The following is a 72,089-nucleotide window of genomic DNA, read 5'->3' on the forward strand; positions in this document are numbered from 1 at the left end:
CCAGAGGCACGCACACAGACCACGGTCATAGACCTAGTGCAGTACTTATATACATGTCTCATTGACCCAGATGAACATCAGCTGACCAGCAGGGGTGAGGCACATGAAAGAATTACAAACAGGTAGGAAGCACAAAAGCAAAGGGACTTTAAATGTGTATGCAGGTGAGGAGATTAAAGTCAAGTCAGGAAATTCAGATGCATAGAACAACTGGACGGTCATACCAAAAGCAAAGGGACTTTAAATGTGTATGCAGGTGAGGAGATTAAAGTCAAGTCAGGAAATTCAGATGCATAGAACAACTGGACGGTCATACCTGTGAATGAGACAGATGGATTGTCAGAATCAGAGATGAATGGGGACCATGGAGAGTTAGGCCATAGAATTACATTTCATTTCTGGTATATTTCTGACACTTATGAGGCACTTATCCAGAGGCACGCACACAGACCACGGTCATAGACCTAGTGCAGTACTTATATACATGTCTCATTGACCCAGATGAACATCAGCTGACCAGCAGGGGTGAGGCACATGAAAGAATTACAAACAGGTAGGAAGCACAAAAGCAAAGGGACTTTAAATGTGTATGCAGGTGAGGAGATTAAAGTCAAGTCAGGAAATTCAGATGCATAGAACAACTGGACGGTCATACCAAAAGCAAAGGGACTTTAAATGTGTATGCAGGTGAGGAGATTAAAGTCAAGTCAGGAAATTCAGATGCATAGAACAACTGGACGGTCATACCAAAAGCAAAGGGACTTTAAATGTGTATGCAGGTGAGGAGATTAAAGTCAAGTCAGGAAATTCAGATGCATAGAACAACTGGACGGTCATACCTGTGAATGAGACAGATGGATTGTCAGAATCAGAGATGAATGGGGACCATGGAGAGTTAGGCCATAGAATTACATTTCATTTCTGGTATATTTCTGACACTTATGAGGCACTTATCCAGAGGCACGCACACAGACCACGGTCATAGACCTAGTGCAGTACTTATATACATGTCTCATTGACCCAGATGAACATCAGCTGACCAGCAGGGGTGAGGCACATGAAAGAATTACAAACAGGTAGGAAGCACAAAAGCAAAGGGACTTTAAATGTGTATGCAGGTGAGGAGATTAAAGTCAAGTCAGGAAATTCAGATGCATAGAACAACTGGACGGTCATACCTGTGAATGAGACAGATGGATTGTCAGAATCAGAGATGAATGGGGACCATGGAGAGTTAGGCCATAGAATTACATTTCATTTCTGGTATATTTCTGACACTTATGAGGCACTTATCCAGAGGCACGCACACAGACCACGGTCATAGACCTAGTGCAGTACTTATATACATGTCTCATTCATTGACCCAGATGAACATCAGCTGACCAGCAGGGGTGAGGCACATGAAAGAATTACAAACAGGTAGGAAGCACAAAAGCAAAGGGACTTTAAATGTGTATGCAGGTGAGGAGATTAAAGTCAAGTCAGGAAATTCAGATGCATAGAACAACTGGACGGTCATACCAAAAGCAAAGGGACTTTAAATGTGAATGCAGGTGAGGAGATTAAAGTCAAGTCAGGAAATTCAGATGCATAGAACAACTGGACGGTCATACCAAAAGCAAAGGGACTTTAAATGTGTATGCAGGTGAGGAGATTAAAGTCAAGTCAGGAAATTCAGATGCATAGAACAACTGGACGGTCATACCAAAAGCAAAGGGACTTTAAATGTGTATGCAGGTGAGGAGATTAAAGTCAAGTCAGGAAATTCAGATGCATAGAACAACTGGACGGTCATACCAAAAGCAAAGGGACTTTAAATGTGTATGCAGGTGAGGAGATTAAAGTCAAGTCAGGAAATTCAGATGCATAGAACAACTGGACGGTCATACCAAAAGCAAAGGGACTTTAAATGTGTATGCAGGTGAGGAGATTAAAGTCAAGTCAGGAAATTCAGATGCATAGAACAACTGGACGGTCATACCTGTGAATGAGACAGATGGATTGTCAGAATCAGAGATGAATGGGGACCATGGAGAGTTAGGCCATAGAATTACATTTCATTTCTGGTATATTTCTGACACTTATGAGGCACTTATCCAGAGGCACGCACACAGACCACGGTCATAGACCTAGTGCAGTACTTATATACATGTCTCATTGACCCAGATGAACATCAGCTGACCAGCAGGGGTGAGGCACATGAAAGAATTACAAACAGGTAGGAAGCACAAAAGCAAAGGGACTTTAAATGTGTATGCAGGTGAGGAGATTAAAGTCAAGTCAGGAAATTCAGATGCATAGAACAACTGGACGGTCATACCAAAAGCAAAGGGACTTTAAATGTGTATGCAGGTGAGGAGATTAAAGTCAAGTCAGGAAATTCAGATGCATAGAACAACTGGACGGTCATACCAAAAGCAAAGGGACTTTAAATGTGTATGCAGGTGAGGAGATTAAAGTCAAGTCAGGAAATTCAGATGCATAGAACAACTGGACGGTCATACCAAAAGCAAAGGGACTTTAAATGTGTATGCAGGTGAGGAGATTAAAGTCAAGTCAGGAAATTCAGATGCATAGAACAACTGGACGGTCATACCAAAAGCAAAGGGACTTTAAATGTGTATGCAGGTGAGGAGATTAAAGTCAAGTCAGGAAATTCAGATGCATAGAACAACTGGACGGTCATACCTGTGAATGAGACAGATGGATTGTCAGAATCAGAGATGAATGGGGACCATGGAGAGTTAGGCCATAGAATTACATTTCATTTCTGGTATATTTCTGACACTTATGAGGCACTTATCCAGAGGCACGCACACAGACCACGGTCATAGACCTAGTGCAGTACTTATATACATGTCTCATTGACCCAGATGAACATCAGCTGACCAGCAGGGGTGAGGCACATGAAAGAATTACAAACAGGTAGGAAGCACAAAAGCAAAGGGACTTTAAATGTGTATGCAGGTGAGGAGATTAAAGTCAAGTCAGGAAATTCAGATGCATAGAACAACTGGACGGTCATACCAAAAGCAAAGGGACTTTAAATGTGTATGCAGGTGAGGAGATTAAAGTCAAGTCAGGAAATTCAGATGCATAGAACAACTGGACGGTCATACCAAAAGCAAAGGGACTTTAAATGTGTATGCAGGTGAGGAGATTAAAGTCAAGTCAGGAAATTCAGATGCATAGAACAACTGGACGGTCATACCAAAAGCAAAGGGACTTTAAATGTGTATGCAGGTGAGGAGATTAAAGTCAAGTCAGGAAATTCAGATGCATAGAACAACTGGACGGTCATACCAAAAGCAAAGGGACTTTAAATGTGTATGCAGGTGAGGAGATTAAAGTCAAGTCAGGAAATTCAGATGCATAGAACAACTGGACGGTCATACCTGTGAATGAGACAGATGGATTGTCAGAATCAGAGATGAATGGGGACCATGGAGAGTTAGGCCATAGAATTACATTTCATTTCTGGTATATTTCTGACACTTATGAGGCACTTATCCAGAGGCACGCACACAGACCACGGTCATAGACCTAGTGCAGTACTTATATACATGTCTCATTGACCCAGATGAACATCAGCTGACCAGCAGGGGTGAGGCACATGAAAGAATTACAAACAGGTAGGAAGCACAAAAGCAAAGGGACTTTAAATGTGTATGCAGGTGAGGAGATTAAAGTCAAGTCAGGAAATTCAGATGCATAGAACAACTGGACGGTCATACCTGTGAATGAGACAGATGGATTGTCAGAATCAGAGATGAATGGGGACCATGGAGAGTTAGGCCATAGAATTACATTTCATTTCTGGTATATTTCTGACACTTATGAGGCACTTATCCAGAGGCACGCACACAGACCACGGTCATAGACCTAGTGCAGTACTTATATACATGTCTCATTGACCCAGATGAACATCAGCTGACCAGCAGGGGTGAGGCACATGAAAGAATTACAAACAGGTAGGAAGCACAAAAGCAAAGGGACTTTAAATGTGTATGCAGGTGAGGAGATTAAAGTCAAGTCAGGAAATTCAGATGCATAGAACAACTGGACGGTCATACCAAAAGCAAAGGGACTTTAAATGTGTATGCAGGTGAGGAGATTAAAGTCAAGTCAGGAAATTCAGATGCATAGAACAACTGGACGGTCATACCTGTGAATGAGACAGATGGATTGTCAGAATCAGAGATGAATGGGGACCATGGAGAGTTAGGCCATAGAATTACATTTCATTTCTGGTATATTTCTGACACTTATGAGGCACTTATCCAGAGGCACGCACACAGACCACGGTCATAGACCTAGTGCAGTACTTATATACATGTCTCATTGACCCAGATGAACATCAGCTGACCAGCAGGGGTGAGGCACATGAAAGAATTACAAACAGGTAGGAAGCACAAAAGCAAAGGGACTTTAAATGTGTATGCAGGTGAGGAGATTAAAGTCAAGTCAGGAAATTCAGATGCATAGAACAACTGGACGGTCATACCAAAAGCAAAGGGACTTTAAATGTGTATGCAGGTGAGGAGATTAAAGTCAAGTCAGGAAATTCAGATGCATAGAACAACTGGACGGTCATACCAAAAGCAAAGGGACTTTAAATGTGTATGCAGGTGAGGAGATTAAAGTCAAGTCAGGAAATTCAGATGCATAGAACAACTGGACGGTCATACCAAAAGCAAAGGGACTTTAAATGTGTATGCAGGTGAGGAGATTAAAGTCAAGTCAGGAAATTCAGATGCATAGAACAACTGGACGGTCATACCAAAAGCAAAGGGACTTTAAATGTGTATGCAGGTGAGGAGATTAAAGTCAAGTCAGGAAATTCAGATGCATAGAACAACTGGACGGTCATACCTGTGAATGAGACAGATGGATTGTCAGAATCAGAGATGAATGGGGACCATGGAGAGTTAGGCCATAGAATTACATTTCATTTCTGGTATATTTCTGACACTTATGAGGCACTTATCCAGAGGCACGCACACAGACCACGGTCATAGACCTAGTGCAGTACTTATATACATGTCTCATTGACCCAGATGAACATCAGCTGACCAGCAGGGGTGAGGCACATGAAAGAATTACAAACAGGTAGGAAGCACAAAAGCAAAGGGACTTTAAATGTGTATGCAGGTGAGGAGATTAAAGTCAAGTCAGGAAATTCAGATGCATAGAACAACTGGACGGTCATACCAAAAGCAAAGGGACTTTAAATGTGTATGCAGGTGAGGAGATTAAAGTCAAGTCAGGAAATTCAGATGCATAGAACAACTGGACGGTCATACCAAAAGCAAAGGGACTTTAAATGTGTATGCAGGTGAGGAGATTAAAGTCAAGTCAGGAAATTCAGATGCATAGAACAACTGGACGGTCATACCAAAAGCAAAGGGACTTTAAATGTGTATGCAGGTGAGGAGATTAAAGTCAAGTCAGGAAATTCAGATGCATAGAACAACTGGACGGTCATACCAAAAGCAAAGGGACTTTAAATGTGTATGCAGGTGAGGAGATTAAAGTCAAGTCAGGAAATTCAGATGCATAGAACAACTGGACGGTCATACCAAAAGCAAAGGGACTTTAAATGTGTATGCAGGTGAGGAGATTAAAGTCAAGTCAGGAAATTCAGATGCATAGAACAACTGGACGGTCATACCTGTGAATGAGACAGATGGATTGTCAGAATCAGAGATGAATGGGGACCATGGAGAGTTAGGCCATAGAATTACATTTCATTTCTGGTATATTTCTGACACTTATGAGGCACTTATCCAGAGGCACGCACACAGACCACGGTCATAGACCTAGTGCAGTACTTATATACATGTCTCATTGACCCAGATGAACATCAGCTGACCAGCAGGGGTGAGGCACATGAAAGAATTACAAACAGGTAGGAAGCACAAAAGCAAAGGGACTTTAAATGTGTATGCAGGTGAGGAGATTAAAGTCAAGTCAGGAAATTCAGATGCATAGAACAACTGGACGGTCATACCTGTGAATGAGACAGATGGATTGTCAGAATCAGAGATGAATGGGGACCATGGAGAGTTAGGCCATAGAATTACATTTCATTTCTGGTATATTTCTGACACTTATGAGGCACTTATCCAGAGGCACGCACACAGACCACGGTCATAGACCTAGTGCAGTACTTATATACATGTCTCATTGACCCAGATGAACATCAGCTGACCAGCAGGGGTGAGGCACATGAAAGAATTACAAACAGGTAGGAAGCACAAAAGCAAAGGGACTTTAAATGTGTATGCAGGTGAGGAGATTAAAGTCAAGTCAGGAAATTCAGATGCATAGAACAACTGGACGGTCATACCTGTGAATGAGACAGATGGATTGTCAGAATCAGAGATGAATGGGGACCATGGAGAGTTAGGCCATAGAATTACATTTCATTTCTGGTATATTTCTGACACTTATGAGGCACTTATCCAGAGGCACGCACACAGACCACGGTCATAGACCTAGTGCAGTACTTATATACATGTCTCATTGACCCAGATGAACATCAGCTGACCAGCAGGGGTGAGGCACATGAAAGAATTACAAACAGGTAGGAAGCACAAAAGCAAAGGGACTTTAAATGTGTATGCAGGTGAGGAGATTAAAGTCAAGTCAGGAAATTCAGATGCATAGAACAACTGGACGGTCATACCTGTGAATGAGACAGATGGATTGTCAGAATCAGAGATGAATGGGGACCATGGAGAGTTAGGCCATAGAATTACATTTCATTTCTGGTATATTTCTGACACTTATGAGGCACTTATCCAGAGGCACGCACACAGACCACGGTCATAGACCTAGTGCAGTACTTATATACATGTCTCATTGACCCAGATGAACATCAGCTGACCAGCAGGGGTGAGGCACATGAAAGAATTACAAACAGGTAGGAAGCACAAAAGCAAAGGGACTTTAAATGTGTATGCAGGTGAGGAGATTAAAGTCAAGTCAGGAAATTCAGATGCATAGAACAACTGGACGGTCATACCTGTGAATGAGACAGATGGATTGTCAGAATCAGAGATGAATGGGGACCATGGAGAGTTAGGCCATAGAATTACATTTCATTTCTGGTATATTTCTGACACTTATGAGGCACTTATCCAGAGGCACGCACACAGACCACGGTCATAGACCTAGTGCAGTACTTATATACATGTCTCATTGACCCAGATGAACATCAGCTGACCAGCAGGGGTGAGGCACATGAAAGAATTACAAACAGGTAGGAAGCACAAAAGCAAAGGGACTTTAAATGTGTATGCAGGTGAGGAGATTAAAGTCAAGTCAGGAAATTCAGATGCATAGAACAACTGGACGGTCATACCTGTGAATGAGACAGATGGATTGTCAGAATCAGAGATGAATGGGGACCATGGAGAGTTAGGCCATAGAATTACATTTCATTTCTGGTATATTTCTGACACTTATGAGGCACTTATCCAGAGGCACGCACACAGACCACGGTCATAGACCTAGTGCAGTACTTATATACATGTCTCATTGACCCAGATGAACATCAGCTGACCAGCAGGGGTGAGGCACATGAAAGAATTACAAACAGGTAGGAAGCACAAAAGCAAAGGGACTTTAAATGTGTATGCAGGTGAGGAGATTAAAGTCAAGTCAGGAAATTCAGATGCATAGAACAACTGGACGGTCATACCAAAAGCAAAGGGACTTTAAATGTGTATGCAGGTGAGGAGATTAAAGTCAAGTCAGGAAATTCAGATGCATAGAACAACTGGACGGTCATACCTGTGAATGAGACAGATGGATTGTCAGAATCAGAGATGAATGGGGACCATGGAGAGTTAGGCCATAGAATTACATTTCATTTCTGGTATATTTCTGACACTTATGAGGCACTTATCCAGAGGCACGCACACAGACCACGGTCATAGACCTAGTGCAGTACTTATATACATGTCTCATTGACCCAGATGAACATCAGCTGACCAGCAGGGGTGAGGCACATGAAAGAATTACAAACAGGTAGGAAGCACAAAAGCAAAGGGACTTTAAATGTGTATGCAGGTGAGGAGATTAAAGTCAAGTCAGGAAATTCAGATGCATAGAACAACTGGACGGTCATACCAAAAGCAAAGGGACTTTAAATGTGTATGCAGGTGAGGAGATTAAAGTCAAGTCAGGAAATTCAGATGCATAGAACAACTGGACGGTCATACCAAAAGCAAAGGGACTTTAAATGTGTATGCAGGTGAGGAGATTAAAGTCAAGTCAGGAAATTCAGATGCATAGAACAACTGGACGGTCATACCAAAAGCAAAGGGACTTTAAATGTGTATGCAGGTGAGGAGATTAAAGTCAAGTCAGGAAATTCAGATGCATAGAACAACTGGACGGTCATACCAAAAGCAAAGGGACTTTAAATGTGTATGCAGGTGAGGAGATTAAAGTCAAGTCAGGAAATTCAGATGCATAGAACAACTGGACGGTCATACCTGTGAATGAGACAGATGGATTGTCAGAATCAGAGATGAATGGGGACCATGGAGAGTTAGGCCATAGAATTACATTTCATTTCTGGTATATTTCTGACACTTATGAGGCACTTATCCAGAGGCACGCACACAGACCACGGTCATAGACCTAGTGCAGTACTTATATACATGTCTCATTGACCCAGATGAACATCAGCTGACCAGCAGGGGTGAGGCACATGAAAGTATTACAAACAGGTAGGAAGCACAAAAGCAAAGGGACTTTAAATGTGTATGCAGGTGAGGAGATTAAAGTCAAGTCAGGAAATTCAGATGCATAGAACAACTGGACGGTCATACCTGTGAATGAGACAGATGGATTGTCAGAATCAGAGATGAATGGGGACCATGGAGAGTTAGGCCATAGAATTACATTTCATTTCTGGTATATTTCTGACACTTATGAGGCACTTATCCAGAGGCACGCACACAGACCACGGTCATAGACCTAGTGCAGTACTTATATACATGTCTCATTGACCCAGATGAACATCAGCTGACCAGCAGGGGTGAGGCACATGAAAGAATTACAAACAGGTAGGAAGCACAAAAGCAAAGGGACTTTAAATGTGTATGCAGGTGAGGAGATTAAAGTCAAGTCAGGAAATTCAGATGCATAGAACAACTGGACGGTCATACCAAAAGCAAAGGGACTTTAAATGTGTATGCAGGTGAGGAGATTAAAGTCAAGTCAGGAAATTCAGATGCATAGAACAACTGGACGGTCATACCTGTGAATGAGACAGATGGATTGTCAGAATCAGAGATGAATGGGGACCATGGAGAGTTAGGCCATAGAATTACATTTCATTTCTGGTATATTTCTGACACTTATGAGGCACTTATCCAGAGGCACGCACACAGACCACGGTCATAGACCTAGTGCAGTACTTATATACATGTCTCATTGACCCAGATGAACATCAGCTGACCAGCAGGGGTGAGGCACATGAAAGAATTACAAACAGGTAGGAAGCACAAAAGCAAAGGGACTTTAAATGTGTATGCAGGTGAGGAGATTAAAGTCAAGTCAGGAAATTCAGATGCATAGAACAACTGGACGGTCATACCAAAAGCAAAGGGACTTTAAATGTGTATGCAGGTGAGGAGATTAAAGTCAAGTCAGGAAATTCAGATGCATAGAACAACTGGACGGTCATACCAAAAGCAAAGGGACTTTAAATGTGTATGCAGGTGAGGAGATTAAAGTCAAGTCAGGAAATTCAGATGCATAGAACAACTGGACGGTCATACCAAAAGCAAAGGGACTTTAAATGTGTATGCAGGTGAGGAGATTAAAGTCAAGTCAGGAAATTCAGATGCATAGAACAACTGGACGGTCATACCAAAAGCAAAGGGACTTTAAATGTGTATGCAGGTGAGGAGATTAAAGTCAAGTCAGGAAATTCAGATGCATAGAACAACTGGACGGTCATACCTGTGAATGAGACAGATGGATTGTCAGAATCAGAGATGAATGGGGACCATGGAGAGTTAGGCCATAGAATTACATTTCATTTCTGGTATATTTCTGACACTTATGAGGCACTTATCCAGAGGCACGCACACAGACCACGGTCATAGACCTAGTGCAGTACTTATATACATGTCTCATTGACCCAGATGAACATCAGCTGACCAGCAGGGGTGAGGCACATGAAAGAATTACAAACAGGTAGGAAGCACAAAAGCAAAGGGACTTTAAATGTGTATGCAGGTGAGGAGATTAAAGTCAAGTCAGGAAATTCAGATGCATAGAACAACTGGACGGTCATACCAAAAGCAAAGGGACTTTAAATGTGTATGCAGGTGAGGAGATTAAAGTCAAGTCAGGAAATTCAGATGCATAGAACAACTGGACGGTCATACCAAAAGCAAAGGGACTTTAAATGTGTATGCAGGTGAGGAGATTAAAGTCAAGTCAGGAAATTCAGATGCATAGAACAACTGGACGGTCATACCAAAAGCAAAGGGACTTTAAATGTGTATGCAGGTGAGGAGATTAAAGTCAAGTCAGGAAATTCAGATGCATAGAACAACTGGACGGTCATACCAAAAGCAAAGGGACTTTAAATGTGTATGCAGGTGAGGAGATTAAAGTCAAGTCAGGAAATTCAGATGCATAGAACAACTGGACGGTCATACCAAAAGCAAAGGGACTTTAAATGTGTATGCAGGTGAGGAGATTAAAGTCAAGTCAGGAAATTCAGATGCATAGAACAACTGGACGGTCATACCTGTGAATGAGACAGATGGATTGTCAGAATCAGAGATGAATGGGGACCATGGAGGGTTAGGCCATAGAATTACATTTCATTTCTGGTATATTTCTGACACTTATGAGGCACTTATCCAGAGGCACGCACACAGACCACGGTCATAGACCTAGTGCAGTACTTATATACATGTCTCATTGACCCAGATGAACATCAGCTGACCAGCAGGGGTGAGGCACATGAAAGAATTACAAACAGGTAGGAAGCACAAAAGCAAAGGGACTTTAAATGTGTATGCAGGTGAGGAGATTAAAGTCAAGTCAGGAAATTCAGATGCATAGAACAACTGGACGGTCATACCAAAAGCAAAGGGACTTTAAATGTGTATGCAGGTGAGGAGATTAAAGTCAAGTCAGGAAATTCAGATGCATAGAACAACTGGACGGTCATACCAAAAGCAAAGGGACTTTAAATGTGTATGCAGGTGAGGAGATTAAAGTCAAGTCAGGAAATTCAGATGCATAGAACAACTGGACGGTCATACCAAAAGCAAAGGGACTTTAAATGTGTATGCAGGTGAGGAGATTAAAGTCAAGTCAGGAAATTCAGATGCATAGAACAACTGGACGGTCATACCTGTGAATGAGACAGATGGATTGTCAGAATCAGAGATGAATGGGGACCATGGAGAGTTAGGCCATAGAATTACATTTCATTTCTGGTATATTTCTGACACTTATGAGGCACTTATCCAGAGGCACGCACACAGACCACGGTCATAGACCTAGTGCAGTACTTTTATACATGTCTCATTGACCCAGATGAACATCAGCTGACCAGCAGGGGTGAGGCACATGAAAGAATTACAAACAGGTAGGAAGCACAAAAGCAAAGGGACTTTAAATGTGTATGCAGGTGAGGAGATTAAAGTCAAGTCAGGAAATTCAGATGCATAGAACAACTGGACGGTCATACCAAAAGCAAAGGGACTTTAAATGTGTATTCAGGTGAGGAGATTAAAGTCAAGTCAGGAAATTCAGATGCATAGAACAACTGGACGGTCATACCTGTGAATGAGACAGATGGATTGTCAGAATCAGAGATGAATGGGGACCATGGAGAGTTAGGCCATAGAATTACATTTCATTTCTGGTATATTTCTGACACTTATGAGGCACTTATCCAGAGGCACGCACACAGACCACGGTCATAGACCTAGTGCAGTACTTATATACATGTCTCATTGACCCAGATGAACATCAGCTGACCAGCAGGGGTGAGGCACATGAAAGAATTACAAACAGGTAGGAAGCACAAAAGCAAAGGGACTTTAAATGTGTATGCAGGTGAGGAGATTAAAGTCAAGTCAGGAAATTCAGATGCATAGAACAACTGGACGGTCATACCAAAAGCAAAGGGACTTTAAATGTGTATGCAGGTGAGGAGATTAAAGTCAAGTCAGGAAATTCAGATGCATAGAACAACTGGACGGTCATACCTGTGAATGAGACAGATGGATTGTCAGAATCAGAGATGAATGGGGACCATGGAGAGTTAGGCCATAGAATTACATTTCATTTCTGGTATATTTCTGACACTTATGAGGCACTTATCCAGAGGCACGCACACAGACCACGGTCATAGACCTAGTGCAGTACTTATATACATGTCTCATTGACCCAGATGAACATCAGCTGACCAGCAGGGGTGAGGCACATGAAAGAATTACAAACAGGTAGGAAGCACAAAAGCAAAGGGACTTTAAATGTGTATGCAGGTGAGGAGATTAAAGTCAAGTCAGGAAATTCAGATGCATAGAACAACTGGACGGTCATACCAAAAGCAAAGGGACTTTAAATGTGTATGCAGGTGAGGAGATTAAAGTCAAGTCAGGAAATTCAGATGCATAGAACAACTGGACGGTCATACCAAAAGCAAAGGGACTTTAAATGTGTATGCAGGTGAGGAGATTAAAGTCAAGTCAGGAAATTCAGATGCATAGAACAACTGGACGGTCATACCTGTGAATGAGACAGATGGATTGTCAGAATCAGAGATGAATGGGGACCATGGAGAGTTAGGCCATAGAATTACATTTCATTTCTGGTATATTTCTGACACTTATGAGGCACTTATCCAGAGGCACGCACACAGACCACGGTCATAGACCTAGTGCAGTACTTATATACATGTCTCATTGACCCAGATGAACATCAGCTGACCAGCAGGGGTGAGGCACATGAAAGAATTACAAACAGGTAGGAAGCACAAAAGCAAAGGGACTTTAAATGTGTATGCAGGTGAGGAGATTAAAGTCAAGTCAGGAAATTCAGATGCATAGAACAACTGGACGGTCATACCTGTGAATGAGACAGATGGATTGTCAGAATCAGAGATGAATGGGGACCATGGAGAGTTAGGCCATAGAATTACATTTCATTTCTGGTATATTTCTGACACTTATGAGGCACTTATCCAGAGGCACGCACACAGACCACGGTCATAGACCTAGTGCAGTACTTATATACATGTCTCATTCATTGACCCAGATGAACATCAGCTGACCAGCAGGGGTGAGGCACATGAAAGAATTACAAACAGGTAGGAAGCACAAAAGCAAAGGGACTTTAAATGTGTATGCAGGTGAGGAGATTAAAGTCAAGTCAGGAAATTCAGATGCATAGAACAACTGGACGGTCATACCAAAAGCAAAGGGACTTTAAATGTGAATGCAGGTGAGGAGATTAAAGTCAAGTCAGGAAATTCAGATGCATAGAACAACTGGACGGTCATACCAAAAGCAAAGGGACTTTAAATGTGTATGCAGGTGAGGAGATTAAAGTCAAGTCAGGAAATTCAGATGCATAGAACAACTGGACGGTCATACCAAAAGCAAAGGGACTTTAAATGTGTATGCAGGTGAGGAGATTAAAGTCAAGTCAGGAAATTCAGATGCATAGAACAACTGGACGGTCATACCAAAAGCAAAGGGACTTTAAATGTGTATGCAGGTGAGGAGATTAAAGTCAAGTTAGGAAATTCAGATGCATAGAACAACTGGACGGTCATACCTGTGAATGAGACAGATGGATTGTCAGAATCAGAGATGAATGGGGACCATGGAGAGTTAGGCCATAGAATTACATTTCATTTCTGGTATATTTCTGACACTTATGAGGCACTTATCCAGAGGCACGCACAGAGACCACGGTCATAGACCTAGTGCAGTACTTATATACATGTCTCATTGACCCAGATGAACATCAGCTGACCAGCAGGGGTGAGGCACATGAAAGAATTACAAACAGGTAGGAAGCACAAAAGCAAAGGGACTTTAAATGTGTATGCAGGTGAGGAGATTAAAGTCAAGTCAGGAAATTCAGATGCATAGAACAACTGGACGGTCATACCTGTGAATGAGACAGATGGATTGTCAGAATCAGAGATGAATGGGGACCATGGAGAGTTAGGCCATAGAATTACATTTCATTTCTGGTATATTTCTGACACTTATGAGGCACTTATCCAGAGGCACGCACACAGACCACGGTCATAGACCTAGTGCAGTACTTATATACATGTCTCATTGACCCAGATGAACATCAGCTGACCAGCAGGGGTGAGGCACATGAAAGAATTACAAACAGGTAGGAAGCACAAAAGCAAAGGGACTTTAAATGTGTATGCAGGTGAGGAGATTAAAGTCAAGTCAGGAAATTCAGATGCATAGAACAACTGGACGGTCATACCAAAAGCAAAGGGACTTTAAATGTGTATGCAGGTGAGGAGATTAAAGTCAAGTCAGGAAATTCAGATGCATAGAACAACTGGACGGTCATACCTGTGAATGAGACAGATGGATTGTCAGAATCAGAGATGAATGGGGACCATGGAGAGTTAGGCCATAGAATTACATTTCATTTCTGGTATATTTCTGACACTTATGAGGCACTTATCCAGAGGCACGCACACAGACCACGGTCATAGACCTAGTGCAGTACTTATATACATGTCTCATTGACCCAGATGAACATCAGCTGACCAGCAGGGGTGAGGCACATGAAAGAATTACAAACAGGTAGGAAGCACAAAAGCAAAGGGACTTTAAATGTGTATGCAGGTGAGGAGATTAAAGTCAAGTCAGGAAATTCAGATGCATAGAACAACTGGACGGTCATACCAAAAGCAAAGGGACTTTAAATGTGTATGCAGGTGAGGAGATTAAAGTCAAGTCAGGAAATTCAGATGCATAGAACAACTGGACGGTCATACCAAAAGCAAAGGGACTTTAAATGTGTATGCAGGTGAGGAGATTAAAGTCAAGTCAGGAAATTCAGATGCATAGAACAACTGGACGGTCATACCTGTGAATGAGACAGATGGATTGTCAGAATCAGAGATGAATGGGGACCATGGAGAGTTAGGCCATAGAATTACATTTCATTTCTGGTATATTTCTGACACTTATGAGGCACTTATCCAGAGGCACGCACACAGACCACGGTCATAGACCTAGTGCAGTACTTATATACATGTCTCATTGACCCAGATGAACATCAGCTGACCAGCAGGGGTGAGGCACATGAAAGAATTACAAACAGGTAGGAAGCACAAAAGCAAAGGGACTTTAAATGTGTATGCAGGTGAGGAGATTAAAGTCAAGTCAGGAAATTCAGATGCATAGAACAACTGGACGGTCATACCAAAAGCAAAGGGACTTTAAATGTGTATGCAGGTGAGGAGATTAAAGTCAAGTCAGGAAATTCAGATGCATAGAACAACTGGACGGTCATACCTGTGAATGAGACAGATGGATTGTCAGAATCAGAGATGAATGGGGACCATGGAGAGTTAGGCCATAGAATTACATTTCATTTCTGGTATATTTCTGACACTTATGAGGCACTTATCCAGAGGCACGCACACAGACCACGGTCATAGACCTAGTGCAGTACTTATATACATGTCTCATTGACCCAGATGAACATCAGCTGACCAGCAGGGGTGAGGCACATGAAAGAATTACAAACAGGTAGGAAGCACAAAAGCAAAGGGACTTTAAATGTGTATGCAGGTGAGGAGATTAAAGTCAAGTCAGGAAATTCAGATGCATAGAACAACTGGACGGTCATACCAAAAGCAAAGGGACTTTAAATGTGTATGCAGGTGAGGAGATTAAAGTCAAGTCAGGAAATTCAGATGCATAGAACAACTGGACGGTCATACCAAAAGCAAAGGGACTTTAAATGTGTATGCAGGTGAGGAGATTAAAGTCAAGTCAGGAAATTCAGATGCATAGAACAACTGGACGGTCATACCTGTGAATGAGACAGATGGATTGTCAGAATCAGAGATGAATGGGGACCATGGAGAGTTAGGCCATAGAATTACATTTCATTTCTGGTATATTTCTGACACTTATGAGGCACTTATCCAGAGGCACGCACACAGACCACGGTCATAGACCTAGTGCAGTACTTATATACATGTCTCATTGACCCAGATGAACATCAGCTGACCAGCAGGGGTGAGGCACATGAAAGAATTACAAACAGGTAGGAAGCACAAAAGCAAAGGGACTTTAAATGTGTATGCAGGTGAGGAGATTAAAGTCAAGTCAGGAAATTCAGATGCATAGAACAACTGGACGGTCATACCTGTGAATGAGACAGATGGATTGTCAGAATCAGAGATGAATGGGGACCATGGAGAGTTAGGCCATAGAATTACATTTCATTTCTGGTATATTTCTGACACTTATGAGGCACTTATCCAGAGGCACGCACACAGACCACGGTCATAGACCTAGTGCAGTACTTATATACATGTCTCATTGACCCAGATGAACATCAGCTGACCAGCAGGGGTGAGGCACATGAAAGAATTACAAACAGGTAGGAAGCACAAAAGCAAAGGGACTTTAAATGTGTATGCAGGTGAGGAGATTAAAGTCAAGTCAGGAAATTCAGATGCATAGAACAACTGGACGGTCATACCAAAAGCAAAGGGACTTTAAATGTGAATGCAGGTGAGGAGATTAAAGTCAAGTCAGGAAATTCAGATGCATAGAACAACTGGACGGTCATACCAAAAGCAAAGGGACTTTAAATGTGTATGCAGGTGAGGAGATTAAAGTCAAGTCAGGAAATTCAGATGCATAGAACAACTGGACGGTCATACCAAAAGCAAAGGGACTTTAAATGTGTATGCAGGTGAGGAGATTAAAGTCAAGTCAGGAAATTCAGATGCATAGAACAACTGGACGGTCATACCAAAAGCAAAGGGACTTTAAATGTGTATGCAGGTGAGGAGATTAAAGTCAAGTTAGGAAATTCAGATGCATAGAACAACTGGACGGTCATACCTGTGAATGAGACAGATGGATTGTCAGAATCAGAGATGAATGGGGACCATGGAGAGTTAGGCCATAGAATTACATTTCATTTCTGGTATATTTCTGACACTTATGAGGCACTTATCCAGAGGCACGCACACAGACCACGGTCATAGACCTAGTGCAGTACTTATATACATGTCTCATTGACCCAGATGAACATCAGCTGACCAGCAGGGGTGAGGCACATGAAAGAATTACAAACAGGTAGGAAGCACAAAAGCAAAGGGACTTTAAATGTGTATGCAGGTGAGGAGATTAAAGTCAAGTCAGGAAATTCAGATGCATAGAACAACTGGACGGTCATACCAAAAGCAAAGGGACTTTAAATGTGTATGCAGGTGAGGAGATTAAAGTCAAGTCAGGAAATTCAGATGCATAGAACAACTGGACGGTCATACCTGTGAATGAGACAGATGGATTGTCAGAATCAGAGATGAATGGGGACCATGGAGAGTTAGGCCATAGAATTACATTTCATTTCTGGTATATTTCTGACACTTATGAGGCACTTATCCAGAGGCACGCACACAGACCACGGTCATAGACCTAGTGCAGTACTTATATACATGTCTCATTGACCCAGATGAACATCAGCTGACCAGCAGGGGTGAGGCACATGAAAGAATTACAAACAGGTAGGAAGCACAAAAGCAAAGGGACTTTAAATGTGTATGCAGGTGAGGAGATTAAAGTCAAGTCAGGAAATTCAGATGCATAGAACAACTGGACGGTCATACCAAAAGCAAAGGGACTTTAAATGTGTATGCAGGTGAGGAGATTAAAGTCAAGTCAGGAAATTCAGATGCATAGAACAACTGGACGGTCATACCAAAAGCAAAGGGACTTTAAATGTGTATGCAGGTGAGGAGATTAAAGTCAAGTCAGGAAATTCAGATGCATAGAACAACTGGACGGTCATACCAAAAGCAAAGGGACTTTAAATGTGTATGCAGGTGAGGAGATTAAAGTCAAGTCAGGAAATTCAGATGCATAGAACAACTGGACGGTCATACCAAAAGCAAAGGGACTTTAAATGTGTATGCAGGTGAGGAGATTAAAGTCAAGTCAGGAAATTCAGATGCATAGAACAACTGGACGGTCATACCTGTGAATGAGACAGATGGATTGTCAGAATCAGAGATGAATGGGGACCATGGAGAGTTAGGCCATAGAATTACATTTCATTTCTGGTATATTTCTGACACTTATGAGGCACTTATCCAGAGGCACGCACACAGACCACGGTCATAGACCTAGTGCAGTACTTATATACATGTCTCATTGACCCAGATGAACATCAGCTGACCAGCAGGGGTGAGGCACATGAAAGAATTACAAACAGGTAGGAAGCACAAAAGCAAAGGGACTTTAAATGTGTATGCAGGTGAGGAGATTAAAGTCAAGTCAGGAAATTCAGATGCATAGAACAACTGGACGGTCATACCAAAAGCAAAGGGACTTTAAATGTGTATGCAGGTGAGGAGATTAAAGTCAAGTCAGGAAATTCAGATGCATAGAACAACTGGACGGTCATACCAAAAGCAAAGGGACTTTAAATGTGTATGCAGGTGAGGAGATTAAAGTCAAGTCAGGAAATTCAGATGCATAGAACAACTGGACGGTCATACCTGTGAATGAGACAGATGGATTGTCAGAATCAGAGATGAATGGGGACCATGGAGAGTTAGGCCATAGAATTACATTTCATTTCTGGTATATTTCTGACACTTATGAGGCACTTATCCAGAGGCACGCACACAGACCACGGTCATAGACCTAGTGCAGTACTTATATACATGTCTCATTGACCCAGATGAACATCAGCTGACCAGCAGGGGTGAGGCACATGAAAGAATTACAAACAGGTAGGAAGCACAAAAGCAAAGGGACTTTAAATGTGTATGCAGGTGAGGAGATTAAAGTCAAGTCAGGAAATTCAGATGCATAGAACAACTGGACGGTCATACCAAAAGCAAAGGGACTTTAAATGTGTATGCAGGTGAGGAGATTAAAGTCAAGTCAGGAAATTCAGATGCATAGAACAACTGGACGGTCATACCAAAAGCAAAGGGACTTTAAATGTGTATGCAGGTGAGGAGATTAAAGTCAAGTCAGGAAATTCAGATGCATAGAACAACTGGACGGTCATACCTGTGAATGAGACAGATGGATTGTCAGAATCAGAGATGAATGGGGACCATGGAGAGTTAGGCCATAGAATTACATTTCATTTCTGGTATATTTCTGACACTTATGAGGCACTTATCCAGAGGCACGCACACAGACCACGGTCATAGACCTAGTGCAGTACTTATATACATGTCTCATTGACCCAGATGAACATCAGCTGACCAGCAGGGGTGAGGCACATGAAAGAATTACAAACAGGTAGGAAGCACAAAAGCAAAGGGACTTTAAATGTGTATGCAGGTGAGGAGATTAAAGTCAAGTCAGGAAATTCAGATGCATAGAACAACTGGACGGTCATACCAAAAGCAAAGGGACTTTAAATGTGTATGCAGGTGAGGAGATTAAAGTCAAGTCAGGAAATTCAGATGCATAGAACAACTGGACGGTCATACCTGTGAATGAGACAGATGGATTGTCAGAATCAGAGATGAATGGGGACCATGGAGAGTTAGGCCATAGAATTACATTTCATTTCTGGTATATTTCTGACACTTATGAGGCACTTATCCAGAGGCACGCACACAGACCACGGTCATAGACCTAGTGCAGTACTTATATACATGTCTCATTGACCCAGATGAACATCAGCTGACCAGCAGGGGTGAGGCACATGAAAGAATTACAAACAGGTAGGAAGCACAAAAGCAAAGGGACTTTAAATGTGTATGCAGGTGAGGAGATTAAAGTCAAGTCAGGAAATTCAGATGCATAGAACAACTGGACGGTCATACCAAAAGCAAAGGGACTTTAAATGTGTATGCAGGTGAGGAGATTAAAGTCAAGTCAGGAAATTCAGATGCATAGAACAACTGGACGGTCATACCAAAAGCAAAGGGACTTTAAATGTGTATGCAGGTGAGGAGATTAAAGTCAAGTCAGGAAATTCAGATGCATAGAACAACTGGACGGTCATACCAAAAGCAAAGGGACTTTAAATGTGTATGCAGGTGAGGAGATTAAAGTCAAGTCAGGAAATTCAGATGCATAGAACAACTGGACGGTCATACCAAAAGCAAAGGGACTTTAAATGTGTATGCAGGTGAGGAGATTAAAGTCAAGTCAGGAAATTCAGATGCATAGAACAACTGGACGGTCATACCTGTGAATGAGACAGATGGATTGTCAGAATCAGAGATGAATGGGGACCATGGAGAGTTAGGCCATAGAATTACATTTCATTTCTGGTATATTTCTGACACTTATGAGGCACTTATCCAGAGGCACGCACACAGACCACGGTCATAGACCTAGTGCAGTACTTATATACATGTCTCATTGACCCAGATGAACATCAGCTGACCAGCAGGGGTGAGGCACATGAAAGAATTACAAACAGGTAGGAAGCACAAAAGCAAAGGGACTTTAAATGTGTATGCAGGTGAGGAGATTAAAGTCAAGTCAGGAAATTCAGATGCATAGAACAACTGGACGGTCATACCAAAAGCAAAGGGACTTTAAATGTGTATGCAGGTGAGGAGATTAAAGTCAAGTCAGGAAATTCAGATGCATAGAACAACTGGACGGTCATACCAAAAGCAAAGGGACTTTAAATGTGTATGCAGGTGAGGAGATTAAAGTCAAGTCAGGAAATTCAGATGCATAGAACAACTGGACGGTCATACCAAAAGCAAAGGGACTTTAAATGTGTATGCAGGTGAGGAGATTAAAGTCAAGTCAGGAAATTCAGATGCATAGAACAACTGGACGGTCATACCTGTGAATGAGACAGATGGATTGTCAGAATCAGAGATGAATGGGGACCATGGAGAGTTAGGCCATAGAATTACATTTCATTTCTGGTATATTTCTGACACTTATGAGGCACTTATCCAGAGGCACGCACACAGACCACGGTCATAGACCTAGTGCAGTACTTATATACATGTCTCATTGACCCAGATGAACATCAGCTAACCAGCAGGGGTGAGGCACATGAAAGAATTACAAACAGGTAGGAAGCACAAAAGCAAAGGGACTTTAAATGTGTATGCAGGTGAGGAGATTAAAGTCAAGTCAGGAAATTCAGATGCATAGAACAACTGGACGGTCATACCAAAAGCAAAGGGACTTTAAATGTGTATGCAGGTGAGGAGATTAAAGTCAAGTCAGGAAATTCAGATGCATAGAACAACTGGACGGTCATACCAAAAGCAAAGGGACTTTAAATGTGTATGCAGGTGAGGAGATTAAAGTCAAGTCAGGAAATTCAGATGCATAGAACAACTGGATGGTCATACCTGTGAATGAGACAGATGGATTGTCAGAATCAGAGATGAATGGGGACCATGGAGAGTTAGGCCATAGAATTACATTTCATTTCTGGTATATTTCTGACACTTATGAGGCACTTATCCAGAGGCACGCACACAGACCACGGTCATAGACCTAGTGCAGTACTTATATACATGTCTCATTGACCCAGATGAACATCAGCTGACCAGCAGGGGTGAGGCACATGAAAGAATTACAAACAGGTAGGAAGCACAAAAGCAAAGGGACTTTAAATGTGTATGCAGGTGAGGAGATTAAAGTCAAGTCAGGAAATTCAGATGCATAGAACAACTGGACGGTCATACCTGTGAATGAGACAGATGGATTGTCAGAATCAGAGATGAATGGGGACCATGGAGAGTTAGGCCATAGAATTACATTTCATTTCTGGTATATTTCTGACACTTATGAGGCACTTATCCAGAGGCACGCACACAGACCACGGTCATAGACCTAGTGCAGTACTTATATACATGTCTCATTGACCCAGATGAACATCAGCTGACCAGCAGGGGTGAGGCACATGAAAGAATTACAAACAGGTAGGAAGCACAAAAGCAAAGGGACTTTAAATGTGTATGCAGGTGAGGAGATTAAAGTCAAGTCAGGAAATTCAGATGCATAGAACAACTGGACGGTCATACCAAAAGCAAAGGGACTTTAAATGTGTATGCAGGTGAGGAGATTAAAGTCAAGTCAGGAAATTCAGATGCATAGAACAACTGGACGGTCATACCAAAAGCAAAGGGACTTTAAATGTGTATGCAGGTGAGGAGATTAAAGTCAAGTCAGGAAATTCAGATGCATAGAACAACTGGACGGTCATACCTGTGAATGAGACAGATGGATTGTCAGAATCAGAGATGAATGGGGACCATGGAGAGTTAGGCCATAGAATTACATTTCATTTCTGGTATATTTCTGACACTTATGAGGCACTTATCCAGAGGCACGCACACAGACCACGGTCATAGACCTAGTGCAGTACTTATATACATGTCTCATTGACCCAGATGAACATCAGCTGACCAGCAGGGGTGAGGCACATGAAAGAATTACAAACAGGTAGGAAGCACAAAAGCAAAGGGACTTTAAATGTGTATGCAGGTGAGGAGATTAAAGTCAAGTCAGGAAATTCAGATGCATAGAACAACTGGACGGTCATACTAAAAGCAAAGGGACTTTAAATGTGTATGCAGGTGAGGAGATTAAAGTCAAGTCAGGAAATTCAGATGCATAGAACAACTGGACGGTCATACCAAAAGCAAAGGGACTTTAAATGTGTATGCAGGTGAGGAGATTAAAGTCAAGTCAGGAAATTCAGATGCATAGAACAACTGGACGGTCATACCTGTGAATGAGACAGATGGATTGTCAGAATCAGAGATGAATGGGGACCATGGAGAGTTAGGCCATAGAATTACATTTCATTTCTGGTATATTTCTGACACTTATGAGGCACTTATCCAGAGGCACGCACACAGACCACGGTCATAGACCTAGTGCAGTACTTATATACATGTCTCATTGACCCAGATGAACATCAGCTGACCAGCAGGGGTGAGGCACATGAAAGAATTACAAACAGGTAGGAAGCACAAAAGCAAAGGGACTTTAAATGTGTATGCAGGTGAGGAGATTAAAGTCAAGTCAGGAAATTCAGATGCATAGAACAACTGGACGGTCATACTAAAAGCAAAGGGACTTTAAATGTGTATGCAGGTGAGGAGATTAAAGTCAAGTCAGGAAATTCAGATGCATAGAACAACTGGACGGTCATACCAAAAGCAAAGGGACTTTAAATGTGTATGCAGGTGAGGAGATTAAAGTCAAGTCAGGAAATTCAGATGCATAGAACAACTGGACGGTCATACCTGTGAATGAGACAGATGGATTGTCAGAATCAGAGATGAATGGGGACCATGGAGAGTTAGGCCATAGAATTACATTTCATTTCTGGTATATTTCTGACACTTATGAGGCACTTATCCAGAGGCACGCACACAGACCACGGTCATAGACCTAGTGCAGTACTTATATACATGTCTCATTGACCCAGATGAACATCAGCTGACCAGCAGGGGTGAGGCACATGAAAGAATTACAAACAGGTAGGAAGCACAAAAGCAAAGGGACTTTAAATGTGTATGCAGGTGAGGAGATTAAAGTCAAGTCAGGAAATTCAGATGCATAGAACAACTGGACGGTCATACCAAAAGCAAAGGGACTTTAAATGTGTATGCAGGTGAGGAGATTAAAGTCAAGTCAGGAAATTCAGATGCATAGAACAACTGGACGGTCATACCTGTGAATGAGACAGATGGATTGTCAGAATCAGAGATGAATGGGGACCATGGAGAGTTAGGCCATAGAATTACATTTCATTTCTGGTATATTTCTGACACTTATGAGGCACTTATCCAGAGGCACGCACACAGACCACGGTCATAGACCTAGTGCAGTACTTATATACATGTCTCATTGACCCAGATGAACATCAGCTGACCAGCAGGGGTGAGGCACATGAAAGAATTACAAACAGGTAGGAAGCACAAAAGCAAAGGGACTTTAAATGTGTATGCAGGTGAGGAGATTAAAGTCAAGTCAGGAAATTCAGATGCATAGAACAACTGGACGGTCATACCTGTGAATGAGACAGATGGATTGTCAGAATCAGAGATGAATGGGGACCATGGAGAGTTAGGCCATAGAATTACATTTCATTTCTGGTATATTCCTGACACTTATGAGGCACTTATCCAGAGGCACGCACACAGACCACGGTCATAGACCTAGTGCAGTACTTATATACATGTCTCATTGACCCAGATGAACATCAGCTGACCAGCAGGGGTGAGGCACATGAAAGAATTACAAACAGGTAGGAAGCACAAAAGCAAAGGGACTTTAAATGTGTATGCAGGTGAGGAGATTAAAGTCAAGTCAGGAAATTCAGATGCATAGAACAACTGGACGGTCATACCAAAAGCAAAGGGACTTTAAATGTGTATGCAGGTGAGGAGATTAAAGTCAAGTCAGGAAATTCAGATGCATAGAACAACTGGACGGTCATACCAAAAGCAAAGGGACTTTAAATGTGTATGCAGGTGAGGAGATTAAAGTCAAGTCAGGAAATTCAGATGCATAGAACAACTGGACGGTCATACCTGTGAATGAGACAGATGGATTGTCAGAATCAGAGATGAATGGGGACCATGGAGAGTTAGGCCATAGAATTACATTTCATTTCTGGTATATTTCTGACACTTATGAGGCACTTATCCAGAGGCACGCACACAGACCACGGTCATAGACCTAGTGCAGTACTTATATACATGTCTCATTGACCCAGATGAACATCAGCTGACCAGCAGGGGTGAGGCACATGAAAGAATTACAAACAGGTAGGAAGCACAAAAGCAAAGGGACTTTAAATGTGTATGCAGGTGAGGAGATTAAAGTCAAGTCAGGAAATTCAGATGCATAGAACAACTGGACGGTCATACCAAAAGCAAAGGGACTTTAAATGTGTATGCAGGTGAGGAGATTAAAGTCAAGTCAGGAAATTCAGATGCATAGAACAACTGGACGGTCATACCAAAAGCAAAGGGACTTTAAATGTGTATGCAGGTGAGGAGATTAAAGTCAAGTCAGGAAATTCAGATGCATAGAACAACTGGACGGTCATACCTGTGAATGAGACAGATGGATTGTCAGAATCAGAGATGAATGGGGACCATGGAGAGTTAGGCCATAGAATTACATTTCATTTCTGGTATATTTCTGACACTTATGAGGCACTTATCCAGAGGCACGCACACAGACCACGGTCATAGACCTAGTGCAGTACTTATATACATGTCTCATTGACCCAGATGAACATCAGCTGACCAGCAGGGGTGAGGCACATGAAAGAATTACAAACAGGTAGGAAGCACAAAAGCAAAAGGACTTTAAATGTGTATGCAGGTGAGGAGATTAAAGTCAAGTCAGGAAATTCAGATGCATAGAACAACTGGACGGTCATACCTGTGAATGAGACAGATGGATTGTCAGAATCAGAGATGAATGGGGACCATGGAGAGTTAGGCCATAGAATTACATTTCATTTCTGGTATATTTCTGACACTTATGAGGCACTTATCCAGAGGCACGCACACAGACCACGGTCATAGACCTAGTGCAGTACTTATATACATGTCTCATTGACCCAGATGAACATCAGCTGACCAGCAGGGGTGAGGCACATGAAAGAATTACAAACAGGTAGGAAGCACAAAAGCAAAGGGACTTTAAATGTGTATGCAGGTGAGGAGATTAAAGTCAAGTCAGGAAATTCAGATGCATAGAACAACTGGACGGTCATACCAAAAGCAAAGGGACTTTAAATGTGTATGCAGGTGAGGAGATTAAAGTCAAGTCAGGAAATTCAGATGCATAGAACAACTGGACGGTCATACCAAAAGCAAAGGGACTTTAAATGTGTATGCAGGTGAGGAGATTAAAGTCAAGTCAGGAAATTCAGATGCATAGAACAACTGGACGGTCATACCAAAAGCAAAGGGACTTTAAATGTGTATGCAGGTGAGGAGATTAAAGTCAAGTCAGGAAATTCAGATGCATAGAACAACTGGACGGTCATACCTGTGAATGAGAAAGATGGATTGTCAGAATCAGAGATGAATGGGGACCATGGAGAGTTAGGCCATAGAATTACATTTCATTTCTGGTATATTTCTGACACTTATGAGGCACTTATCCAGAGGCACGCACACAGACCACGGTCATAGACCTAGTGCAGTACTTATATACATGTCTCATTGACCCAGATGAACATCAGCTGACCAGCAGGGGTGAGGCACATGAAAGAATTACAAACAGGTAGGAAGCACAAAAGCAAAGGGACTTTAAATGTGTATGCAGGTGAGGAGATTAAAGTCAAGTCAGGAAATTCAGATGCATAGAACAACTGGACGGTCATACCAAAAGCAAAGGGACTTTAAATGTGTATGCAGGTGAGGAGATTAAAGTCAAGTCAGGAAATTCAGATGCATAGAACAACTGGACGGTCATACCTGTGAATGAGACAGATGGATTGTCAGAATCAGAGATGAATGGGGACCATGGAGAGTTAGGCCATAGAATTACATTTCATTTCTGGTATATTTCTGACACTTATGAGGCACTTATCCAGAGGCACGCACACAGACCACGGTCATAGACCTAGTGCAGTACTTATATACATGTCTCATTGACCCAGATGAACATCAGCTGACCAGCAGGGGTGAGGCACATGAAAGAATTACAAACAGGTAGGAAGCACAAAAGCAAAGGGACTTTAAATGTGTATGCAGGTGAGGAGATTAAAGTCAAGTCAGGAAATTCAGATGCATAGAACAACTGGACGGTCATACCAAAAGCAAAGGGACTTTAAATGTGTATGCAGGTGAGGAGATTAAAGTCAAGTCAGGAAATTCAGATGCATAGAACAACTGGACGGTCATACCAAAAGCAAAGGGACTTTAAATGTGTATGCAGGTGAGGAGATTAAAGTCAAGTCAGGAAATTCAGATGCATAGAACAACTGGACGGTCATACCTGTGAATGAGACAGATGGATTGTCAGAATCAGAGATGAATGGGGACCATGGAGAGTTAGGCCATAGAATTACATTTCATTTCTGGTATATTTCTGACACTTATGAGGCACTTATCCAGAGGCACGCACACAGACCACGGTCATAGACCTAGTGCAGTACTTATATACATGTCTCATTGACCCAGATGAACATCAGCTGACCAGCAGGGGTGAGGCACATGAAAGAATTACAAACAGGTAGGAAGCACAAAAGCAAAGGGACTTTAAATGTGTATGCAGGTGAGGAGATTAAAGTCAAGTCAGGAAATTCAGATGCATAGAACAACTGGACGGTCATACCAAAAGCAAAGGGACTTTAAATGTGTATGCAGGTGAGGAGATTAAAGTCAAGTCAGGAAATTCAGATGCATAGAACAACTGGACGGTCATACCAAAAGCAAAGGGACTTTAAATGTGTATGCAGGTGAGGAGATTAAAGTCAAGTCAGGAAATTCAGATGCATAGAACAACTGGACGGTCATACCTGTGAATGAGACAGATGGATTGTCAGAATCAGAGATGAATGGGGACCATGGAGAGTTAGGCCATAGAATTACATTTCATTTCTGGTATATTTCTGACACTTATGAGGCACTTATCCAGAGGCACGCACACAGACCACGGTCATAGACCTAGTGCAGTACTTATATACATGTCTCATTGACCCAGATGAACATCAGCTGACCAGCAGGAGTGAGGCACATGAAAGAATTACAAACAGGTAGGAAGCACAAAAGCAAAGGGACTTTAAATGTGTATGCAGGTGAGGAGATTAAAGTCAAGTCAGGAAATTCAGATGCATAGAACAACTGGACGGTCATACCAAAAGCAAAGGGACTTTAAATGTGTATGCAGGTGAGGAGATTAAAGTCAAGTCAGGAAATTCAGATGCATAGAACAACTGGACGGTCATACCAAAAGCAAAGGGACTTTAAATGTGTATGCAGGTGAGGAGATTAAAGTCAAGTCAGGAAATTCAGATGCATAGAACAACTGGACGGTCATACCTGTGAATGAGACAGATGGATTGTCAGAATCAGAGATGAATGGGGACCATGGAGAGTTAGGCCATAGAATTACATTTCATTTCTGGTATATTTCTGACACTTATGAGGCACTTATCCAGAGGCACGCACACAGACCACGGTCATAGACCTAGTGCAGTACTTATATACATGTCTCATTGACCCAGATGAACATCAGCTGACCAGCAGGGGTGAGGCACATGAAAGAATTACAAACAGGTAGGAAGCACAAAAGCAAAGGGACTTTAAATGTGTATGCAGGTGAGGAGATTAAAGTCAAGTCAGGAAATTCAGATGCATAGAACAACTGGACGGTCATACCTGTGAATGAGACAGATGGATTGTCAGAATCAGAGATGAATGGGGACCATGGAGAGTTAGGCCATAGAATTACATTTCATTTCTGGTATATTTCTGACACTTATGAGGCACTTATCCAGAGGCACGCACACAGACCACGGTCATAGACCTAGTGCAGTACTTATATACATGTCTCATTGACCCAGATGAACATCAGCTGACCAGCAGGGGTGAGGCACATGAAAGAATTACAAACAGGTAGGAAGCACAAAAGCAAAGGGACTTTAAATGTGTATGCAGGTGAGGAGATTAAAGTCAAGTCAGGAAATTCAGATGCATAGAACAACTGGACGGTCATACCTGTGAATGAGACAGATGGATTGTCAGAATCAGAGATGAATGGGGACCATGGAGAGTTAGGCCATAGAATTACATTTCATTTCTGGTATATTTCTGACACTTATGAGGCACTTATCCAGAGGCACGCACACAGACCACGGTCATAGACCTAGTGCAGTACTTATATACATGTCTCATTGACCCAGATGAACATCAGCTGACCAGCAGGGGTGAGGCACATGAAAGAATTACAAACAGGTAGGAAGCACAAAAGCAAAGGGACTTTAAATGTGTATGCAGGTGAGGAGATTAAAGTCAAGTCAGGAAATTCAGATGCATAGAACAACTGGACGGTCATACCTGTGAATGAGACAGATGGATTGTCAGAATCAGAGATGAATGGGGACCATGGAGAGTTAGGCCATAGAATTACATTTCATTTCTGGTATATTTCTGACACTTATGAGGCACTTATCCAGAGGCACGCACACAGACCACGGTCATAGACCTAGTGCAGTACTTATATACATGTCTCATTGACCCAGATGAACATCAGCTGACCAGCAGGGGTGAGGCACATGAAAGAATTACAAACAGGTAGGAAGCACAAAAGCAAAGGGACTTTAAATGTGTATGCAGGTGAGGAGATTAAAGTCAAGTCAGGAAATTCAGATGCATAGAACAACTGGACGGTCATACCTGTGAATGAGACAGATGGATTGTCAGAATCAGAGATGAATGGGGACCATGGAGAGTTAGGCCATAGAATTACATTTCATTTCTGGTATATTTCTGACACTTATGAGGCACTTATCCAGAGGCACGCACACAGACCACGGTCATAGACCTAGTGCAGTACTTATATACATGTCTCATTGACCCAGATGAACATCAGCTGACCAGCAGGGGTGAGGCACATGAAAGAATTACAAACAGGTAGGAAGCACAAAAGCAAAGGGACTTTAAATGTGTATGCAGGTGAGGAGATTAAAGTCAAGTCAGGAAATTCAGATGCATAGAACAACTGGACAGTCATACCTGTGAATGAGACAGATGGATTGTCAGAATCAGAGATGAATGGGGACCATGGAGAGTTAGGCCATAGAATTACATTTCATTTCTGGTATATTTCTGACACTTATGAGGCACTTATCCAGAGGCACGCACACAGACCACGGTCATAGACCTAGTGCAGTACTTATATACATGTCTCATTGACCCAGATGAACATCAGCTGACCAGCAGGGGTGAGGCACATGAAAGAATTACAAACAGGTAGGAAGCACAAAAGCAAAGGGACTTTAAATGTGTATGCAGGTGAGGAGATTAAAGTCAAGTCAGGAAATTCAGATGCATAGAACAACTGGACGGTCATACCTGTGAATGAGACAGATGGATTGTCAGAATCAGAGATGAATGGGGACCATGGAGAGTTAGGCCATAGAATTACATTTCATTTCTGGTATATTTCTGACACTTATGAGGCACTTATCCAGAGGCACGCACACAGACCACGGTCATAGACCTAGTGCAGTACTTATATACATGTCTCATTGACCCAGATGAACATCAGCTGACCAGCAGGGGTGAGGCACATGAAAGAATTACAAACAGGTAGGAAGCACAAAAGCAAAGGGACTTTAAATGTGTATGCAGGTGAGGAGATTAAAGTCAAGTCAGGAAATTCAGATGCATAGAACAACTGGACGGTCATACCTGTGAATGAGACAGATGGATTGTCAGAATCAGAGATGAATGGGGACCATGGAGAGTTAGGCCATAGAATTACATTTCATTTCTGGTATATTTCTGACACTTATGAGGCACTTATCCAGAGGCACGCACACAGACCACGGTCATAGACCTAGTGCAGTACTTATATACATGTCTCATTGACCCAGATGAACATCAGCTGACCAGCAGGGGTGAGGCACATGAAAGAATTACAAACAGGTAGGAAGCACAAAAGCAAAGGGACTTTAAATGTGTATGCAGGTGAGGAGATTAAAGTCAAGTCAGGAAATTCAGATGCATAGAACAACTGGACGGTCATACCTGTGAATGAGACAGATGGATTGTCAGAATCAGAGATGAATGGGGACCATGGAGAGTTAGGCCATAGAATTACATTTCATTTCTGGTATATTTCTGACACTTATGAGGCACTTATCCAGAGGCACGCACACAGACCACGGTCATAGACCTAGTGCAGTACTTATATACATGTCTCATTGACCCAGATGAACATCAGCTGACCAGCAGGGGTGAGGCACATGAAAGAATTACAAACAGGTAGGAAGCACAAAAGCAAAGGGACTTTAAATGTGTATGCAGGTGAGGAGATTAAAGTCAAGTCAGGAAATTCAGATGCATAGAACAACTGGACGGTCATACCAAAAGCAAAGGGACTTTAAATGTGTATGCAGGTGAGGAGATTAAAGTCAAGTCAGGAAATTCAGATGCATAGAACAACTGGACGGTCATACCTGTGAATGAGACAGATGGATTGTCAGAATCAGAGATGAATGGGGACCATGGAGAGTTAGGCCATAGAATTACATTTCATTTCTGGTATATTTCTGACACTTATGAGGCACTTATCCAGAGGCACGCACACAGACCACGGTCATAGACCTAGTGCAGTACTTATATACATGTCTCATTGACCCAGATGAACATCAGCTGACCAGCAGGGGTGAGGCACATGAAAGAATTACAAACAGGTAGGAAGCACAAAAGCAAAGGGACTTTAAATGTGTATGCAGGTGAGGAGATTAAAGTCAAGTCAGGAAATTCAGATGCATAGAACAACTGGACGGTCATACCAAAAGCAAAGGGACTTTAAATGTGTATGCAGGTGAGGAGATTAAAGTCAAGTCAGGAAATTCAGATGCATAGAACAACTGGACGGTCATACCAAAAGCAAAGGGACTTTAAATGTGTATGCAGGTGAGGAGATTAAAGTCAAGTCAGGAAATTCAGATGCATAGAACAACTGGACGGTCATACCAAAAGCAAAGGGACTTTAAATGTGTATGCAGGTGAGGAGATTAAAGTCAAGTCAGGAAATTCAGATGCATAGAACAACTGGACGGTCATACCTGTGAATGAGACAGATGGATTGTCAGAATCAGAGATGAATGGGGACCATGGAGAGTTAGGCCATAGAATTACATTTCATTTCTGGTATATTTCTGACACTTATGAGGCACTTATCCAGAGGCACGCACACAGACCACGGTCATAGACCTAGTGCAGTACTTATATACATGTCTCATTGACCCAGATGAACATCAGCTGACCAGCAGGGGTGAGGCACATGAAAGAATTACAAACAGGTAGGAAGCACAAAAGCAAAGGGACTTTAAATGTGTATGCAGGTGAGGAGATTAAAGTCAAGTCAGGAAATTCAGATGCATAGAACAACTGGACGGTCATACCAAAAGCAAAGGGACTTTAAATGTGTATGCAGGTGAGGAGATTAAAGTCAAGTCAGGAAATTCAGATGCATAGAACAACTGGACGGTCATACCAAAAGCAAAGGGACTTTAAATGTGTATGCAGGTGAGGAGATTAAAGTCAAGTCAGGAAATTCAGATGCATAGAACAACTGGACGGTCATACCAAAAGCAAAGGGACTTTAAATGTGTATGCAGGTGAGGAGATTAAAGTCAAGTCAGGAAATTCAGATGCATAGAACAACTGGACGGTCATACCAAAAGCAAAGGGACTTTAAATGTGTATGCAGGTGAGGAGATTAAAGTCAAGTCAGGAAATTCAGATGCATAGAACAACTGGACGGTCATACCTGTGAATGAGACAGATGGATTGTCAGAATCAGAGATGAATGGGGACCATGGAGAGTTAGGCCATAGAATTACATTTCATTTCTGGTATATTTCTGACACTTATGAGGCACTTATCCAGAGGCACGCACACAGACCACGGTCATAGACCTAGTGCAGTACTTATATACATGTCTCATTGACCCAGATGAACATCAGCTGACCAGCAGGGGTGAGGCACATGAAAGAATTACAAACAGGTAGGAAGCACAAAAGCAAAGGGACTTTAAATGTGTATGCAGGTGAGGAGATTAAAGTCAAGTCAGGAAATTCAGATGCATAGAACAACTGGACGGTCATACCTGTGAATGAGACAGATGGATTGTCAGAATCAGAGATGAATGGGGACCATGGAGAGTTAGGCCATAGAATTACATTTCATTTCTGGTATATTTCTGACACTTATGAGGCACTTATCCAGAGGCACGCACACAGACCACGGTCATAGACCTAGTGCAGTACTTATATACATGTCTCATTGACCCAGATGAACATCAGCTGACCAGCAGGGGTGAGGCACATGAAAGAATTACAAACAGGTAGGAAGCACAAAAGCAAAGGGACTTTAAATGTGTATGCAGGTGAGGAGATTAAAGTCAAGTCAGGAAATTCAGATGCATAGAACAACTGGACGGTCATACCAAAAGCAAAGGGACTTTAAATGTGTATGCAGGTGAGGAGATTAAAGTCAAGTCAGGAAATTCAGATGCATAGAACAACTGGACGGTCATACCTGTGAATGAGACAGATGGATTGTCAGAATCAGAGATGAATGGGGACCATGGAGAGTTAGGCCATAGAATTACATTTCATTTCTGGTATATTTCTGACACTTATGAGGCACTTATCCAGAGGCACGCACACAGACCACGGTCATAGACCTAGTGCAGTACTTATATACATGTCTCATTGACCCAGATGAACATCAGCTGACCAGCAGGGGTGAGGCACATGAAAGAATTACAAACAGGTAGGAAGCACAAAAGCAAAGGGACTTTAAATGTGTATGCAGGTGAGGAGATTAAAGTCAAGTCAGGAAATTCAGATGCATAGAACAACTGGACGGTCATACCAAAAGCAAAGGGACTTTAAATGTGTATGCAGGTGAGGAGATTAAAGTCAAGTCAGGAAATTCAGATGCATAGAACAACTGGACGGTCATACCAAAAGCAAAGGGACTTTAAATGTGTATGCAGGTGAGGAGATTAAAGTCAAGTCAGGAAATTCAGATGCATAGAACAACTGGACGGTCATACCAAAAGCAAAGGGACTTTAAATGTGTATGCAGGTGAGGAGATTAAAGTCAAGTCAGGAAATTCAGATGCATAGAACAACTGGACGGTCATACCTGTGAATGAGACAGATGGATTGTCAGAATCAGAGATGAATGGGGACCATGGAGAGTTAGGCCATAGAATTACATTTCATTTCTGGTATATTTCTGACACTTATGAGGCACTTATCCAGAGGCACGCACACAGACCACGGTCATAGACCTAGTGCAGTACTTATATACATGTCTCATTGACCCAGATGAACATCAGCTGACCAGCAGGGGTGAGGCACATGAAAGAATTACAAACAGGTAGGAAGCACAAAAGCAAAGGGACTTTAAATGTGTATGCAGGTGAGGAGATTAAAGTCAAGTCAGGAAATTCAGATGCATAGAACAACTGGACGGTCATACCAAAAGCAAAGGGACTTTAAATGTGTATGCAGGTGAGGAGATTAAAGTCAAGTCAGGAAATTCAGATGCATAGAACAACTGGACGGTCATACCAAAAGCAAAGGGACTTTAAATGTGTATGCAGGTGAGGAGATTAAAGTCAAGTCAGGAAATTCAGATGCATAGAACAACTGGACGGTCATACCAAAAGCAAAGGGACTTTAAATGTGTATGCAGGTGAGGAGATTAAAGTCAAGTCAGGAAATTCAGATGCATAGAACAACTGGACGGTCATACCAAAAGCAAAGGGACTTTAAATGTGTATGCAGGTGAGGAGATTAAAGTCAAGTCAGGAAATTCAGATGCATAGAACAACTGGACGGTCATACCAAAAGCAAAGGGACTTTAAATGTGTATGCAGGTGAGGAGATTAAAGTCAAGTCAGGAAATTCAGATGCATAGAACAACTGGACGGTCATACCTGTGAATGAGACAGATGGATTGTCAGAATCAGAAATGAATGGGGACCATGGAGAGTTAGGCCATAGAATTACATTTCATTTCTGGTATATTTCTGACACTTATGAGGCACTTATCCAGAGGCACGCACACAGACCACGGTCATAGACCTAGTGCAGTACTTATATACATGTCTCATTGACCCAGATGAACATCAGCTGACCAGCAGGGGTGAGGCACATGAAAGAATTACAAACAGGTAGGAAGCACAAAAGCAAAGGGACTTTAAATGTGTATGCAGGTGAGGAGATTAAAGTCAAGTCAGGAAATTCAGATGCATAGAACAACTGGACGGTCATACCTGTGAATGAGACAGATGGATTGTCAGAATCAGAGATGAATGGGGACCATGGAGAGTTAGGCCATAGAATTACATTTCATTTCTGGTATATTTCTGACACTTATGAGGCACTTATCCAGAGGCACGCACACAGACCACGGTCATAGACCTAGTGCAGTACTTATATACATGTCTCATTGACCCAGATGAACATCAGCTGACCAGCAGGGGTGAGGCACATGAAAGAATTACAAACAGGTAGGAAGCACAAAAGCAAAGGGACTTTAAATGTGTATGCAGGTGAGGAGATTAAAGTCAAGTCAGGAAATTCAGATGCATAGAACAACTGGACGGTCATACCTGTGAATGAGACAGATGGATTGTCAGAATCAGAGATGAATGGGGACCATGGAGAGTTAGGCCATAGAATTACATTTCATTTCTGGTATATTTCTGACACTTATGAGGCACTTATCCAGAGGCACGCACACAGACCACGGTCATAGACCTAGTGCAGTACTTATATACATGTCTCATTGACCCAGATGAACATCAGCTGACCAGCAGGGGTGAGGCACATGAAAGAATTACAAACAGGTAGGAAGCACAAAAGCAAAGGGACTTTAAATGTGTATGCAGGTGAGGAGATTAAAGTCAAGTCAGGAAATTCAGATGCATAGAACAACTGGACGGTCATACCTGTGAATGAGACAGATGGATTGTCAGAATCAGAGATGAATGGGGACCATGGAGAGTTAGGCCATAGAATTACATTTCATTTCTGGTATATTTCTGACACTTATGAGGCACTTATCCAGAGGCACGCACACAGACCACGGTCATAGACCTAGTGCAGTACTTATATACATGTCTCATTGACCCAGATGAACATCAGCTGACCAGCAGGGGTGAGGCACATGAAAGAATTACAAACAGGTAGGAAGCACAAAAGCAAAGGGACTTTAAATGTGTATGCAGGTGAGGAGATTAAAGTCAAGTCAGGAAATTCAGATGCATAGAACAACTGGACGGTCATACCAAAAGCAAAGGGACTTTAAATGTGTATGCAGGTGAGGAGATTAAAGTCAAGTCAGGAAATTCAGATGCATAGAACAACTGGACGGTCATACCTGTGAATGAGACAGATGGATTGTCAGAATCAGAGATGAATGGGGACCATGGAGAGTTAGGCCATAGAATTACATTTCATTTCTGGTATATTTCTGACACTTATGAGGCACTTATCCAGAGGCACGCACACAGACCACGGTCATAGACCTAGTGCAGTACTTATATACATGTCTCATTGACCCAGATGAACATCAGCTGACCAGCAGGGGTGAGGCACATGAAAGAATTACAAACAGGTAGGAAGCACAAAAGCAAAGGGACTTTAAATGTGTATGCAGGTGAGGAGATTAAAGTCAAGTCAGGAAATTCAGATGCATAGAACAACTGGACGGTCATACCAAAAGCAAAGGGACTTTAAATGTGTATGCAGGTGAGGAGATTAAAGTCAAGTCAGGAAATTCAGATGCATAGAACAACTGGACGGTCATACCAAAAGCAAAGGGACTTTAAATGTGTATGCAGGTGAGGAGATTAAAGTCAAGTCAGGAAATTCAGATGCATAGAACAACTGGACGGTCATACCAAAAGCAAAGGGACTTTAAATGTGTATGCAGGTGAGGAGATTAAAGTCAAGTCAGGAAATTCAGATGCATAGAACAACTGGACGGTCATACCAAAAGCAAAGGGACTTTAAATGTGTATGCAGGTGAGGAGATTAAAGTCAAGTCAGGAAATTCAGATGCATAGAACAACTGGACGGTCATACCTGTGAATGAGACAGATGGATTGTCAGAATCAGAGATGAATGGGGACCATGGAGAGTTAGGCCATAGAATTACATTTCATTTCTGGTATATTTCTGACACTTATGAGGCACTTATCCAGAGGCACGCACACAGACCACGGTCATAGACCTAGTGCAGTACTTATATACATGTCTCATTGACCCAGATGAACATCAGCTGACCAGCAGGGGTGAGGCACATGAAAGAATTACAAACAGGTAGGAAGCACAAAAGCAAAGGGACTTTAAATGTGTATGCAGGTGAGGAGATTAAAGTCAAGTCAGGAAATTCAGATGCATAGAACAACTGGACGGTCATACCAAAAGCAAAGGGACTTTAAATGTGTATGCAGGTGAGGAGATTAAAGTCAAGTCAGGAAATTCAGATGCATAGAACAACTGGACGGTCATACCAAAAGCAAAGGGACTTTAAATGTGTATGCAGGTGAGGAGATTAAAGTCAAGTCAGGAAATTCAGATGCATAGAACAACTGGACGGTCATACCAAAAGCAAAGGGACTTTAAATGTGTATGCAGGTGAGGAGATTAAAGTCAAGTCAGGAAATTCAGATGCATAGAACAACTGGACGGTCATACCAAAAGCAAAGGGACTTTAAATGTGTATGCAGGTGAGGAGATTAAAGTCAAGTCAGGAAATTCAGATGCATAGAACAACTGGACGGTCATACCTGTGAATGAGACAGATGGATTGTCAGAATCAGAGATGAATGGGGACCATGGAGAGTTAGGCCATAGAATTACATTTCATTTCTGGTATATTTCTGACACTTATGAGGCACTTATCCAGAGGCACGCACACAGACCACGGTCATAGACCTAGTGCAGTACTTATATACATGTCTCATTGACCCAGATGAACATCAGCTGACCAGCAGGGGTGAGGCACATGAAAGAATTACAAACAGGTAGGAAGCACAAAAGCAAAGGGACTTTAAATGTGTATGCAGGTGAGGAGATTAAAGTCAAGTCAGGAAATTCAGATGCATAGAACAACTGGACGGTCATACCTGTGAATGAGACAGATGGATTGTCAGAATCAGAGATGAATGGGGACCATGGAGAGTTAGGCCATAGAATTACATTTCATTTCTGGTATATTTCTGACACTTATGAGGCACTTATCCAGAGGCACGCACACAGACCACGGTCATAGACCTAGTGCAGTACTTATATACATGTCTCATTGACCCAGATGAACATCAGCTGACCAGCAGGGGTGAGGCACATGAAAGAATTACAAACAGGTAGGAAGCACAAAAGCAAAGGGACTTTAAATGTGTATGCAGATGAGGAGATTAAAGTCAAGTCAGGAAATTCAGATGCATAGAACAACTGGACGGTCATACCTGTGAATGAGACAGATGGATTGTCAGAATCAGAGATGAATGGGGACCATGGAGAGTTAGGCCATAGAATTACATTTCATTTCTGGTATATTTCTGACACTTATGAGGCACTTATCCAGAGGCACGCACACAGACCACGGTCATAGACCTAGTGCAGTACTTATATACATGTCTCATTGACCCAGATGAACATCAGCTGACCAGCAGGGGTGAGGCACATGAAAGAATTACAAACAGGTAGGAAGCACAAAAGCAAAGGGACTTTAAATGTGTATGCAGGTGAGGAGATTAAAGTCAAGTCAGGAAATTCAGATGCATAGAACAACTGGACGGTCATACCTGTGAATGAGACAGATGGATTGTCAGAATCAGAGATGAATGGGGACCATGGAGAGTTAGGCCATAGAATTACATTTCATTTCTGGTATATTTCTGACACTTATGAGGCACTTATCCAGAGGCACGCACACAGACCACGGTCATAGACCTAGTGCAGTACTTATATACATGTCTCATTGACCCAGATGAACATCAGCTGACCAGCAGGGGTGAGGCACATGAAAGAATTACAAACAGGTAGGAAGCACAAAAGCAAAGGGACTTTAAATGTGTATGCAGGTGAGGAGATTAAAGTCAAGTCAGGAAATTCAGATGCATAGAACAACTGGACGGTCATACCTGTGAATGAGACAGATGGATTGTCAGAATCAGAGATGAATGGGGACCATGGAGAGTTAGGCCATAGAATTACATTTCATTTCTGGTATATTTCTGACACTTATGAGGCACTTATCCAGAGGCACGCACACAGACCACGGTCATAGACCTAGTGCAGTACTTATATACATGTCTCATTGACCCAGATGAACATCAGCTGACCAGCAGGGGTGAGGCACATGAAAGAATTACAAACAGGTAGGAAGCACAAAAGCAAAGGGACTTTAAATGTGTATGCAGGTGAGGAGATTAAAGTCAAGTCAGGAAATTCAGATGCATAGAACAACTGGACGGTCATACCTGTGAATGAGACAGATGGATTGTCAGAATCAGAGATGAATGGGGACCATGGAGAGTTAGGCCATAGAATTACATTTCATTTCTGGTATATTTCTGACACTTATGAGGCACTTATCCAGAGGCACGCACACAGACCACGGTCATAGACCTAGTGCAGTACTTATATACATGTCTCATTGACCCAGATGAACATCAGCTGACCAGCAGGGGTGAGGCACATGAAAGAATTACAAACAGGTAGGAAGCACAAAAGCAAAGGGACTTTAAATGTGTATGCAGGTGAGGAGATTAAAGTCAAGTCAGGAAATTCAGATGCATAGAACAACTGGACGGTCATACCAAAAGCAAAGGGACTTTAAATGTGTATGCAGGTGAGGAGATTAAAGTCAAGTCAGGAAATTCAGATGCATAGAACAACTGGACGGTCATACCTGTGAATGAGACAGATGGATTGTCAGAATCAGAGATGAATGGGGACCATGGAGAGTTAGGCCATAGAATTACATTTCATTTCTGGTATATTTCTGACACTTATGAGGCACTTATCCAGAGGCACGCACACAGACCACGGTCATAGACCTAGTGCAGTACTTATATACATGTCTCATTGACCCAGATGAACATCAGCTGACCAGCAGGGGTGAGGCACATGAAAGAATTACAAACAGGTAGGAAGCACAAAAGCAAAGGGACTTTAAATGTGTATGCAGGTGAGGAGATTAAAGTCAAGTCAGGAAATTCAGATGCATAGAACAACTGGACGGTCATACCAAAAGCAAAGGGACTTTAAATGTGTATGCAGGTGAGGAGATTAAAGTCAAGTCAGGAAATTCAGATGCATAGAACAACTGGACGGTCATACCAAAAGCAAAGGGACTTTAAATGTGTATGCAGGTGAGGAGATTAAAGTCAAGTCAGGAAATTCAGATGCATAGAACAACTGGACGGTCATACCAAAAGCAAAGGGACTTTAAATGTGTATGCAGGTGAGGAGATTAAAGTCAAGTCAGGAAATTCAGATGCATAGAACAACTGGACGGTCATACCAAAAGCAAAGGGACTTTAAATGTGTATGCAGGTGAGGAGATTAAAGTCAAGTCAGGAAATTCAGATGCATAGAACAACTGGACAGTCATACCTGTGAATGAGACAGATGGATTGTCAGAATCAGAGATGAATGGGGACCATGGAGAGTTAGGCCATAGAATTACATTTCATTTCTGGTATATTTCTGACACTTATGAGGCACTTATCCAGAGGCACGCACACAGACCACGGTCATAGACCTAGTGCAGTACTTATATACATGTCTCATTGACCCAGATGAACATCAGCTGACCAGCAGGGGTGAGGCACATGAAAGAATTACAAACAGGTAGGAAGCACAAAAGCAAAGGGACTTTAAATGTGTATGCAGGTGAGGAGATTAAAGTCAAGTCAGGAAATTCAGATGCATAGAACAACTGGACGGTCATACCAAAAGCAAAGGGACTTTAAATGTGTATGCAGGTGAGGAGATTAAAGTCAAGTCAGGAAATTCAGATGCATAGAACAACTGGACGGTCATACCAAAAGCAAAGGGACTTTAAATGTGTATGCAGGTGAGGAGATTAAAGTCAAGTCAGGAAATTCAGATGCATAGAACAACTGGACGGTCATACCAAAAGCAAAGGGACTTTAAATGTGTATGCAGGTGAGGAGATTAAAGTCAAGTCAGGAAATTCAGATGCATAGAACAACTGGACGGTCATACCAAAAGCAAAGGGACTTTAAATGTGTATGCAGGTGAGGAGATTAAAGTCAAGTCAGGAAATTCAGATGCATAGAACAACTGGACGGTCATACCTGTGAATGAGACAGATGGATTGTCAGAATCAGAGATGAATGGGGACCATGGAGAGTTAGGCCATAGAATTACATTTCATTTCTGGTATATTTCTGACACTTATGAGGCACTTATCCAGAGGCACGCACACAGACCACGGTCATAGACCTAGTGCAGTACTTATATACATGTCTCATTGACCCAGATGAACATCAGCTGACCAGCAGGGGTGAGGCACATGAAAGAATTACAAACAGGTAGGAAGCACAAAAGCAAAGGGACTTTAAATGTGTATGCAGGTGAGGAGATTAAAGTCAAGTCAGGAAATTCAGATGCATAGAACAACTGGACGGTCATACCTGTGAATGAGACAGATGGATTGTCAGAATCAGAGATGAATGGGGACCATGGAGAGTTAGGCCATAGAATTACATTTCATTTCTGGTATATTTCTGACACTTATGAGGCACTTATCCAGAGGCACGCACACAGACCACGGTCATAGACCTAGTGCAGTACTTATATACATGTCTCATTGACCCAGATGAACATCAGCTGACCAGCAGGGGTGAGGCACATGAAAGAATTACAAACAGGTAGGAAGCACAAAAGCAAAGGGACTTTAAATGTGTATGCAGGTGAGGAGATTAAAGTCAAGTCAGGAAATTCAGATGCATAGAACAACTGGACGGTCATACCAAAAGCAAAGGGACTTTAAATGTGTATGCAGGTGAGGAGATTAAAGTCAAGTCAGGAAATTCAGATGCATAGAACAACTGGACGGTCATACCTGTGAATGAGACAGATGGATTGTCAGAATCAGAGATGAATGGGGACCATGGAGAGTTAGGCCATAGAATTACATTTCATTTCTGGTATATTTCTGACACTTATGAGGCACTTATCCAGAGGCACGCACACAGACCACGGTCATAGACCTAGTGCAGTACTTATATACATGTCTCATTGACCCAGATGAACATCAGCTGACCAGCAGGGGTGAGGCACATGAAAGAATTACAAACAGGTAGGAAGCACAAAAGCAAAGGGACTTTAAATGTGTATGCAGGTGAGGAGATTAAAGTCAAGTCAGGAAATTCAGATGCATAGAACAACTGGACGGTCATACCAAAAGCAAAGGGACTTTAAATGTGTATGCAGGTGAGGAGATTAAAGTCAAGTCAGGAAATTCAGATGCATAGAACAACTGGACGGTCATACCAAAAGCAAAGGGACTTTAAATGTGTATGCAGGTGAGGAGATTAAAGTCAAGTCAGGAAATTCAGATGCATAGAACAACTGGACGGTCATACCAAAAGCAAAGGGACTTTAAATGTGTATGCAGGTGAGGAGATTAAAGTCAAGTCAGGAAATTCAGATGCATAGAACAACTGGACGGTCATACCAAAAGCAAAGGGACTTTAAATGTGTATGCAGGTGAGGAGATTAAAGTCAAGTCAGGAAATTCAGATGCATAGAACAACTGGACGGTCATACCTGTGAATGAGACAGATGGATTGTCAGAATCAGAGATGAATGGGGACCATGGAGAGTTAGGCCATAGAATTACATTTCATTTCTGGTATATTTCTGACACTTATGAGGCACTTATCCAGAGGCACGCACACAGACCACGGTCATAGACCTAGTGCAGTACTTATATACATGTCTCATTGACCCAGATGAACATCAGCTGACCAGCAGGGGTGAGGCACATGAAAGAATTACAAACAGGTAGGAAGCACAAAAGCAAAGGGACTTTAAATGTGTATGCAGGTGAGGAGATTAAAGTCAAGTCAGGAAATTCAGATGCATAGAACAACTGGACGGTCATACCAAAAGCAAAGGGACTTTAAATGTGTATGCAGGTGAGGAGATTAAAGTCAAGTCAGGAAATTCAGATGCATAGAACAACTGGACGGTCATACCAAAAGCAAAGGGACTTTAAATGTGTATGCAGGTGAGGAGATTAAAGTCAAGTCAGGAAATTCAGATGCATAGAACAACTGGACGGTCATACCAAAAGCAAAGGGACTTTAAATGTGTATGCAGGTGAGGAGATTAAAGTCAAGTCAGGAAATTCAGATGCATAGAACAACTGGACGGTCATACCAAAAGCAAAGGGACTTTAAATGTGTATGCAGGTGAGGAGATTAAAGTCAAGTCAGGAAATTCAGATGCATAGAACAACTGGACGGTCATACCTGTGAATGAGACAGATGGATTGTCAGAATCAGAGATGAATGGGGACCATGGAGAGTTAGGCCATAGAATTACATTTCATTTCTGGTATATTTCTGACACTTATGAGGCACTTATCCAGAGGCACGCACACAGACCACGGTCATAGACCTAGTGCAGTACTTATATACATGTCTCATTGACCCAGATGAACATCAGCTGACCAGCAGGGGTGAGGCACATGAAAGAATTACAAACAGGTAGGAAGCACAAAAGCAAAGGGACTTTAAATGTGTATGCAGGTGAGGAGATTAAAGTCAAGTCAGGAAATTCAGATGCATAGAACAACTGGACGGTCATACCAAAAGCAAAGGGACTTTAAATGTGTATGCAGGTGAGGAGATTAAAGTCAAGTCAGGAAATTCAGATGCATAGAACAACTGGACGGTCATACCTGTGAATGAGACAGATGGATTGTCAGAATCAGAGATGAATGGGGACCATGGAGAGTTAGGCCATAGAATTACATTTCATTTCTGGTATATTTCTGACACTTATGAGGCACTTATCCAGAGGCACGCACACAGACCACGGTCATAGACCTAGTGCAGTACTTATATACATGTCTCATTGACCCAGATGAACATCAGCTGACCAGCAGGGGTGAGGCACATGAAAGAATTACAAACAGGTAGGAAGCACAAAAGCAAAGGGACTTTAAATGTGTATGCAGGTGAGGAGATTAAAGTCAAGTCAGGAAATTCAGATGCATAGAACAACTGGACGGTCATACCAAAAGCAAAGGGACTTTAAATGTGTATGCAGGTGAGGAGATTAAAGTCAAGTCAGGAAATTCAGATGCATAGAACAACTGGACGGTCATACCTGTGAATGAGACAGATGGATTGTCAGAATCAGAGATGAATGGGGACCATGGAGAGTTAGGCCATAGAATTACATTTCATTTCTGGTATATTTCTGACACTTATGAGGCACTTATCCAGAGGCACGCACACAGACCACGATCATAGACCTAGTGCAGTACTTATATACATGTCTCATTGACCCAGATGAACATCAGCTGACCAGCAGGGGTGAGGCACATGAAAGAATTACAAACAGGTAGGAAGCACAAAAGCAAAGGGACTTTAAATGTGTATGCAGGTGAGGAGATTAAAGTCAAGTCAGGAAATTCAGATGCATAGAACAACTGGACGGTCATACCAAAAGCAAAGGGACTTTAAATGTGAATGCAGGTGAGGAGATTAAAGTCAAGTCAGGAAATTCAGATGCATAGAACAACTGGACGGTCATACCAAAAGCAAAGGGACTTTAAATGTGTATGCAGGTGAGGAGATTAAAGTCAAGTCAGGAAATTCAGATGCATAGAACAACTGGACGGTCATACCAAAAGCAAAGGGACTTTAAATGTGTATGCAGGTGAGGAGATTAAAGTCAAGTCAGGAAATTCAGATGCATAGAACAACTGGACGGTCATACCAAAAGCAAAGGGACTTTAAATGTGTATGCAGGTGAGGAGATTAAAGTCAAGTCAGGAAATTCAGATGCATAGAACAACTGGACGGTCATACCAAAAGCAAAGGGACTTTAAATGTGTATGCAGGTGAGGAGATTAAAGTCAAGTCAGGAAATTCAGATGCATAGAACAACTGGACGGTCATACCTGTGAATGAGACAGATGGATTGTCAGAATCAGAGATGAATGGGGACCATGGAGAGTTAGGCCATAGAATTACATTTCATTTCTGGTATATTTCTGACACTTATGAGGCACTTATCCAGAGGCACGCACACAGACCACGGTCATAGACCTAGTGCAGTACTTATATACATGTCTCATTGACCCAGATGAACATCAGCTGACCAGCAGGGGTGAGGCACATGAAAGAATTACAAACAGGTAGGAAGCACAAAAGCAAAGGGACTTTAAATGTGTATGCAGGTGAGGAGATTAAAGTCAAGTCAGGAAATTCAGATGCATAGAACAACTGGACGGTCATACCTGTGAATGAGACAGATGGATTGTCAGAATCAGAGATGAATGGGGACCATGGAGAGTTAGGCCATAGAATTACATTTCATTTCTGGTATATTTCTGACACTTATGAGGCACTTATCCAGAGGCACGCACACAGACCACGGTCATAGACCTAGTGCAGTACTTATATACATGTCTCATTGACCCAGATGAACATCAGCTGACCAGCAGGGGTGAGGCACATGAAAGAATTACAAACAGGTAGGAAGCACAAAAGCAAAGGGACTTTAAATGTGTATGCAGGTGAGGAGATTAAAGTCAAGTCAGGAAATTCAGATGCATAGAACAACTGGACGGTCATACCAAAAGCAAAGGGACTTTAAATGTGTATGCAGGTGAGGAGATTAAAGTCAAGTCAGGAAATTCAGATGCATAGAACAACTGGACGGTCATACCTGTGAATGAGACAGATGGATTGTCAGAATCAGAGATGAATGGGGACCATGGAGAGTTAGGCCATAGAATTACATTTCATTTCTGGTATATTTCTGACACTTATGAGGCACTTATCCAGAGGCACGCACACAGACCACGGTCATAGACCTAGTGCAGTACTTATATACATGTCTCATTGACCCAGATGAACATCAGCTGACCAGCAGGGGTGAGGCACATGAAAGAATTACAAACAGGTAGGAAGCACAAAAGCAAAGGGACTTTAAATGTGTATGCAGGTGAGGAGATTAAAGTCAAGTCAGGAAATTCAGATGCATAGAACAACTGGACGGTCATACCAAAAGCAAAGGGACTTTAAATGTGTATGCAGGTGAGGAGATTAAAGTCAAGTCAGGAAATTCAGATGCATAGAACAACTGGACGGTCATACCAAAAGCAAAGGGACTTTAAATGTGTATGCAGGTGAGGAGATTAAAGTCAAGTCAGGAAATTCAGATGCATAGAACAACTGGACGGTCATACCAAAAGCAAAGGGACTTTAAATGTGTATGCAGGTGAGGAGATTAAAGTCAAGTCAGGAAATTCAGATGCATAGAACAACTGGACGGTCATACCAAAAGCAAAGGGACTTTAAATGTGTATGCAGGTGAGGAGATTAAAGTCAAGTCAGGAAATTCAGATGCATAGAACAACTGGACGGTCATACCTGTGAATGAGACAGATGGATTGTCAGAATCAGAGATGAATGGGGACCATGGAGAGTTAGGCCATAGAATTACATTTCATTTCTGGTATATTTCTGACACTTATGAGGCACTTATCCAGAGGCACGCACACAGACCACGGTCATAGACCTAGTGCAGTACTTATATACATGTCTCATTGACCCAGATGAACATCAGCTGACCAGCAGGGGTGAGGCACATGAAAGAATTACAAACAGGTAGGAAGCACAAAAGCAAAGGGACTTTAAATGTGTATGCAGGTGAGGAGATTAAAGTCAAGTCAGGAAATTCAGATGCATAGAACAACTGGACGGTCATACCAAAAGCAAAGGGACTTTAAATGTGTATGCAGGTGAGGAGATTAAAGTCAAGTCAGGAAATTCAGATGCATAGAACAACTGGACGGTCATACCAAAAGCAAAGGGACTTTAAATGTGTATGCAGGTGAGGAGATTAAAGTCAAGTCAGGAAATTCAGATGCATAGAACAACTGGACGGTCATACCAAAAGCAAAGGGACTTTAAATGTGTATGCAGGTGAGGAGATTAAAGTCAAGTCAGGAAATTCAGATGCATAGAACAACTGGACGGTCATACCAAAAGCAAAGGGACTTTAAATGTGTATGCAGGTGAGGAGATTAAAGTCAAGTCAGGAAATTCAGATGCATAGAACAACTGGACGGTCATACCAAAAGCAAAGGGACTTTAAATGTGTATGCAGGTGAGGAGATTAAAGTCAAGTCAGGAAATTCAGATGCATAGAACAACTGGACGGTCATACCTGTGAATGAGACAGATGGATTGTCAGAATCAGAGATGAATGGGGACCATGGAGAGTTAGGCCATAGAATTACATTTCATTTCTGGTATATTTCTGACACTTATGAGGCACTTATCCAGAGGCACGCACACAGACCACGGTCATAGACCTAGTGCAGTACTTATATACATGTCTCATTGACCCAGATGAACATCAGCTGACCAGCAGGGGTGAGGCACATGAAAGAATTACAAACAGGTAGGAAGCACAAAAGCAAAGGGACTTTAAATGTGTATGCAGGTGAGGAGATTAAAGTCAAGTCAGGAAATTCAGATGCATAGAACAACTGGACGGTCATACCTGTGAATGAGACAGATGGATTGTCAGAATCAGAGATGAATGGGGACCATGGAGAGTTAGGCCATAGAATTACATTTCATTTCTGGTATATTTCTGACACTTATGAGGCACTTATCCAGAGGCACGCACACAGACCACGGTCATAGACCTAGTGCAGTACTTATATACATGTCTCATTGACCCAGATGAACATCAGCTGACCAGCAGGGGTGAGGCACATGAAAGAATTACAAACAGGTAGGAAGCACAAAAGCAAAGGGACTTTAAATGTGTATGCAGGTGAGGAGATTAAAGTCAAGTCAGGAAATTCAGATGCATAGAACAACTGGACGGTCATACCTGTGAATGAGACAGATGGATTGTCAGAATCAGAGATGAATGGGGACCATGGAGAGTTAGGCCATAGAATTACATTTCATTTCTGGTATATTTCTGACACTTATGAGGCACTTATCCAGAGGCACGCACACAGACCACGGTCATAGACCTAGTGCAGTACTTATATACATGTCTCATTGACCCAGATGAACATCAGCTGACCAGCAGGGGTGAGGCACATGAAAGAATTACAAACAGGTAGGAAGCACAAAAGCAAAGGGACTTTAAATGTGTATGCAGGTGAGGAGATTAAAGTCAAGTCAGGAAATTCAGATGCATAGAACAACTGGACGGTCATACCTGTGAATGAGACAGATGGATTGTCAGAATCAGAGATGAATGGGGACCATGGAGAGTTAGGCCATAGAATTACATTTCATTTCTGGTATATTTCTGACACTTATGAGGCACTTATCCAGAGGCACGCACACAGACCACGGTCATAGACCTAGTGCAGTACTTATATACATGTCTCATTGACCCAGATGAACATCAGCTGACCAGCAGGGGTGAGGCACATGAAAGAATTACAAACAGGTAGGAAGCACAAAAGCAAAGGGACTTTAAATGTGTATGCAGGTGAGGAGATTAAAGTCAAGTCAGGAAATTCAGATGCATAGAACAACTGGACGGTCATACCTGTGAATGAGACAGATGGATTGTCAGAATCAGAGATGAATGGGGACCATGGAGAGTTAGGCCATAGAATTACATTTCATTTCTGGTATATTTCTGACACTTATGAGGCACTTATCCAGAGGCACGCACACAGACCACGGTCATAGACCTAGTGCAGTACTTATATACATGTCTCATTGACCCAGATGAACATCAGCTGACCAGCAGGGGTGAGGCACATGAAAGAATTACAAACAGGTAGGAAGCACAAAAGCAAAGGGACTTTAAATGTGTATGCAGGTGAGGAGATTAAAGTCAAGTCAGGAAATTCAGATGCATAGAACAACTGGACGGTCATAACAAAAGCAAAGGGACTTTAAATGTGTATGCAGGTGAGGAGATTAAAGTCAAGTCAGGAAATTCAGATGCATAGAACAACTGGACGGTCATACCAAAAGCAAAGGGACTTTAAATGTGTATGCAGGTGAGGAGATTAAAGTCAAGTCAGGAAATTCAGATGCATAGAACAACTGGACGGTCATACCTGTGAATGAGACAGATGGATTGTCAGAATCAGAGATGAATGGGGACCATGGAGAGTTAGGCCATAGAATTACATTTCATTTCTGGTATATTTCTGACACTTATGAGGCACTTATCCAGAGGCACGCACACAGACCACGGTCATAGACCTAGTGCAGTACTTATATACATGTCTCATTGACCCAGATGAACATCAGCTGACCAGCAGGGGTGAGGCACATGAAAGAATTACAAACAGGTAGGAAGCACAAAAGCAAAGGGACTTTAAATGTGTATGCAGGTGAGGAGATTAAAGTCAAGTCAGGAAATTCAGATGCATAGAACAACTGGACGGTCATACCTGTGAATGAGACAGATGGATTGTCAGAATCAGAGATGAATGGGGACCATGGAGAGTTAGGCCATAGAATTACATTTCATTTCTGGTATATTTCTGACACTTATGAGGCACTTATCCAGAGGCACGCACACAGACCACGGTCATAGACCTAGTGCAGTACTTATATACATGTCTCATTGACCCAGATGAACATCAGCTGACCAGCAGGGGTGAGGCACATGAAAGAATTACAAACAGGTAGGAAGCACAAAAGCAAAGGGACTTTAAATGTGTATGCAGGTGAGGAGATTAAAGTCAAGTCAGGAAATTCAGATGCATAGAACAACTGGACGGTCATACCAAAAGCAAAGGGACTTTAAATGTGTATGCAGGTGAGGAGATTAAAGTCAAGTCAGGAAATTCAGATGCATAGAACAACTGGACGGTCATACCTGTGAATGAGACAGATGGATTGTCAGAATCAGAGATGAATGGGGACCATGGAGAGTTAGGCCATAGAATTACATTTCATTTCTGGTATATTTCTGACACTTATGAGGCACTTATCCAGAGGCACGCACACAGACCACGGTCATAGACCTAGTGCAGTACTTATATACATGTCTCATTGACCCAGATGAACATCAGCTGACCAGCAGGGGTGAGGCACATGAAAGAATTACAAACAGGTAGGAAGCACAAAAGCAAAGGGACTTTAAATGTGTATGCAGGTGAGGAGATTAAAGTCAAGTCAGGAAATTCAGATGCATAGAACAACTGGACGGTCATACCAAAAGCAAAGGGACTTTAAATGTGTATGCAGGTGAGGAGATTAAAGTCAAGTCAGGAAATTCAGATGCATAGAACAACTGGACGGTCATACCAAAAGCAAAGGGACTTTAAATGTGTATGCAGGTGAGGAGATTAAAGTCAAGTCAGGAAATTCAGATGCATAGAACAACTGGACGGTCATACCAAAAGCAAAGGGACTTTAAATGTGTATGCAGGTGAGGAGATTAAAGTCAAGTCAGGAAATTCAGATGCATAGAACAACTGGACGGTCATACCAAAAGCAAAGGGACTTTAAATGTGTATGCAGGTGAGGAGATTAAAGTCAAGTCAGGAAATTCAGATGCATAGAACAACTGGACGGTCATACCTGTGAATGAGACAGATGGATTGTCAGAATCAGAGATGAATGGGGACCATGGAGAGTTAGGCCATAGAATTACATTTCATTTCTGGTATATTTCTGACACTTATGAGGCACTTATCCAGAGGCACGCACACAGACCACGGTCATAGACCTAGTGCAGTACTTATATACATGTCTCATTGACCCAGATGAACATCAGCTGACCAGCAGGGGTGAGGCACATGAAAGAATTACAAACAGGTAGGAAGCACAAAAGCAAAGGGACTTTAAATGTGTATGCAGGTGAGGAGATTAAAGTCAAGTCAGGAAATTCAGATGCATAGAACAACTGGACGGTCATACCAAAAGCAAAGGGACTTTAAATGTGTATGCAGGTGAGGAGATTAAAGTCAAGTCAGGAAATTCAGATGCATAGAACAACTGGACGGTCATACCAAAAGCAAAGGGACTTTAAATGTGTATGCAGGTGAGGAGATTAAAGTCAAGTCAGGAAATTCAGATGCATAGAACAACTGGACGGTCATACCAAAAGCAAAGGGACTTTAAATGTGTATGCAGGTGAGGAGATTAAAGTCAAGTCAGGAAATTCAGATGCATAGAACAACTGGACGGTCATACCAAAAGCAAAGGGACTTTAAATGTGTATGCAGGTGAGGAGATTAAAGTCAAGTCAGGAAATTCAGATGCATAGAACAACTGGACGGTCATACCAAAAGAAAAGGGACTTTAAATGTGTATGCAGGTGAGGAGATTAAAGTCAAGTCAGGAAATTCAGATGCATAGAACAACTGGACGGTCATACCTGTGAATGAGACAGATGGATTGTCAGAATCAGAGATGAATGGGGACCATGGAGGGTTAGGCCATAGAATTACATTTCATTTCTGGTATATTTCTGACACTTATGAGGCACTTATCCAGAGGCACGCACACAGACCACGGTCATAGACCTAGTGCAGTACTTATATACATGTCTCATTGACCCAGATGAACATCAGCTGACCAGCAGGGGTGAGGCACATGAAAGAATTACAAACAGGTAGGAAGCACAAAAGCAAAGGGACTTTAAATGTGTATGCAGGTGAGGAGATTAAAGTCAAGTCAGGAAATTCAGATGCATAGAACAACTGGACGGTCATACCAAAAGCAAAGGGACTTTAAATGTGTATGCAGGTGAGGAGATTAAAGTCAAGTCAGGAAATTCAGATGCATAGAACAACTGGACGGTCATACCAAAAGCAAAGGGACTTTAAATGTGTATGCAGGTGAGGAGATTAAAGTCAAGTCAGGAAATTCAGATGCATAGAACAACTGGACGGTCATACCAAAAGCAAAGGGACTTTAAATGTGTATGCAGGTGAGGAGATTAAAGTCAAGTCAGGAAATTCAGATGCATAGAACAACTGGACGGTCATACCTGTGAATGAGACAGATGGATTGTCAGAATCAGAGATGAATGGGGATCATGGAGAGTTAGGCCATAGAATTACATTTCATTTCTGGTATATTTCTGACACTTATGAGGCACTTATCCAGAGGCACGCACACAGACCACGGTCATAGACCTAGTGCAGTACTTATATACATGTCTCATTGACCCAGATGAACATCAGCTGACCAGCAGGGGTGAGGCACATGAAAGAATTACAAACAGGTAGGAAGCACAAAAGCAAAGGGACTTTAAATGTGTATGCAGGTGAGGAGATTAAAGTCAAGTCAGGAAATTCAGATGCATAGAACAACTGGACGGTCATACCAAAAGCAAAGGGACTTTAAATGTGTATGCAGGTGAGGAGATTAAAGTCAAGTCAGGAAATTCAGATGCATAGAACAACTGGACGGTCATACCAAAAGCAAAGGGACTTTAAATGTGTATTCAGGTGAGGAGATTAAAGTCAAGTCAGGAAATTCAGATGCATAGAACAACTGGACGGTCATACCTGTGAATGAGACAGATGGATTGTCAGAATCAGAGATGAATGGGGACCATGGAGAGTTAGGCCATAGAATTACATTTCATTTCTGGTATATTTCTGACACTTATGAGGCACTTATCCAGAGGCACGCACACAGACCACGGTCATAGACCTAGTGCAGTACTTATATACATGTCTCATTGACCCAGATGAACATCAGCTGACCAGCAGGGGTGAGGCACATGAAAGAATTACAAACAGGTAGGAAGCACAAAAGCAAAGGGACTTTAAATGTGTATGCAGGTGAGGAGATTAAAGTCAAGTCAGGAAATTCAGATGCATAGAACAACTGGACGGTCATACCAAAAGCAAAGGGACTTTAAATGTGTATGCAGGTGAGGAGATTAAAGTCAAGTCAGGAAATTCAGATGCATAGAACAACTGGACGGTCATACCTGTGAATGAGACAGATGGATTGTCAGAATCAGAGATGAATGGGGACCATGGAGAGTTAGGCCATAGAATTACATTTCATTTCTGGTATATTTCTGACACTTATGAGGCACTTATCCAGAGGCACGCACACAGACCACGGTCATAGACCTAGTGCAGTACTTATATACATGTCTCATTGACCCAGATGAACATCAGCTGACCAGCAGGGGTGAGGCACATGAAAGAATTACAAACAGGTAGGAAGCACAAAAGCAAAGGGACTTTAAATGTGTATGCAGGTGAGGAGATTAAAGTCAAGTCAGGAAATTCAGATGCATAGAACAACTGGACGGTCATACCAAAAGCAAAGGGACTTTAAATGTGTATGCAGGTGAGGAGATTAAAGTCAAGTCAGGAAATTCAGATGCATAGAACAACTGGACGGTCATACCAAAAGCAAAGGGACTTTAAATGTGTATGCAGGTGAGGAGATTAAAGTCAAGTCAGGAAATTCAGATGCATAGAACAACTGGACGGTCATACCTGTGAATGAGACAGATGGATTGTCAGAATCAGAGATGAATGGGGACCATGGAGAGTTAGGCCATAGAATTACATTTCATTTCTGGTATATTTCTGACACTTATGAGGCACTTATCCAGAGGCACGCACACAGACCACGGTCATAGACCTAGTGCAGTACTTATATACATGTCTCATTGACCCAGATGAACATCAGCTGACCAGCAGGGGTGAGGCACATGAAAGAATTACAAACAGGTAGGAAGCACAAAAGCAAAGGGACTTTAAATGTGTATGCAGGTGAGGAGATTAAAGTCAAGTCAGGAAATTCAGATGCATAGAACAACTGGACGGTCATACCTGTGAATGAGACAGATGGATTGTCAGAATCAGAGATGAATGGGGACCATGGAGAGTTAGGCCATAGAATTACATTTCATTTCTGGTATATTTCTGACACTTATGAGGCACTTATCCAGAGGCACGCACACAGACCACGGTCATAGACCTAGTGCAGTACTTATATACATGTCTCATTCATTGACCCAGATGAACATCAGCTGACCAGCAGGGGTGAGGCACATGAAAGAATTACAAACAGGTAGGAAGCACAAAAGCAAAGGGACTTTAAATGTGTATGCAGGTGAGGAGATTAAAGTCAAGTCAGGAAATTCAGATGCATAGAACAACTGGACGGTCATACCAAAAGCAAAGGGACTTTAAATGTGAATGCAGGTGAGGAGATTAAAGTCAAGTCAGGAAATTCAGATGCATAGAACAACTGGACGGTCATACCAAAAGCAAAGGGACTTTAAATGTGTATGCAGGTGAGGAGATTAAAGTCAAGTCAGGAAATTCAGATGCATAGAACAACTGGACGGTCATACCAAAAGCAAAGGGACTTTAAATGTGTATGCAGGTGAGGAGATTAAAGTCAAGTCAGGAAATTCAGATGCATAGAACAACTGGACGGTCATACCAAAAGCAAAGGGACTTTAAATGTGTATGCAGGTGAGGAGATTAAAGTCAAGTTAGGAAATTCAGATGCATAGAACAACTGGACGGTCATACCTGTGAATGAGACAGATGGATTGTCAGAATCAGAGATGAATGGGGACCATGGAGAGTTAGGCCATAGAATTACATTTCATTTCTGGTATATTTCTGACACTTATGAGGCACTTATCCAGAGGCACGCACACAGACCACGGTCATAGACCTAGTGCAGTACTTATATACATGTCTCATTGACCCAGATGAACATCAGCTGACCAGCAGGGGTGAGGCACATGAAAGAATTACAAACAGGTAGGAAGCACAAAAGCAAAGGGACTTTAAATGTGTATGCAGGTGAGGAGATTAAAGTCAAGTCAGGAAATTCAGATGCATAGAACAACTGGACGGTCATACCTGTGAATGAGACAGATGGATTGTCAGAATCAGAGATGAATGGGGACCATGGAGAGTTAGGCCATAGAATTACATTTCATTTCTGGTATATTTCTGACACTTATGAGGCACTTATCCAGAGGCACGCACACAGACCACGGTCATAGACCTAGTGCAGTACTTATATACATGTCTCATTGACCCAGATGAACATCAGCTGACCAGCAGGGGTGAGGCACATGAAAGAATTACAAACAGGTAGGAAGCACAAAAGCAAAGGGACTTTAAATGTGTATGCAGGTGAGGAGATTAAAGTCAAGTCAGGAAATTCAGATGCATAGAACAACTGGACGGTCATACCAAAAGCAAAGGGACTTTAAATGTGTATGCAGGTGAGGAGATTAAAGTCAAGTCAGGAAATTCAGATGCATAGAACAACTGGACGGTCATACCTGTGAATGAGACAGATGGATTGTCAGAATCAGAGATGAATGGGGACCATGGAGAGTTAGGCCATAGAATTACATTTCATTTCTGGTATATTTCTGACACTTATGAGGCACTTATCCAGAGGCACGCACACAGACCACGGTCATAGACCTAGTGCAGTACTTATATACATGTCTCATTGACCCAGATGAACATCAGCTGACCAGCAGGGGTGAGGCACATGAAAGAATTACAAACAGGTAGGAAGCACAAAAGCAAAGGGACTTTAAATGTGTATGCAGGTGAGGAGATTAAAGTCAAGTCAGGAAATTCAGATGCATAGAACAACTGGACGGTCATACCAAAAGCAAAGGGACTTTAAATGTGTATGCAGGTGAGGAGATTAAAGTCAAGTCAGGAAATTCAGATGCATAGAACAACTGGACGGTCATACCTGTGAATGAGACAGATGGATTGTCAGAATCAGAGATGAATGGGGACCATGGAGAGTTAGGCCATAGAATTACATTTCATTTCTGGTATATTTCTGACACTTATGAGGCACTTATCCAGAGGCACGCACACAGACCACGGTCATAGACCTAGTGCAGTACTTATATACATGTCTCATTGACCCAGATGAACATCAGCTGACCAGCAGGGGTGAGGCACATGAAAGAATTACAAACAGGTAGGAAGCACAAAAGCAAAGGGACTTTAAATGTGTATGCAGGTGAGGAGATTAAAGTCAAGTCAGGAAATTCAGATGCATAGAACAACTGGACGGTCATACCAAAAGCAAAGGGACTTTAAATGTGTATGCAGGTGAGGAGATTAAAGTCAAGTCAGGAAATTCAGATGCATAGAACAACTGGACGGTCATACCTGTGAATGAGACAGATGGATTGTCAGAATCAGAGATGAATGGGGACCATGGAGAGTTAGGCCATAGAATTACATTTCATTTCTGGTATATTTCTGACACTTATGAGGCACTTATCCAGAGGCACGCACACAGACCACGGTCATAGACCTAGTGCAGTACTTATATACATGTCTCATTGACCCAGATGAACATCAGCTGACCAGCAGGGGTGAGGCACATGAAAGAATTACAAACAGGTAGGAAGCACAAAAGCAAAGGGACTTTAAATGTGTATGCAGGTGAGGAGATTAAAGTCAAGTCAGGAAATTCAGATGCATAGAACAACTGGACGGTCATACCAAAAGCAAAGGGACTTTAAATGTGTATGCAGGTGAGGAGATTAAAGTCAAGTCAGGAAATTCAGATGCATAGAACAACTGGACGGTCATACCAAAAGCAAAGGGACTTTAAATGTGTATGCAGGTGAGGAGATTAAAGTCAAGTCAGGAAATTCAGATGCATAGAACAACTGGACGGTCATACCTGTGAATGAGACAGATGGATTGTCAGAATCAGAGATGAATGGGGACCATGGAGAGTTAGGCCATAGAATTACATTTCATTTCTGGTATATTTCTGACACTTATGAGGCACTTATCCAGAGGCACGCACACAGACCACGGTCATAGACCTAGTGCAGTACTTATATACATGTCTCATTGACCCAGATGAACATCAGCTGACCAGCAGGGGTGAGGCACATGAAAGAATTACAAACAGGTAGGAAGCACAAAAGCAAAGGGACTTTAAATGTGTATGCAGGTGAGGAGATTAAAGTCAAGTCAGGAAATTCAGATGCATAGAACAACTGGACGGTCATACCAAAAGCAAAGGGACTTTAAATGTGTATGCAGGTGAGGAGATTAAAGTCAAGTCAGGAAATTCAGATGCATAGAACAACTGGACGGTCATACCTGTGAATGAGACAGATGGATTGTCAGAATCAGAGATGAATGGGGACCATGGAGAGTTAGGCCATAGAATTACATTTCATTTCTGGTATATTTCTGACACTTATGAGGCACTTATCCAGAGGCACGCACACAGACCACGGTCATAGACCTAGTGCAGTACTTATATACATGTCTCATTGACCCAGATGAACATCAGCTGACCAGCAGGGGTGAGGCACATGAAAGAATTACAAACAGGTAGGAAGCACAAAAGCAAAGGGACTTTAAATGTGTATGCAGGTGAGGAGATTAAAGTCAAGTCAGGAAATTCAGATGCATAGAACAACTGGACGGTCATACCAAAAGCAAAGGGACTTTAAATGTGTATGCAGGTGAGGAGATTAAAGTCAAGTCAGGAAATTCAGATGCATAGAACAACTGGACGGTCATACCAAAAGCAAAGGGACTTTAAATGTGTATGCAGGTGAGGAGATTAAAGTCAAGTCAGGAAATTCAGATGCATAGAACAACTGGACGGTCATACCTGTGAATGAGACAGATGGATTGTCAGAATCAGAGATGAATGGGGACCATGGAGAGTTAGGCCATAGAATTACATTTCATTTCTGGTATATTTCTGACACTTATGAGGCACTTATCCAGAGGCACGCACACAGACCACGGTCATAGACCTAGTGCAGTACTTATATACATGTCTCATTGACCCAGATGAACATCAGCTGACCAGCAGGGGTGAGGCACATGAAAGAATTACAAACAGGTAGGAAGCACAAAAGCAAAGGGACTTTAAATGTGTATGCAGGTGAGGAGATTAAAGTCAAGTCAGGAAATTCAGATGCATAGAACAACTGGACGGTCATACCTGTGAATGAGACAGATGGATTGTCAGAATCAGAGATGAATGGGGACCATGGAGAGTTAGGCCATAGAATTACATTTCATTTCTGGTATATTTCTGACACTTATGAGGCACTTATCCAGAGGCACGCACACAGACCACGGTCATAGACCTAGTGCAGTACTTATATACATGTCTCATTGACCCAGATGAACATCAGCTGACCAGCAGGGGTGAGGCACATGAAAGAATTACAAACAGGTAGGAAGCACAAAAGCAAAGGGACTTTAAATGTGTATGCAGGTGAGGAGATTAAAGTCAAGTCAGGAAATTCAGATGCATAGAACAACTGGACGGTCATACCAAAAGCAAAGGGACTTTAAATGTGAATGCAGGTGAGGAGATTAAAGTCAAGTCAGGAAATTCAGATGCATAGAACAACTGGACGGTCATACCAAAAGCAAAGGGACTTTAAATGTGTATGCAGGTGAGGAGATTAAAGTCAAGTCAGGAAATTCAGATGCATAGAACAACTGGACGGTCATACCAAAAGCAAAGGGACTTTAAATGTGTATGCAGGTGAGGAGATTAAAGTCAAGTCAGGAAATTCAGATGCATAGAACAACTGGACGGTCATACCAAAAGCAAAGGGACTTTAAATGTGTATGCAGGTGAGGAGATTAAAGTCAAGTTAGGAAATTCAGATGCATAGAACAACTGGACGGTCATACCTGTGAATGAGACAGATGGATTGTCAGAATCAGAGATGAATGGGGACCATGGAGAGTTAGGCCATAGAATTACATTTCATTTCTGGTATATTTCTGACACTTATGAGGCACTTATCCAGAGGCACGCACACAGACCACGGTCATAGACCTAGTGCAGTACTTATATACATGTCTCATTGACCCAGATGAACATCAGCTGACCAGCAGGGGTGAGGCACATGAAAGAATTACAAACAGGTAGGAAGCACAAAAGCAAAGGGACTTTAAATGTGTATGCAGGTGAGGAGATTAAAGTCAAGTCAGGAAATTCAGATGCATAGAACAACTGGACGGTCATACCAAAAGCAAAGGGACTTTAAATGTGTATGCAGGTGAGGAGATTAAAGTCAAGTCAGGAAATTCAGATGCATAGAACAACTGGACGGTCATACCTGTGAATGAGACAGATGGATTGTCAGAATCAGAGATGAATGGGGACCATGGAGAGTTAGGCCATAGAATTACATTTCATTTCTGGTATATTTCTGACACTTATGAGGCACTTATCCAGAGGCACGCACACAGACCACGGTCATAGACCTAGTGCAGTACTTATATACATGTCTCATTGACCCAGATGAACATCAGCTGACCAGCAGGGGTGAGGCACATGAAAGAATTACAAACAGGTAGGAAGCACAAAAGCAAAGGGACTTTAAATGTGTATGCAGGTGAGGAGATTAAAGTCAAGTCAGGAAATTCAGATGCATAGAACAACTGGACGGTCATACCAAAAGCAAAGGGACTTTAAATGTGTATGCAGGTGAGGAGATTAAAGTCAAGTCAGGAAATTCAGATGCATAGAACAACTGGACGGTCATACCAAAAGCAAAGGGACTTTAAATGTGTATGCAGGTGAGGAGATTAAAGTCAAGTCAGGAAATTCAGATGCATAGAACAACTGGACGGTCATACCAAAAGCAAAGGGACTTTAAATGTGTATGCAGGTGAGGAGATTAAAGTCAAGTCAGGAAATTCAGATGCATAGAACAACTGGACGGTCATACCAAAAGCAAAGGGACTTTAAATGTGTATGCAGGTGAGGAGATTAAAGTCAAGTCAGGAAATTCAGATGCATAGAACAACTGGACGGTCATACCTGTGAATGAGACAGATGGATTGTCAGAATCAGAGATGAATGGGGACCATGGAGAGTTAGGCCATAGAATTACATTTCATTTCTGGTATATTTCTGACACTTATGAGGCACTTATCCAGAGGCACGCACACAGACCACGGTCATAGACCTAGTGCAGTACTTATATACATGTCTCATTGACCCAGATGAACATCAGCTGACCAGCAGGGGTGAGGCACATGAAAGAATTACAAACAGGTAGGAAGCACAAAAGCAAAGGGACTTTAAATGTGTATGCAGGTGAGGAGATTAAAGTCAAGTCAGGAAATTCAGATGCATAGAACAACTGGACGGTCATACCAAAAGCAAAGGGACTTTAAATGTGTATGCAGGTGAGGAGATTAAAGTCAAGTCAGGAAATTCAGATGCATAGAACAACTGGACGGTCATACCAAAAGCAAAGGGACTTTAAATGTGTATGCAGGTGAGGAGATTAAAGTCAAGTCAGGAAATTCAGATGCATAGAACAACTGGACGGTCATACCTGTGAATGAGACAGATGGATTGTCAGAATCAGAGATGAATGGGGACCATGGAGAGTTAGGCCATAGAATTACATTTCATTTCTGGTATATTTCTGACACTTATGAGGCACTTATCCAGAGGCACGCACACAGACCACGGTCATAGACCTAGTGCAGTACTTATATACATGTCTCATTGACCCAGATGAACATCAGCTGACCAGCAGGGGTGAGGCACATGAAAGAATTACAAACAGGTAGGAAGCACAAAAGCAAAGGGACTTTAAATGTGTATGCAGGTGAGGAGATTAAAGTCAAGTCAGGAAATTCAGATGCATAGAACAACTGGACAGTCATACCAAAAGCAAAGGGACTTTAAATGTGTATGCAGGTGAGGAGATTAAAGTCAAGTCAGGAAATTCAGATGCATAGAACAACTGGACGGTCATACCAAAAGCAAAGGGACTTTAAATGTGTATGCAGGTGAGGAGATTAAAGTCAAGTCAGGAAATTCAGATGCATAGAACAACTGGACGGTCATACCAAAAGCAAAGGGACTTTAAATGTGTATGCAGGTGAGGAGATTAAAGTCAAGTCAGGAAATTCAGATGCATAGAACAACTGGACGGTCATACCAAAAGCAAAGGGACTTTAAATGTGTATGCAGGTGAGGAGATTAAAGTCAAGTCAGGAAATTCAGATGCATAGAACAACTGGACGGTCATACCAAAAGCAAAGGGACTTTAAATGTGTATGCAGGTGAGGAGATTAAAGTCAAGTCAGGAAATTCAGATGCATAGAACAACTGGACGGTCATACCTGTGAATGAGACAGATGGATTGTCAGAATCAGAGATGAATGGGGACCATGGAGAGTTAGGCCATAGAATTACATTTCATTTCTGGTATATTTCTGACACTTATGAGGCACTTATCCAGAGGCACGCACACAGACCACGGTCATAGACCTAGTGCAGTACTTATATACATGTCTCATTGACCCAGATGAACATCAGCTGACCAGCAGGGGTGAGGCACATGAAAGAATTACAAACAGGTAGGAAGCACAAAAGCAAAGGGACTTTAAATGTGTATGCAGGTGAGGAGATTAAAGTCAAGTCAGGAAATTCAGATGCATAGAACAACTGGACGGTCATACCAAAAGCAAAGGGACTTTAAATGTGTATGCAGGTGAGGAGATTAAAGTCAAGTCAGGAAATTCAGATGCATAGAACAACTGGACGGTCATACCAAAAGCAAAGGGACTTTAAATGTGTATGCAGGTGAGGAGATTAAAGTCAAGTCAGGAAATTCAGATGCATAGAACAACTGGACGGTCATACCTGTGAATGAGACAGATGGATTGTCAGAATCAGAGATGAATGGGGACCATGGAGAGTTAGGCCATAGAATTACATTTCATTTCTGGTATATTTCTGACACTTATGAGGCACTTATCCAGAGGCACGCACACAGACCACGGTCATAGACCTAGTGCAGTACTTATATACATGTCTCATTGACCCAGATGAACATCAGCTGACCAGCAGGGGTGAGGCACATGAAAGAATTACAAACAGGTAGGAAGCACAAAAGCAAAGGGACTTTAAATGTGTATGCAGGTGAGGAGATTAAAGTCAAGTCAGGAAATTCAGATGCATAGAACAACTGGACGGTCATACCAAAAGCAAAGGGACTTTAAATGTGTATGCAGGTGAGGAGATTAAAGTCAAGTCAGGAAATTCAGATGCATAGAACAACTGGACGGTCATACCAAAAGCAAAGGGACTTTAAATGTGTATGCAGGTGAGGAGATTAAAGTCAAGTCAGGAAATTCAGATGCATAGAACAACTGGACGGTCATACCTGTGAATGAGACAGATGGATTGTCAGAATCAGAGATGAATGGGGACCATGGAGAGTTAGGCCATAGAATTACATTTCATTTCTGGTATATTTCTGACACTTATGAGGCACTTATCCAGAGGCACGCACACAGACCACGGTCATAGACCTAGTGCAGTACTTATATACATGTCTCATTGACCCAGATGAACATCAGCTGACCAGCAGGGGTGAGGCACATGAAAGAATTACAAACAGGTAGGAAGCACAAAAGCAAAGGGACTTTAAATGTGTATGCAGGTGAGGAGATTAAAGTCAAGTCAGGAAATTCAGATGCATAGAACAACTGGACGGTCATACCAAAAGCAAAGGGACTTTAAATGTGTATGCAGGTGAGGAGATTAAAGTCAAGTCAGGAAATTCAGATGCATAGAACAACTGGACGGTCATACCTGTGAATGAGACAGATGGATTGTCAGAATCAGAGATGAATGGGGACCATGGAGAGTTAGGCCATAGAATTACATTTCATTTCTGGTATATTTCTGACACTTATGAGGCACTTATCCAGAGGCACGCACACAGACCACGGTCATAGACCTAGTGCAGTACTTATATACATGTCTCATTGACCCAGATGAACATCAGCTGACCAGCAGGGGTGAGGCACATGAAAGAATTACAAACAGGTAGGAAGCACAAAAGCAAAGGGACTTTAAATGTGTATGCAGGTGAGGAGATTAAAGTCAAGTCAGGAAATTCAGATGCATAGAACAACTGGACGGTCATACCAAAAGCAAAGGGACTTTAAATGTGTATGCAGGTGAGGAGATTAAAGTCAAGTCAGGAAATTCAGATGCATAGAACAACTGGACGGTCATACCAAAAGCAAAGGGACTTTAAATGTGTATGCAGGTGAGGAGATTAAAGTCAAGTCAGGAAATTCAGATGCATAGAACAACTGGACGGTCATACCAAAAGCAAAGGGACTTTAAATGTGTATGCAGGTGAGGAGATTAAAGTCAAGTCAGGAAATTCAGATGCATAGAACAACTGGACGGTCATACCTGTGAATGAGACAGATGGATTGTCAGAATCAGAGATGAATGGGGACCATGGAGAGTTAGGCCATAGAATTACATTTCATTTCTGGTATATTTCTGACACTTATGAGGCACTTATCCAGAGGCACGCACACAGACCACGGTCATAGACCTAGTGCAGTACTTAGATACATGTCTCATTGACCCAGATGAACATCAGCTGACCAGCAGGGGTGAGGCACATGAAAGAATTACAAACAGGTAGGAAGCACAAAAGCAAAGGGACTTTAAATGTGTATGCAGGTGAGGAGATTAAAGTCAAGTCAGGAAATTCAGATGCATAGAACAACTGGACGGTCATACCAAAAGCAAAGGGACTTTAAATGTGTATGCAGGTGAGGAGATTAAAGTCAAGTCAGGAAATTCAGATGCATAGAACAACTGGACGGTCATACCTGTGAATGAGACAGATGGATTGTCAGAATCAGAGATGAATGGGGACCATGGAGAGTTAGGCCATAGAATTACATTTCATTTCTGGTATATTTCTGACACTTATGAGGCACTTATCCAGAGGCACGCACACAGACCACGGTCATAGACCTAGTGCAGTACTTATATACATGTCTCATTGACCCAGATGAACATCAGCTGACCAGCAGGGGTGAGGCACATGAAAGAATTACAAACAGGTAGGAAGCACAAAAGCAAAGGGACTTTAAATGTGTATGCAGGTGAGGAGATTAAAGTCAAGTCAGGAAATTCAGATGCATAGAACAACTGGACGGTCATACCAAAAGCAAAGGGACTTTAAATGTGTATGCAGGTGAGGAGATTAAAGTCAAGTCAGGAAATTCAGATGCATAGAACAACTGGACGGTCATACCAAAAGCAAAGGGACTTTAAATGTGTATGCAGGTGAGGAGATTAAAGTCAAGTCAGGAAATTCAGATGCATAGAACAACTGGACGGTCATACCAAAAGCAAAGGGACTTTAAATGTGTATGCAGGTGAGGAGATTAAAGTCAAGTCAGGAAATTCAGATGCATAGAACAACTGGACGGTCATACCAAAAGCAAAGGGACTTTAAATGTGTATGCAGGTGAGGAGATTAAAGTCAAGTCAGGAAATTCAGATGCATAGAACAACTGGACGGTCATACCAAAAGCAAAGGGACTTTAAATGTGTATGCAGGTGAGGAGATTAAAGTCAAGTCAGGAAATTCAGATGCATAGAACAACTGGACGGTCATACCTGTGAATGAGACAGATGGATTGTCAGAATCAGAGATGAATGGGGACCATGGAGAGTTAGGCCATAGAATTACATTTCATTTCTGGTATATTTCTGACACTTATGAGGCACTTATCCAGAGGCACGCACACAGACCACGGTCATAGACCTAGTGCAGTACTTATATACATGTCTCATTGACCCAGATGAACATCAGCTGACCAGCAGGGGTGAGGCACATGAAAGAATTACAAACAGGTAGGAAGCACAAAAGCAAAGGGACTTTAAATGTGTATGCAGGTGAGGAGATTAAAGTCAAGTCAGGAAATTCAGATGCATAGAACAACTGGACGGTCATACCAAAAGCAAAGGGACTTTAAATGTGTATGCAGGTGAGGAGATTAAAGTCAAGTCAGGAAATTCAGATGCATAGAACAACTGGACGGTCATACCAAAAGCAAAGGGACTTTAAATGTGTATGCAGGTGAGGAGATTAAAGTCAAGTCAGGAAATTCAGATGCATAGAACAACTGGACGGTCATACCAAAAGCAAAGGGACTTTAAATGTGTATGCAGGTGAGGAGATTAAAGTCAAGTCAGGAAATTCAGATGCATAGAACAACTGGACGGTCATACCTGTGAATGAGACAGATGGATTGTCAGAATCAGAGATGAATGGGGACCATGGAGAGTTAGGCCATAGAATTACATTTCATTTCTGGTATATTTCTGACACTTATGAGGCACTTATCCAGAGGCACGCACACAGACCACGGTCATAGACCTAGTGCAGTACTTATATACATGTCTCATTGACCCAGATGAACATCAGCTGACCAGCAGGGGTGAGGCACATGAAAGAATTACAAACAGGTAGGAAGCACAAAAGCAAAGGGACTTTAAATGTGTATGCAGGTGAGGAGATTAAAGTCAAGTCAGGAAATTCAGATGCATAGAACAACTGGACGGTCATACCAAAAGCAAAGGGACTTTAAATGTGTATGCAGGTGAGGAGATTAAAGTCAAGTCAGGAAATTCAGATGCATAGAACAACTGGACGGTCATACCAAAAGCAAAGGGACTTTAAATGTGTATGCAGGTGAGGAGATTAAAGTCAAGTCAGGAAATTCAGATGCATAGAACAACTGGATGGTCATACCTGTGAATGAGACAGATGGATTGTCAGAATCAGAGATGAATGGGGACCATGGAGAGTTAGGCCATAGAATTACATTTCATTTCTGGTATATTTCTGACACTTATGAGGCACTTATCCAGAGGCACGCACACAGACCACGGTCATAGACCTAGTGCAGTACTTATATACATGTCTCATTGACCCAGATGAACATCAGCTGACCAGCAGGGGTGAGGCACATGAAAGAATTACAAACAGGTAGGAAGCACAAAAGCAAAGGGACTTTAAATGTGTATGCAGGTGAGGAGATTAAAGTCAAGTCAGGAAATTCAGATGCATAGAACAACTGGACGGTCATACCTGTGAATGAGACAGATGGATTGTCAGAATCAGAGATGAATGGGGACCATGGAGAGTTAGGCCATAGAATTACATTTCATTTCTGGTATATTTCTGACACTTATGAGGCACTTATCCAGAGGCACGCACACAGACCACGGTCATAGACCTAGTGCAGTACTTATATACATGTCTCATTGACCCAGATGAACATCAGCTGACCAGCAGGGGTGAGGCACATGAAAGAATTACAAACAGGTAGGAAGCACAAAAGCAAAGGGACTTTAAATGTGTATGCAGGTGAGGAGATTAAAGTCAAGTCAGGAAATTCAGATGCATAGAACAACTGGACGGTCATACCAAAAGCAAAGGGACTTTAAATGTGTATGCAGGTGAGGAGATTAAAGTCAAGTCAGGAAATTCAGATGCATAGAACAACTGGACGGTCATACCTGTGAATGAGACAGATGGATTGTCAGAATCAGAGATGAATGGGGACCATGGAGAGTTAGGCCATAGAATTACATTTCATTTCTGGTATATTTCTGACACTTATGAGGCACTTATCCAGAGGCACGCACACAGACCACGGTCATAGACCTAGTGCAGTACTTATATACATGTCTCATTGACCCAGATGAACATCAGCTGACCAGCAGGGGTGAGGCACATGAAAGAATTACAAACAGGTAGGAAGCACAAAAGCAAAGGGACTTTAAATGTGTATGCAGGTGAGGAGATTAAAGTCAAGTCAGGAAATTCAGATGCATAGAACAACTGGACGGTCATACCTGTGAATGAGACAGATGGATTGTCAGAATCAGAGATGAATGGGGACCATGGAGAGTTAGGCCATAGAATTACATTTCATTTCTGGTATATTCCTGACACTTATGAGGCACTTATCCAGAGGCACGCACACAGACCACGGTCATAGACCTAGTGCAGTACTTATATACATGTCTCATTGACCCAGATGAACATCAGCTGACCAGCAGGGGTGAGGCACATGAAAGAATTACAAACAGGTAGGAAGCACAAAAGCAAAGGGACTTTAAATGTGTATGCAGGTGAGGAGATTAAAGTCAAGTCAGGAAATTCAGATGCATAGAACAACTGGACGGTCATACCAAAAGCAAAGGGACTTTAAATGTGTATGCAGGTGAGGAGATTAAAGTCAAGTCAGGAAATTCAGATGCATAGAACAACTGGACGGTCATACCAAAAGCAAAGGGACTTTAAATGTGTATGCAGGTGAGGAGATTAAAGTCAAGTCAGGAAATTCAGATGCATAGAACAACTGGACGGTCATACCTGTGAATGAGACAGATGGATTGTCAGAATCAGAGATGAATGGGGACCATGGAGAGTTAGGCCATAGAATTACATTTCATTTCTGGTATATTTCTGACACTTATGAGGCACTTATCCAGAGGCACGCACACAGACCACGGTCATAGACCTAGTGCAGTACTTATATACATGTCTCATTGACCCAGATGAACATCAGCTGACCAGCAGGGGTGAGGCACATGAAAGAATTACAAACAGGTAGGAAGCACAAAAGCAAAGGGACTTTAAATGTGTATGCAGGTGAGGAGATTAAAGTCAAGTCAGGAAATTCAGATGCATAGAACAACTGGACGGTCATACCTGTGAATGAGACAGATGGATTGTCAGAATCAGAGATGAATGGGGACCATGGAGAGTTAGGCCATAGAATTACATTTCATTTCTGGTATATTTCTGACACTTATGAGGCACTTATCCAGAGGCACGCACACAGACCACGGTCATAGACCTAGTGCAGTACTTATATACATGTCTCATTGACCCAGATGAACATCAGCTGACCAGCAGGGGTGAGGCACATGAAAGAATTACAAACAGGTAGGAAGCACAAAAGCAAAGGGACTTTAAATGTGTATGCAGGTGAGGAGATTAAAGTCAAGTCAGGAAATTCAGATGCATAGAACAACTGGACGGTCATACCAAAAGCAAAGGGACTTTAAATGTGTATGCAGGTGAGGAGATTAAAGTCAAGTCAGGAAATTCAGATGCATAGAACAACTGGACGGTCATACCAAAAGCAAAGGGACTTTAAATGTGTATGCAGGTGAGGAGATTAAAGTCAAGTCAGGAAATTCAGATGCATAGAACAACTGGACGGTCATACCTGTGAATGAGACAGATGGATTGTCAGAATCAGAGATGAATGGGGACCATGGAGAGTTAGGCCATAGAATTACATTTCATTTCTGGTATATTTCTGACACTTATGAGGCACTTATCCAGAGGCACGCACACAGACCACGGTCATAGACCTAGTGCAGTACTTATATACATGTCTCATTGACCCAGATGAACATCAGCTGACCAGCAGGGGTGAGGCACATGAAAGAATTACAAACAGGTAGGAAGCACAAAAGCAAAGGGACTTTAAATGTGTATGCAGGTGAGGAGATTAAAGTCAAGTCAGGAAATTCAGATGCATAGAACAACTGGACGGTCATACCAAAAGCAAAGGGACTTTAAATGTGTATGCAGGTGAGGAGATTAAAGTCAAGTCAGGAAATTCAGATGCATAGAACAACTGGACGGTCATACCAAAAGCAAAGGGACTTTAAATGTGTATGCAGGTGAGGAGATTAAAGTCAAGTCAGGAAATTCAGATGCATAGAACAACTGGACGGTCATACCTGTGAATGAGACAGATGGATTGTCAGAATCAGAGATGAATGGGGACCATGGAGAGTTAGGCCATAGAATTACATTTCATTTCTGGTATATTTCTGACACTTATGAGGCACTTATCCAGAGGCACGCACACAGACCACGGTCATAGACCTAGTGCAGTACTTATATACATGTCTCATTGACCCAGATGAACATCAGCTGACCAGCAGGGGTGAGGCACATGAAAGAATTACAAACAGGTAGGAAGCACAAAAGCAAAGGGACTTTAAATGTGTATGCAGGTGAGGAGATTAAAGTCAAGTCAGGAAATTCAGATGCATAGAACAACTGGACGGTCATACCAAAAGCAAAGGGACTTTAAATGTGTATGCAGGTGAGGAGATTAAAGTCAAGTCAGGAAATTCAGATGCATAGAACAACTGGACGGTCATACCTGTGAATGAGACAGATGGATTGTCAGAATCAGAGATGAATGGGGACCATGGAGAGTTAGGCCATAGAATTACATTTCATTTCTGGTATATTTCTGACACTTATGAGGCACTTATCCAGAGGCACGCACACAGACCCATACGCATGTGTATATATGTGTATATATATATATATATATATATGTATGTATGCGTATAGATATATGTATTTTTTATCCTTTTGCACTTATTTTGCACTATTTGCTATTTTGCATTGATTCACATGTATTTTATTATAATATATATAATTCTTATTGTATTCACAATTATCTGCACTGTTTCTCATCTATATCTAGTCATCTTTAGCTGTATCTATGTGTTTTACATGGATGCAATTAAGTTTATATGTTCAATTTTCACCTTTCACGTACTTCATTTGTTTTGGTATATTTTATGCTTTATGGCACTTATCGTCAGGTTTTTAATGGGAACTATATGAATCTCTTACTGAATCTCTCTCTCACCCATATCTGTTTGCATCCGGGATGTGCGCATGCGGCGATGCGGCTGGAGATCGTCACGGCTGTGGGCGTCTCTATCTGGCGTGGATGGGATGACGTGATCGGCCCGCGGTCATGTGACTAGTCACGTGGCGGCGGCCGCTCGCGTCATCCTCTCCATTTCCGGATGACGTCCGCGGTCAGCTGACGCTTTCCGAGCGGCGTCACACGCATGCGCCCGATAATTTATCCTGGTAATAGACTCCCACTAATTGATTGGCTCGTCCCTATTTAAAAGACTCCATGCCAGCCGTCCCTGTACACGCCCCCTGACGAAGGATTGTCCGAAACACGTGTTGGGTCGGCTGGCTGCCACATTTGTACAGGCTGATGACTTCAGGTATATTCTCTTTATTTATGGGCTCCTTATGATCTTCTGACCTTGGTGCCATTAAGCATGGAGTTCCATTCAATATACTATGTAGATGGGGATGTGGGGAGATGTTAGCTGACATGCATCACCATGACTATCATGCACTTTAATATAGACCTGGATAGTATTCATGCACTTTATATTTATAGCGTCTATCATAGGTGCCTTATGTTATAATTATTTCATGGTGATGATTCTCTGCTTGCATCTGCTCCATATTCCTTTTTGATAGTGTCATCTAGTGACTTTTTTCTATATTACACCTAGTGTATTTAATGTACGTTGGTAATAGTACTGTGTGTTAGCCTCCCTTTTTCTATCACCGTTTTTAAACCTTGATATATATTTTATTGATATTGTAATAATAAAGTTAATCATTTTATTACATTATTGTGGTTGTTGGCTTTTCTTCTTTCGGTCTTCATATAATTATCATAGCCTTCTTGTTATAATTGGAGTGTATGTATGTTTTGTGGTGACAGCCCTTGTGCACACCACAGTGCTCCTATTGGTCTTAATTGGTGTAGCTCTCTGCTTTTTTCTGTTATTACAGATTTTCGTACCAATTCCACTATGGACTATAGGTCCAGGGAATCGTCCTGGACCGATCATCTTTCTAAGGTTTTTAATGGTGATACTGGTCTTAACTGTGGTAGTGGTCTGGATACTACCCTTGAACTACAGAAAAATTTAAAAACCATGATGTATAAGCGGACACGACTTTGGTGGAATGGTGGTTTCCTTAAGAATTATTTCCAGAAACGCCTAGTTCCAAGGGGACTACGCATTCAAATTTTCCCTTCATTTCCAGTGGAGGATAAGAATTTTGTTGATCAGTGGGAAGAACTGTGTACTAGCACCTCCCTGAAATTTATTGAGCTTCTAATGGATCTTAACAAACAAAAATTGAGTGAAGTTGAGAAAAGTATTGATGAACAGATCAGTTTATTTACAACTAATGCCACCGCTGCTCAGGTTACCAGTTTCAATTTGAAAATGGAACAGAACTTTGATACGTGGGAGAAGGAGATTCAAGATAATCAGTCTAGAAAATTGAACCGGGACCTCCAAGATGTTCAAAATAATAGAGTCTACAGATGGCATAGTAGAGCTAATAACCCCACATTCAGGGGTAGATCTACTTCTATTTCTTCCATTTCATCTGGAGGTCAATCAGATATTACTACAAGTTCTGTGACTACAAGATCTAACACCACAAAAAGAAAATGGAATCAAAAACATAATGGGAACAAAAACACTGGTGGTGAAAGTTCTACTGATACCTTAAAGGTAATTAATTTGTCCCATCATGTTTTCTCTGAAGCTGAAATTTCAGTTCTATCAAAAGGTTTCTCCTTCTCCCCGTGTAACAGTTTTGATTTGTTTGCAGCGGTCAAAGATCTGAACATCTTTGCTAGGTCATTGATACACAAAAAATGGTTTCATGATGAGGATTTGCGCAAGCAGTTTCCATCTACCCAGGAACAGGAGGCCTTGAGAATTTTGGAGGAGTTGGCGATTGAGCACTCTACTGATGTATTGGGTAAGATTCCTCAGTCTATTCGGTCGCGGTCCACTGCATTCCTACCTTTGTCAGTTTGTCCAACAGTGGACATATTTGTTAAGTCTGTTGTTGAGGAGCTTAGAAATATCCCTGGGGGTATTCATAATGACAACTTGACCCGGCAGGAGAGACTGAGCTTGAACAGATTGAAAAAACTTCCTGACATAATTTTTAAGCCTGCTGACAAGGGTGGGAATGTGGTGGTATGGCCACGGAAAATGTATGAAAATGAGGTTTATCGTCAAATTGGGGATACTAAATGTTATAAAAAACTGACATTTAATCCGCTATCCTCATTTAAGAAATCTTTGGATTCATTGTTACAGCGGGCTCTCGGTGGTGGTATTATCAATCAAGATCTT

This window comes from Anomaloglossus baeobatrachus, chromosome 4 (assembly GCF_048569485.1).
Source record: "Anomaloglossus baeobatrachus isolate aAnoBae1 chromosome 4, aAnoBae1.hap1, whole genome shotgun sequence".
Lineage (NCBI taxonomy): Eukaryota > Metazoa > Chordata > Amphibia > Anura > Aromobatidae > Anomaloglossus > Anomaloglossus baeobatrachus.